Source organism: Dryobates pubescens, chromosome 26 (genome assembly GCF_014839835.1).
Source record: "Dryobates pubescens isolate bDryPub1 chromosome 26, bDryPub1.pri, whole genome shotgun sequence".
Lineage (NCBI taxonomy): Eukaryota > Metazoa > Chordata > Aves > Piciformes > Picidae > Dryobates > Dryobates pubescens.
Window position 1 is genome coordinate 10,158,652 of NC_071637.1, and position 72,089 is coordinate 10,230,740.

Sequence of the window (72,089 nt, forward strand, 5' to 3'; positions counted from 1 at the left end):
ATTTTATAAATAAGGTCCTTTAGTAGTAGTTAATTGGATACACATTTTGCTAGATTCATGGAACAGTAAAAACTATCATATCCAAATTGACTGACTGAGTTCATGTTACATCTCCAAATTACCAATGTCCATTTTGCATTGCAACATCAGGCCCTGGGTTCAGAAATCTAACTCCAGGCCCTTTTTTAAGTACATGGCACGCTGCTTTTTTTCTTTTTTTTCCCTAATAGAGATTGATTTAGTGTATGTTTAATGGCCCCATAAATCACTCAACATGCCCAACTCACATACAAATTCTGCCAAAAAAAAGTTTTCAAGGAAGCAGATGCCTTGTTCTTGGAACCAATTTGCATCGCGCTCTGCGTGTGTGTGAACCCACCGTTTCAAGATCCTCCCTATAAAAATGCTCTGCTCTCCCAGGTCTGAACATTGGTCATTTTCTCCGGGCCTGTTTTCTTACTACGCCAAGTTAAACTCGGGTGATTCCCCTGCTGTGCCCGTTCTCTTCTAGTGCCTTTTAGATCAGCAATAAATAAATTCATTGTGCATTTCAACAAGAAGAAAAAGAAAGAGCCAGAGCCGCATTGTGCTCGCTCTTGTGAAGATCTATTGTGTGCAAAGTAGTGTGCTATCAAATGGCGTAGGTCATTTTTCATTACCCCACTGAGGATGCAGCTCAAAGCAGAGGATTATTGAAACTCATTTCCTTTGGTTAAGGGGGAAAAAAAAAAAAAAAAGGGAAAAAAAAAAAAAGAAAGAGTTAACATTCAATAAACTCAAGGGCTATGACGCAATGTGGCCCTCAGAACCTTCCGAGTGGAGCTGTTAATAGCTTCCTTTCCCAGGACGCGGGTTTGCCCCGTTCACTTATCGACTTTGATGCATTAGTAAAAGAAAATATCAACCCCTCATAACTCTCAGAAATGATACAATACATCACTTGAAAGTAAGCTAGGATCAACACATTGTTAACTGTTTGATCTCTCGAGTCAAAATTAATGATAGGTGTTTTGCACACACAAAAAAAATGAATGTTAAAAGCCCATTTAAGCTAACTAAAGACATCCATACAACATCAGGGTTGAATTGGAGGTGATTTCCTGCAATGCAGCTGTTATAAGTTTATCAGTCTGCGGGTGGCAGTAACCAGTAATCATAACCAGATTGCAGAAGGGTGGGATGGAACTTATCTTTAAATAGAAGATCTAACTAACTAAGTAACTAAAGCAAGCTGGTTGAAAACTAAGTTCAAGGTATTTTTACTAGAACACCCAAGGGTCTGGGAGAAGCCAATCTTCTGTATATGTTAAAGAAATGAAATGATTCTGAAAGTTTAACTGCTAGGCAGGGAGAAACCAAGGTTAGCAATGATTAACAACAGACCTCCTGTGCTCTTGTACTCGCAACATTTACACAATAATGATAGCTAATAAGAAATGGCATTAAGAAATGACTTCAGCTTTCTCCGCTGAGATGTTGCCATCGGCTGCTGATGAACTTTTCGCTCGTTCTCTTGTGACACGGAAAGGAAAGATCTGAAATGCAGTGTATATTCAAGCAGAAGAACGATTGAAAGAATTCCAAGAAACCTCTCTGAAGAGCCAAAGAGAAGTGTTGCACTGCAAGACAATGCCTCTGGACAATTATAGCCTGTTAGTTTTAATGCATCTCGAATTGCTTCCGTCTGCAGCTAATCTGACCACTGGAAACAGTCACTTTTGCAATGCCCTTTAATTTTTCTGATTTGTGTGTGGGCGGTATCTGTTGGTATTAATATGGATGTTTTCCGGATTGAATTAGAGGAAACAGGGCAAGCTTTCAAAGTGGCATCAACTTGCTGTGAGAAACATGAACTCAGGAGCATGGAAGAGGCAGTGGCACACCATTAGGGTGATGTAGGTCTGTCCCACATTGTTGTCGTGCAAACATGAAAAGGAACTGCAGAGAAGTCCTGCTGCATCCTGAGATCTCCTCAGCACCACTCAAGGGTCTCTTTCACCCTCTTTGTTCTTAATTTTGCCCAATACTCAGCGTTTTCTGGTCGCTGCTTCAGGTGCTCTAGCTCCATCCATGAGAGCTGCCTCTGCAGCCAGCAGGGATACCCTCATTTCCTGACCCATGCAGACCCACTCTTTTCTATGAATGAATGAATCCCTTAAACAGTTAAGGAGTGAGGTCAGCCAAATGCAAGCTTCATTTTTAGACTGACCCAAGTCTGCAGTAGCTGCTGTGTCAGTCATCTCCATGTCAGATCCAGCTCCTGCCATCTCTTGGCACTCCCTCCTGCCATCACCTTGCCCTCAGCTTGGAGGAACTGTCTTATACTTGGCTTCCAAAAGCTGTAAGCCCAGAGAATTTCAAAGTTGCCCCTTTTTTTTAATGCAGAACAGACTGAAAAATGGCAAAAAACGGCAAATACATTTGAATGTAAAATAAACATTAAAAATGTAATGGCCTTTTTTTTCATGAAAAGGAGTCTATTTTTCCAAATCCTTCACACAGCTTTCCTTCAAAGTTTGATAAAAGTTCAAACCTAACATAATTCTCCCCTGTGTTTGACATCTGCACTTTATTTATATAACACTTTTTTTCATAGATTTTTTTTATTTCAGAGGTCTTTTTCAGTGAAGAAAAAGCAAATTATTGCTAAAACTGAAAAGCTGAAATGTATTGCAGTTAAGACACTCAGCCATTTCCAGTTTTTTTGTTTGCTGAATCTTACTGAACAAAACTTCCTCAGTATTTCTCCACAGCCATGGAATCAGCTCACTCTCCTCTTCTCCCTAAAAGGGCTGTAAAATCTTCAGCTGGCAGATCAGCCAGGCTGCAAGATGTGACACATCACAAATAGCTGGAGAGGGTAAATTTTCCATTCAGCAAAGCAGCAGAGAGAAAGCAATTTCTTTGCCTGTGTGAGGACAGGTGGTCAGCAGGCAAACACTTTCCCATTTTTGACTTGCTGTGTGTTTTTCCCCGTTCTTATTGCTTTGGGACGACCTGTCATGGACAGTCTGGTTACTGGTCTGGGACAACTGGACTGGGCATGACCTATGGCAAATCAGTGCCTGCCCTCATGCCTGTCTACTCACTGAGTGTGCTTACTCTTTGCCAGGCTCCTTGGCTTAAACCATGCCCTCCCGCATGCAGTGCCAGGGCGTCGCATGCTTCACAGCCTTACAGCCCATCTCACCTTAGCAGTTTCTTTCAAAATTCTACCACATCTGCAAAATTTAAATTTTACAGACAAGGAAACTAAGGCACAGACAGGTGATGTCCCCTGCCCAAAGATAGGCTGTGGATGATGCAAAAGAGAGATCAAGAATCCAGATCCAGCTGCTACCATATTATACTGAGTTGCATCTTGCTTAAAGTACAGAAGTGATGTAGCAATTATCAAAGCTCAGTACACAACATTTTCTTCAGCAGGTTCTGAAATACTTTCATTGTGTTAATCTGTTAAGATATGGCAAGGGCTGTGTTAAGACAATGTGTGGTTTAATGTAATCCTTAGATTCACAAACTCACTGTTAAAACACAGCCTTGTGAGTGTATGGGAAGCACTGCCTACCAGTTCCAACTGGAGAGGAAGTTCTGTGCAGAACAGGGGAGCTGGTAAACAACTGGTTAAGCAGTTCAGCCAGCTGCCACTCTAGCCTTGCTGCATCCACAGCGTTGAATTCCTAAATGTGGAACCCAGATGCAAAAATAACAGAGACCACATTAAAGTGCTGCTAATCAGACAAGCAATGGCTCTGGAGGAAGATGCGGAAGTGCTTGGGAGGCTGATACAGGACTGGGGGAAAGACAGCCAGCCTCGCACTGCTAGAGGAAAAGGTTTCTGTGCCTCCACCAAACCTCCTTGTGCGCAGTCTCAGGCACCTGAGACCGTGTGCATGCACCCACTTGCATGGGCAGGGCTCCCAACCCCTTTGCAAATGTGGAGCCCCCAACCTTCTTGACTGAAGATGATCATGGGAGAAATTCTGACTAAAAAACAGCCATGGGATGTGAAAAAAATAGGGTTTTTTTACACCAGGCTTTCCAGGAACCAGTGATGTAACTCCGAACATCCCAGCTGGCTATGGGAGAGCAGACCGAGGTCCTGCTTAGAACCATGTCTAGCCTCTCCTTGCTGCTGATAGGGCAGGCCTGGCTGTGACGGCCCCCAGGGAGAGGAAGGCAGGACAGAAGCAGGTTCCTCACAGTCTCCACAGTGGTGTGAGGCAGAAGGTCCTTCTGCAGTGGGGCCCCAGTGGAATCAGGCATGCAAGTGGCTTCTTGTAGCCATCAAAGGAGTCTGTGAAAGGTGAAGGTGAACACCTGCATGTACTTGAGAAATGGAAGATTGCTTCATTAGTGAGCACTTGGGGGTTGGAGCCTGTGAATATGGCAGGTGTCAGCTCCTCTGTACTCAAACTATGTCACCTGTAATCATTATTTAAGTGCTTGATTTGCTCTTGGCTTCACCCTCTTCTTGGCCATGGCCAGGACTGAGGTTGCTGATGTATAAAGGTGAGTTAGGACTCTTTGGTAGCAAAAGCTGTCTGCTGACTTCATGCTCTATGCTCTTTTCTGCTGCTACTGTCTCTGCTCTACTCAACACCAGGGCTGAGTACGACACAAAGTATGGAGAAGGTTCCTGCAAGCTCTTCCCTCCCTGCAGACAAAATAATTCTAAACTTTTAAAGTTTGTTGCTGTAGCATGCGGTTGTCCTCTTAAGGAAGAGTGGGTGTTGCTTTGTCCATGTAGGTGACCAAAAGCATTCCTTGGAACAGGGAGTGCAGAAATGAGTAGGAAGTGTAGTCAGAAGCCTTTTTGCAAGAGCTGATTTGCTCTTGTCCTTGGGACAGGAGAGTTCAATCTGCAGTTCTGGCTGGAGCAATACTGTTGATCTGTACCCCAGTCCTGGGAGGGATGTGGTGAGCTTTATCCCAGAGCAAGCTGATTCCAGCTCTCTGAGTAATGCAGGCTTATTGGAATAAGCTTTCCTTTGATCTTGTAGACAGAAGTCCACAACAGCTGCTCTGCAGTAGATAAGGACATCCACTCTGCAGGCTGATTGTATTTGGAGATTAGTCCTCAGGATGTTGCACAACGAAGGAGTGCAGCCCATAAAGGCAAAATGGTCCTGTTGGTGTGTACACCTGCAATTGGGACAGTGCCCTTGGGGAAGGACATTGCCTGCTTGTGTATCAGGGCTGTAGCACATTAGGTGTGATGTAAACTGCTGAACTTCTGCTTTGTCTCTCTGCTGTAAACCCGTAACTGTTTCATCTTATGGATGCTGGGGAGAAATACTATTCTTGTCTGTTAAAGCTGGGGCACATGCAATGAATCTGGAAGTCGCTACAAAGATGTTTGGGGTTTTTATCCCCCTCCTTTTAAATGGAAATTACTTGATTGTAACTCTTCTCTTAGAGTTCCTAAAATTTGTTATTTCAAACAGATTTGCTAAAACATCTCTTTCTACATTGCTTGACTTAAATGGTGCTTTGCTCCTGCAAGAGAGAATGAGAGCAATCATCTAAGATAGATGGCTTTGGCAGTGCTTATTTTGGACTTCCTGCAGGGATCACAATGTATATATTTTCAGTAGGAAAAATCACTGTACATCCCCCTCAAAGCTTTTGGAAGGGGATAATCTGTTGAGTGTGGATCTCCATGAGTCCCATCATTGGTTGTTACCAGGAAGCCATTGTATCTCTGGGCAAGGTATCCAGTAAAGTGAAGGGCTCCAATGTAGCCTGGAGCAGGGCTGATATGGCTTGTCTTGCCTGTTGTTCTCTGCATGTTGCACCTTTCTTGGCACTTGGGGATGTTGTGAGATGAGAATTCCCCTAACAGCAACACCATCTCTCCTTGTGTGGAGCAGGGCTTGGATCTGGAAGCTGCCAGAAGTGTGGGTGAGACTGTGGAAATAACCTTTGCCTGTAGTCAAAGGTAGTCAGGAGTGGTGGTGGACATGACTTCACTGTGCCCACTGCTTAGCATGAGTAACCAGTTCCACACATTTCCATGCCAACCATTAATTTCCAGATGCAATGACTGCACCGTATTTTCCATTTCCAGATCTTGTTTGTACTGGCATGATTTAAAATGCTTTGTAATTACTGTGGTTCCTATAGTCAAGCTGCTAGAGAGATGCATGATGCTTAGAAGTTTCTCCTTTAGCTAGCAATTTTGGTAATGACAGTAATTCAAGATAATCTAGCTTCATGGCCTTGTGGCTTTCAGAAGTATAGAGATCTCTCTTTTTTTTCTTTCTCAGAGATGTAGCCCTGTCTCTCTCTATATATAGCTCTGTGGATATCTGGTACTCTAGATGTGTTAAAGTCCACTGAGAAATTCCAGTCCCTTTGCCACAAGCTTTCTACTGTTGCTCTTCGAGTTAATGCAATCAGCTATTGGGGGGGGGGGGGGGGGGGGAATGGAGAACGTAGAGGAACAAGCTTGGCAGGCAGCTGTGTGCATCAGCTGGTAATATTGCCAGCAGCTGTGGGGGGTTGGATGTGCCACAGTAGCTTTTCCACCTTAAATTGTTGAGTGATTGTGAATGTGTTGGACTCTCCTCCTGAGCTAAGAGGTGAAAGAGGCCAGGGCACAATGAGAAACCCTGGGTGCTGGCACACAGCCCCTGGGTGTGTGGGATGGGCTATCCGCAGAAGGACATGTTGGTGATTCCTGTCCAGATTCTACATTGCTTGCATCTGCTCCTCACAAGCTAATAGTTGAAATGGGATGTGGCAGTTTCCTCTCAAAGATGAGGTGGCCTCAATGAGTACAACTTCAGGCAGCAGTTTAGCTTCATTTTGGCCAACAACTCGCAGCACAATAAACAATTTTGGCAGCCAGATGTGACAACATCCTATTGAACCAGGAAAGCCCTTCAGTTTTGAGAAGGTGGCTGAATCCCAAAGCTGCTCTCATTTGCTGGTTAAGTCTACCACCAACAGAGACACCCCTAAATTACTTCTGGGAGAAACTTGGTCAGACAGATCAGAGGCAGACATCTCCCTCAGTGTGCAATTATATGTGCTGCTTCCTTTGAGACAAAGCCAAAGCAAATGGGAAGCAGCAATTAAGGTCGGCACCAGCAATGAAGACTTAAAATACAGGGCACGATGTTCACCAATCCACAACATACAGAAAAGGCTTCTCCTTAGCTTGACCAAAGAGAGAAGAGCTGTAGCTCAGTATTTTTGTGTATTGATCAAGTAACTGCTTTTCCCCAGAAGATTCTCATATGTGGGAGGGGCAGATGTGAAGTGTTAAGAGTTTACTCTTCTGCAAATACGTGACACCTCTTGGCAAGTGGCTCATTCTTACTCTCCCTTTAGAGGTGGAAAGGTTTAGTATGCCTCTGTCCAATTGACTCATATTTTCAACTAGAGGCTGACAAATCTGGGGGATCCTAAGCCTTGAACTGTCTGTGATTTCCATCCCAGCGTTTGGAAAAACAGTTGCCTTCATAACAAAATGGGGGCCTCTCTGCCACCAGAGGAATGGTGCTATGCCCATGTTTTTGTCTAGTAAGTGCTCCTGTTGCAGGGACATTGGCACTCCTGATCTCTTCTTGAAAGCTTGCAGCTCACACAGTTTTTAGGTAGTTTGTACCAAAGGTTTTCAGTTTGTCTGAGTGTATCTAACAAAAGAGGGATATTGTATCTTGCTTGCAGGGTACTAAGGGGCTCTAGACTATCTGTGTCGTGCTCTTGCAAACTGTATATTGATGCTGTACTTGATCAGCCAGGACTGACCTAGAAAATGACAGTCCTTGTGATCTTCTCCACCTCTCCATTTGCTGAGCATCTTTCAAGAGGAGGTAGGTGAATCACAGTAGGCCTAATACTTCTCTGGTCTTCTAGCTTGTTTCATAAAGAGGAGGAAGATACATATAAGGAGACATCAGAGTATGTCTGACACATGGTCTGGAAATGAAGCATAAGGAAATCCAGCATCCTGCAGCGTTGGCAGACATGTTTTTCTTTTCATTTTCTAAGAGGTGCTGCAGCAGAAAACCAGATCTGCTTCCTCAAAGACTGTCACTCCCATCTGGAGAACATAATATTTGACCTGTGGGCTTAATTTGCTGTCAGTCTCCCCCATCTCCCAGGAAGGAGTCTCCATCTCTTTTAACTTGAGGCTGTTGCCACTTACCCAAACAACAGGTTTACCAAGGCTTGTTCTTGAGCCAGAAGAGAAACATGAAATAAATGAATGCAAAATGCAATCTTCCTCCTTTTTAACTAATACCAATGAAATCACTTTGAAGAGTAACTGCTTCGCAAGTGCTGGTTAATAGGACTGTCATTGCAACTTGATATGCTAGTGCAGAGGCATCAGGCTGCAGTGTGTCACTGAAAGGCACACATCTTTCTCTGGCTGTGTTATTTATTTTTTTTTTAATTGAGCATCTTGTTCTCAGCTGCTACTAAAAGCAGGAAATTTCTCCAAGCTGCAAAGAGCTGATACAGTTTGTGCCTTGGATTGATTATGCTTTTCCACCTACTCCTGTGAAGCTGCAGCTATTGCTTCTGAGAAGTCCCTCCATCAGTTCTTGAAGGGATCTAGCTGCCATTCCTGACTGAAATGGTTACAAGATCATGGCCAAGTAACTAAGATGGGGATACCTTAACCTAGACACTAGCCTGGAGAAGAGAAGGATCAGGGGTGACCTCATTGCCCTCTACAACTACCTGAAAGGTGGTTGTAGACAGGAAGGGGTTGGTCTCTTCTCCCAAGCAACCAGCACCAGAACAAGGGGACACAGTCTCAAGCTGTGCCAGGGGAGGTTTAGACTCGAAGTGAGGAAAAAGTTCTTCACTGAGCGAGTCGTTCGTCATTGGAATGTGCTGCCCAGGGAGGTGGTGGAGTCACTGTCCTGGAGGTGTTCAAGAAGAGATTGGATGTGGCACTTGGTGCCATGGTCTAGACGTGAGGTCTGTTGGGACAAGTTGGACTTGATGATCCTTGGGGTCTCTTCCAACCTTAGTTATACTGTGATGCTGTGATCATCCCCCTAGCCCACCAATCTCATGAAAGTCCTTTATTACCCTATCTCATTCTTTTCTGTGTACCACCGAAAGCAGTTGCTTTGGAACCCCATTGTACTCTTCAAGTGTAATTTAAGCACACCCTCACTAGTGTGCACTATGAAGAGCTTTGTTTTTTCCTGCAAACCAAATATGCCAACTTCAAAAAACAATCTGGAAATAAACAGTTACATGATCCACTGAAATTCGTAACAAAGGGCAAATTGAATCCTTCATGCTATGTAACAGCCATAAATAAAGGCTTTATGGCTGAGAAGTTGTAGGCAATGTTCCAGTGAAATCGGATTTATTCCCTCCCCGCTCTCTGCAATTTGAATCTCTGGAAATGGGGGTTCCGAGGTCTGTTCTCACACAACGTTAACTGCAGCTTCCTAAACCAGACTCCCTGCCAGTATTTATAGTTCACATTCTGTGCATGGTATGTGTGTATGTAACTACACCAGCTTTTACAGTTGGTTTCTCAGTAGTCATGTGAAACCAAAACAACCGATGAACTGAATTTGGAATCATTTGTGCATTTCTCTAATTTAAAAAAAAAAAGAATAAAAAAGGTCTGGCATGCTGTTAGGAAAAGGATCTCTTGATTAAAGTTGCTCCAAATTGATGGTGGCCCAACATCTGTGTCATGTTCCTTCTCCCTAAAACCACTGGCTGAGTTTCCTGAGGAACACTGCAAGATGGATTTCAACACCTGGTTATACAGTTGCAAAGTGAGTAGCTGAATGCTTTCTTTTCTGAAATGCCCAGCCCTACCTCTGCTTGCTGTGCACTCCAAAATTTAGCCTTGAGGTTTCATTAAATAAGTCCTTGGAGTAACTAACCAAGCCCTTAAACTGCAGTCCAGGCAGGTCATACCCTGTTAAGGTAAGACAACTCAATTCAGTGAATTTAAGAGCTAGATGCTAGCGTCAGGAGCCAAATGTAGATCACTGCAAGAAATTAATAAACAAATAAGAAGCAATACCATTCATCTGCCGGTTTTGGATTAGCTGAGCGTGTTGGTTTGTTCTCCTCTCTTGCATGTTTAGTACATAGTCAAAGACAGAATTTGCTCTCATTAAGCAGTTGCCCAAGTATCTTTTTCTGAGGAGGCTGATTGGTACTGCGGACCAAGGCAGATGGATGTAGAGCCATCGACCTCTCTGCTCTTGTCTACAGCTTGTTATAAATGCTGGACAAAATGGCTTAAATTGTTGGCACCTGAGAAATGATATCTTTGAGCTCTGACCCCTCATAACCAAATCCAGACGCTCAATGTCTCTGCTTCCACGTATTTTATATGAAGCATCTGACACGGCAGCAGCAAATAACACAGGAATAAATCCAGCAGCCTGAAATGGTTTGTTTTCATTAGCTGAGCCAAAGGTCACCTTGCTGGTGTCACCATTAGAGTCTGGCCACTACCAAGGACATTGCCTGCTCTAGACCTTAGCAGAGAAGATGCTGTGGAACGGAAGGTGGGGAGCTAGGTGGTTTTTTTGTACACCCACAACCACAGTGACCTCCCAAACATCGACATGCTGCTTTAGAGGTATGGCATAAACCTGAAGTTCAGGTCTTGAGCTACAGGTGCTGACACGTTAAAGAACAACAGATCTGCTGAGGTCCTCATGTCATGTCCCTCCCCGCCTTTTTCTTAAGAGCTGCTTAAAATAAGACCATTAGCCTAAAGTAATCGGCAGTGCAGGGCTGCTAATGCAGGAGTCACTTCAGCTTCCCATTCTGAAAGGGTGAATGCATGGTTCTAATTATGGGCAAGCCCCTGAATATTGCAGTGAATACAGCCACTCACCCTCTCCCAATTCCAGACTCAAATGCCCCATTCCCCAAATTACTGCTGACTGGCCTGGGATTGGATTTTACCGTGGACAAGCAAGCCAGTTCTTTGAGGGTGAGGTTAATTGCAGCGGTCCCACTTACAACTTATCATTCAAATGGTTAAATGCTTAACCATGCCTGCAAAAATCAGTCAAGGGCAAAGCTGCCTTTCTGAGGGTTTGTGGGAGAGGGGCTGTAGGCCTCTCTGCTCTCCCAATTTCCCCAGTACTTTTCTCTGATTAAAAAAAGAAAAAAAGAAAATTGAATGTGATGAACATGACTATGACTTGTCTTGTTCTCCTTTTAAGTATAAAGGCCAAATTCAAGCTGTCTAAAGCTTGTGTTGTCTTCATTTATGGGATTAATTCAAACATCAGGATTCTATTAACTGGAGAAAAGAGCAGATTTGTGGGCAAAATTCACAGTATCAAAATCTCTCTCAGAACATTAAAAAGTTTGCTTCTATGTCTGGTCAGCAAATAGCACGCAAACTGGTTTTCCTAGGGGCTAGGAAACAAATAGAGGCATTAAACCTGTGTTATTCCAAACTTCTGCTCTTTCTTAGCTTCTAGTTTAGGAATACAAATTCTACTGTAGGAATAGATATTTTTATTTGAAACAGAGCAACTCAAAGTGGCCATAATAACCCATTTGTGTTGCTTTTGTACTTGGTAATGAATGACTGTAGTATAAAGTGCTCCTAGTTTTTGCCTCAAGGTCTTGTCAATCATTACCTGATAAATAAAAAACTTCAAACGGGCTCCTTTTAGCTTAATTGGGCAGAATTTCGCTCCAAAGGAGCAGCTGAATATGGAGAATAATGTGTTAGCAATGAAAGTCAGCAAACAGGGTGTTTGGATGGAAACAGAGGATGCAAACACTGAACTCAAAAGATGAGCCTTTACCCAGGAAGTGTCTATTCCCATTGCAGGAAGAGCTGAAGGGACTGAAGAGAGCAGCAGAGGAAATCCTCTGGTTCTTGGCCATGCCACTGAGCTGTGCTTGTGCTCTCCCTTGCTGGGTTTAGGCTTTACAACTGACACTTCCATAAAGTCAGGACTCTTAACATTACACTAAGGCTTGCTTAAATCATTATCTTTTATTATGTGACCATTGGCAACAATGGAGGCAGTTTCTTGCATAGGGACAAAAGGATCCCACTGTCAGTACTGGAACAGATCTAAAAGAGCCCAGTTAAGCAAACATAATGTCCTCCAAGTTTGGCCTGGAAGGAAGTTAAAATAACTGATCTATAAATGTTTTAAATGTTCTTTAAAATGTCATTACTCAGATAAATCTAGCTGTTTTGAAGCTGGTTCTCTAGAGTTTTATGGCCCTGCCAGTTTATGGCAGCGTTTGTATTCACTTCAAGAATTCCTCTTCCAGAACAGTAGATGAGGAGACAAAGCCACAGTAGCGCTGCAAACTGAGGGGAGGCTGCAACCAGCTCGGGAGCAGAGTTTTGGCTCCCAGGCTGGGAAAACTGCTCCAAAACATATCCAGCTAGTTGTGTGTGTTTGTGGCAGAGCTGGAAACCAACCAGTATTTCATGATGTAAGGCTAGAGATGTTGGCATTATTGGTAAAGCTTCTGTTGGTGCAAGACTGGCACTGTAAAACAGGATGATTTTTCTTCTTCCTAAATGTTTCTACCAGTTGCTGAAACCACCTCTGACTTACGCTGTGGCTAAAAGCAAAGAATTGGGACCATAATGAGAAATAGCAGAGGATGATCCTTCTAGCTTCTAAAAGTAGGCATAGCAAAGCCAAGCAGGCATCAGTTTTGGTCAATAAGGGCCTTTCTGCTGATGCTTGGCTGGACTTCAGATTGCTGCATGAAGCAAATTCATTTTTGGGTATGTAATCACTTGAGAAAGATGGTAGATGGTAGTTCAACTCCACAACACTGATGATTTAAGCCTCTGGATCAACAAAGATATCTGCATAAACGGGCACAACTCTGCTTGCAGTTCAAAGTAAACAAGAACCCAAAAACTGCTGTTATGCCCTGAAGATATAATATTAGTTAATACAGGGGTTTAGACCATTATTTTTTTCAGCTGCCTCCATAGCAATGTGGTGTGGTATCCACAGTAGGAAACCTCATGCCAGCAGCATCTCTGAAATATGCTAAAACAATCTAAATTAGAAAATGTCAGCTTCTTGGCTGATGTTCCTTTGGAGTTCCTTTCTTCCTTTCTTGTGCCTCTATAATTTTATTGGGATGACTAAATCTCTGAACTATGTTAGCAGTAAACAGAACTAATTTACCCCCTGCTTCTTTGAAACAGCTGCTGACAGCTGCACTACAATTCAATCACAGATCTTTGCAGTGCAGACTGCAAGACATATTCATATTTTTTTGGTAGAATTCCCTCTCTGTCGTATTTGGGCTGAAGGAATCACACCCAAAAGCAACACGTGCAGGTCTTGCTCGTACATAAAGATTGATGTATGTGAAAACAGAGGCTCAGGATGAAATACGCCCAGCCAGAAAGGTTCTTTGAATATAGGGAGAATAACCACACAGATACACGCTGTTGTTGGGATATCTTTTGTAAAGTTGCAATGATTTATTTTACTAGTTTGTACAAAAGGCTTCTGACAACTGCTCTATGAAAAGAACCAGAAATGTGTATGCATTTTTGCCAACTGTTAATAAATATCTTTCTTAAATAAGGAAACAAATGTGTTTAGGAACCGAGAATCATTTTTCCTGGATGTGATTGAAAAGGAATTCAGAGATGGAAATAAATAATTCTTCTTCAGCTTGTGACAACTATTTACATAAAAATGTACAAACAGTGAAGCTGATGTTGAGCCTAGCAACAGAAATCCTGTTATTATGTTTAGGGGGGGAAAGAAAAAAAAGAACCAACAACAACAAACAAACCAAACAAAAAACCAAACCAGAAACAATCCCCACATCATATTTAATATAGGAACCCTATACAGCAAGATACTCTGGTCCAAGTTAAAAATGCAATACACCAATGCAGTGACCACACACTGAAACACCCGCAACAAAAACTAATCCTTGACTACTAAATAGTGGAAGTTTAGGCATCATTATCTTTTAACTTTCTAGGCAGTATCTTAACTTCCTTTAGGAGGTTTACAGAAGCACTGGTGTATATATGTATACAATGTCAAAAGATGCTTCCCATCTGTGTGATTGCTATACCTCTCTAAGTAAGAGATGCACTGAAGGCAGTTTTGGCTGTTTATTGTAGATGGTCTTGTCTGCAGGCTCCAGGGAGAGAGAGTCTTTTGGCTTCAGCTGTTGTCCTGCCATTTGTCTGGCTGTAACTATTTGGTTCAAGACTCACCTTGGGGCAGTTAGGAAGTTTGTTAGAGTTGTGCTTGAGGAGTATGCATGCTATGGCCAGGATGGTCCTGCAGATGTTTTGAGTCATCTGGGTTGGAATCTTGGGTACATCTGGTAATGTGGCAACTGCTCATCGAGGCCCCAGTCCAAAACCTACCCATGTTGTGGAGAGACTTCTACTTTCCCATAAGCCTGATCCTGCTACTGAGAAAACTGTTGGGAAAGCATCAATTGACTTAAATGAGATTAGAATTAGACCATTAGAAACAAGTTTCCAATTTATATAATAGACAACAATTTTTTTTCTTCCCTTGCTCATTCTTTTTAAAGTGAGGCATCTGGTCTGGATTTGATCTGCAACTTAAAGGAAGAAGAGCAGTGACTGTCTTCTAGAATAAGGCAGTTGTGTTCATCTATCTTCTTTCCCTAACTCTCCTCTAAGGCAAGATATGGAGCCAAGTTCCCACTGTGGCTGCATCACCCTGTCCACCCTGAGCAAAGAGAACCACCTCCAGGGATTTATTATGTTCTGGACCCAGCTGTTGGAGGTTGAGGTTTCGAAGTTGGGAAACTTAGAGCTGGGTGTGCTGAGGATCTGGTGTTTTATTGGATTGAATTTTCTTTTTTATCTCCTGGGTGACACATATGCCAATCCTACTTTTGTAATCACAACCTATGCCAAAGTGTTGAATTAGCTCATGATTGGATACTGCTACTTTGTATTCTTCACCACAACAACTTTAATTGAGTTTTAATTACGTAAGTGTGATGTTTGTGTAACCTGTGACTTTAAAAGAAGGAAAAAGAAAAGCCTTGAGGCTACATTTTCTTGCTCCTGATTCCACTTTTTTTGGCTGTGGCTCCTGAAAGGGTTTTTTAATTTTTAGGGTTTCGGTTTGTTTTGTTTTGTTTTTTAAGATGAAGCCAATAATGAAGCAGGGGGGGTTATCAAAACCACTGACCCTGGGAAGTAAGGTTTCCTAGCTTGTTTCTAGTCGAGTCTGTGTGGTGCTGGGTGTATGTCCCAGTTTACAGCACCTTCTGCACTTGAACCTCCCTGTTTTGAGAAAGTATTGGAACTTGTTGTGTCAGTGAAGTCAATGGACATTTTCCAAACAGGAGCGGGATCTTTAGCTGGCTTTCACAACTCCATAACTGCACAGGCTTAATCTCTGTTTCTTAACATTTTGCTGCTTTCCTGTTTCAAGTTCATAGCTATTCTAATTCTTTCTGGTTGCTAGAGGAAATTTCCTTCCCTGTTGATCAAAAAAGGTAGACTCAAAAAGTCTTGCTCTTTGGAGCTATTGTCTTCAGTTCTTTTGCCTGCCAGTTAGAAAATTCTTGGGGGGTTTATGTTGCTTTTTTACTTCCTTCCTTAAGACCAATCTTTTGAATTTGCATTAATCCAGGCATAGTTTTTGCTACTATAGTCTAAAACTGGAAGCTTCATGTAATTAGTCTTTCTTTTTGCTTATGAAATTGAAGGAAACAGAGGGATGGAAGTAATCATTCTCTAACAACCTGTTCACTCCAGGTATATTATGTTCATTTTATTGCAAACTGTGTTACAGGAACTATGCACGCTTATTAGTCACAGCACATTCTCACCTTTGATAGATTATCATTTTTTTAACTCACAACCAACTCTGGTGAGCTTGCAATCTTCAGAAAGACTTACTGGCAGAAGTATGTACTGCAGGAGCCGATTTTGTAGGCAGATTTGGTTTTAAATGGTTTCTCTGGCTTGTTTCAGTTTACAAGCTCATTGTCTGTAATAAACTAAAACAAAATGTGTTCAAAAGCCACTTAGATCCAGAAACTCTTCCATTGTCTGAACTTTCAGAAGCCCAGTCCTACAAAACTGTTTGGGGTTTTTTTTTTTAAGCTCATGGCTGGAGTGCTAACCTTTTCCCCTCCCCCACATAACCATACAAAACCACTCTTCACAAATAACATTTTTCTTTCCTACAAATCTAATGACAGCCACATGCTCGTACCACCATGTTCCTGTATTTTTTTAAGATAACATTGGAGCTGTCATCAAAATAGAGCACTGAGATGGCATTGAGTTGTGTAGGAGCACAGCAGGGTTTCGGCACAGTCTCTGGGTTTATAAAGTGAACCTAAGGAATGAAAATAGAGGCACGTTAAGATTTACTTTTCCTCCTCTCCTCCCCCGTAGTTTTCTTTCCCAAGCAACCTTCTGTCTGTCCCATGCACTCACTCAGACATGTTTTGAACACCTGGCTTTGTGTACAAATGTCTTGAGATGTCCCCTGCATGTACCGAGGCTGACACATGCAGCCAAGTCAGATCTAGCTGGAAATCTTTCAGTGAGGCATGATTGCATCAGGAAATTCCCATCTGTCAGATCAGTGTTCTGCAGAAGGGTACCAGTTACAATAACCTCCATGGGACATGCAGATGAGGTTTCAAAAGAAATCCCATCAGCCCTGGCCATGGGGCCCTGTCCCTGTGGCTGGCAGCACCAACACTCAGCTTGGGCCAAGGGCTCTAGGTCCTCTCTAATCTCTCCTGAGCGACCTCCAAGGAGAGGAGGCAAAAGCAAATAGAAAGCAATCTACCAGGAGAAAACCATCCAGATATTTGTTCCCTTGGTCTTACCTAATAGGTTTTTTTATGCTGTCCTTAGATATGCATAGGGCACGAGATGTAGATGGAAAGGTGGAGTGAGCCTCCTCATGCCCTCCAGATGTGTGCAGGGTGCCTAGGGCTGCTAAGCTGGATCTAGGCTGGGTAGGAGAGGGCAACCAGGGAGGTCAGCTGGGAATGCTGGACAGCCTGGGTACTCAGGACCAGCATGTCCCCTGTCCCATGCCAAAATCTGTAGTGCATTGGCTTTGGTGATACCCTGCTGGGGCTGGGTGGCCCCCAGCCAGTGTTGCCCCTGAGCACGAGCACTGTGTCATGAGGACATGCCAGCTCAGGGCTCCTATCTGGGCATCTTTGTACAGTATCATAAAAACAAATATGCCCACAGAGCAGCCAGGCTGTGTAATTTGAGGATTCACTGACTCCTTCCTCAGGCTGCCCCAAAATCTGCTTTTGGCAGCAGCCTGTAGTGGGTCTTTACAGAGTCCTTCCAAGAGATGATGACAGTGGCTCTCACATCCTGCTCTTTCCTCCCTATGCAGTGGGACTGTACCACCATTAAGATGTCAATCATAGGGCCCTTTTAAACTAGAGACAGCATGTCAACGCTTGCAGCAAAGGCAGGGTAATTCCTAGCCAACTGTTAATTCAGGCCACTTGGCTAGACATGTTGAGCCAGATGCTGCAGGCATCTTAATAAGCTAATGCAGACCTTCCTTCTCTTGTTAGCTTGGCAGATTTTTGTGTGTGTATAAGCTTACTTCTGAGTAGCACCTATCAGACATAACTACATGGTTGCACAGTGCACCTACCAGTGTCTGTACAATGGCATGATTGGTAGCATTCATGTATGAATTCAAGGGGAAAGCACATTCTCCTTCACAGTAATATGCAGCATAGCCCTCCGGAGCAATGATCCAGTCCTGGATTAAATTGAAGATGTTAGATTGCAAAGACAGACATCTTGTGCAGTGAAACAAAAAGCAAACCATCTTTCAATCTGTACATTCACACACAGTTTACAGTGCTCTGCAAACTAAGACTCTGGCACCCCGGCCTTTCTCATGCTATCTTATACACCTCTGAAGAGGCTGCTTTTTCTGGAGAGGCATATCCAACTTTGCAAATGTGCCCATGGAGTAGTTAACTTCAGGGCTTAATTGGTTATCTGTTCATCCAGCCCCACCAGAGGAAATTTTGGGCCACAGTTTGTCAAAAGGCCCTTATTGTGTTGAGTCCACCAGTCTCACACTAAATGTTTGTATACCCTAACTTTGCAGAAGCTTGCTAAAAGCAGTATGCAATTTCTCCCTCAGGACATAAAAATGACTGGCTTGATGTCACCATTGCAGCTCAGTATGTGATGTGCAAAGGCACTCCAGCTCACACATCTGGATCATGCACAGCCCTTACCTGCCACCCCAGGTCCCTGAAGCTGACGTAGAGCTCATGCTTCTTGCAGGCTTGTCGCTGATCACTGCTGCTGTTCTCTGCATGGGGAGAAAGAGTGGCCATAAGGCTGGGTGGCTCCGGTACCCAGAGCTCTCAGCAATGCCCCCAAAGGGAGCAAGGCATCGCTGCTCATCTGGGCCTTTGTGTTGCTGATTTTTAAAAAAAATACATTTTCAGTTGTGGTCATAAAATAATGGCTGGGGAAAGACCCAGGAACATCACTTTTCATGTTTTGGCTTTTTTCTGAGCTTCCTCTGACCTCATAGTAGCACTGATTAAATACAGGGAAGCTGCAACAACATTAACGGGACAGAGTTCTCCTCTAGCCTTGCAGGCAACCCCAAGCATCCCAAGGCAAAGGTTAGCTGCCTAAGATAATACTGTACCCTACACTGTCCTTGTCCTTCTGCTTCTTACAATCTCTCCCTCATTCATTGAAGTGCCTGGAATTTGTCACTACTCTCAGCAGAGCTAGCCCTGCACCGTGGTTCCTGCTGGGAAGGTCACCAAGGGCCTGTTATCCTGAGGTATCTCACAATTAAGACACGTTTCTATTTCAAATGCCTGAAGGAGTTTTCTTCCATATTAGGAAGCACAGCTCCCCCCAAAATAGCTGTGGTTATCCTGAGCAATGAATGGGCTTCCCTCTTCCGTGTGAAACTTTTGGGACTACTAAACCTTTGGGGAGCCTAAACTTCGTATCACAGAACCTGCAAGTCTACAGCATTTTAATTCAGATCCACTAAAATACATTATTGTTTTAATCACACATTGTTTCAAAGAAACATTATTTTTGTAATTTTTCTGAAATATTCACAGAATCAGAGAATGTTAGGGGTTGGAAGGGACCTGTAAAGATCTGATCCAACCCTCCCACCAGAGCAGGATCACCTAGAGTAGGGCACACAGGAATGCATCCAGGTGGGTTTTGAATGTCTCCAGAGAAGGAGACTCCACAACCCCTCTGGGCAGCTTCTTCCAGTGTTCTGCCATCCTCACAGTGAAAAAGGTTTTCCTTATGTTCATGTGGAACCTCCTCTGCTTCAGCTTATACCTGCTGCCAATTGTCCTATCATTGGACATCACTGAGAAGAGCCTGGCTCCATCCTCCTGACACTCACCCTTCACATATTTGTAAACATTAACGAGGTCACCTCTCAAGTCTCCTCTTCTCCAGGCTACAGAGACCCAGATATCTCAGCTTTTCCTCCTAAGTGAGATGTTCCACTCCCTTTGTGGCTCTGCACTGGACCCTTTCAAGCAGTTCCCTGTCCTTCTCAAACTAAGGGGCTCAGATCTGGGCAAGCAGTTTCAACCCAACACCTGGCAGACCAAAGAGACAACCAACTGCTGAATGTGGGAGAAACCTTTCCCATGTTACCCCCCAGCCAGCAACCCGTGCTGTACCTGCAACGTTGGACACCCGGAAAGCTTCCTGGTTCTTTGGCGTTTTCGATCGGTTCTGGCTCCTTTGCTTCCCTCCCGTGGAGCGAATACTGCGCAGATGGACCTCGGTGGCTTTGAAGAAGGCTACCGTGAAGGGCTGCTTGTTCTGTGGGCCGTGCCTTCCGATGAGACCGGCCAGTTTGGGATTGATGCTTTGCCCTTCGTAACAGAACAGACTTGATGAGAGGGCCTGCATTGACTTTTTGTGTTCAGCAGCCTTAGTGAGGCTAACAAGGGGGAGAGCTGCTGGCTACTGAGGGCGATCCCTAGGCATGTCTGTAGGAATCCATCCACCAAGGGCCTGGGCTTAATCTGACAAGAGCAGCTCAGCACAGCTAACTTCATTTTATATCTGCATGTAAAAGTTACATAAAATAGCCCTACCAATAATTATTTTACCTTAAATCCACTTAGCATTAACTTTTCCTGCATTCTTTAGAGGGGTTTCTTTAAGTTCACCAACCTATAATTTGAAGTGATCCTATAAAAGGAACCATAAAACTCAGCCCATAGGAACACTAAATTCCCACTGGAAGGTTATTAACTTAAAATAAAAATGCCTTGCATGAAATGTTGACAGAGTTCCAGATATACTGTAGCTGAGAGAAACAAATAGTTCAGATGTTTAGAGACATTTTGCTTATTGCTGTATTGTGGCACTACTGTACCTGACCACTGCTGCACAACTGTGATTACCATTCATGCTTCCTTCATCCTGGGCTTTTAAAAAATTCTGATTTTTGGTAAAAGATGATTAGATGCTTTCTCTGTAGAATTAAATCAATTGTTATTAAAAGAACCCCAAAATCTGCAAGCAGCAGGTAGCACTGGAGAATTGAGTATTTCTCCATGTTGCCTCCACAGGATGTCTGAGTGCTGTTGTGAAATGCGGGGGTGGTATCCAGAGTTTCACTGTTGCAAGCTATTGAGTCTTGCTGCTAGGTCAAAGTCATGTTAATGGCTTTTGTGATCCTTTTGCTGAGGACAGAGCTGGGCCACAATTTGTCAGCCACAAACTGAGTATGCCAAAGGACAGGTAGCGCTTGTCTAGGGAAGCCCTGAAAAGCAGCCTGGTCAGGAAGAGCAAGTGAGGGGTTCTACAGGCCACAGACTACCATGTATAAAGAAGCTGGTAACTGGAAGTATTCTAGGTGATGTTCTATAACTGCTGGCTTCAAAATGAATAGACTGCATATCAAAGATTATAAATCATTGTCTTTATGGAATTGTTTCCCCCTTTGCTCTTGCATGTGGCCAAAAAAATCAGTAAACATGACAGACAGATAAAGGGGGACTGTGGTCAAAGCCTGAGGCTAAGAAACTGACCAGCCTCAACCCGAGTGCATTTTCTATTTGCCTAGAAGTGTGCAGCCCTGTGAGCAAACCCCACGCTGCACTATATGGGATCTGTGGAGAGGACTGGCTCAGAAGGGGTTTTAATGGGAGCTCAGCAACAGAACTACTTCCCAGTGTAGCCAGACCTTGCCAACTAGATAAAGCAAAACTCATCTTGGGACCGGACACCAGGAAAGCTCAGGTGAAAATGGCAAATGCAAAAACTCATGTACTTAGATTTATGTGTGGACACACATCAACAACTTCTTCACCTTCTGCTTAAGCTCCTTTCTGGAAACTTGTCCAAACAGTTTTTATTTTAAACATTTGAGGCTGAGCCCACAAAGTACTTAAGGAAGCAGCTAATGCTAGATATCTAACTAGTTCCACTTGTGCTCAGGCTTTGCCAGATTGAAGCCCTATTTCCTGAAAAAAAACTCAGCTGCAGGAGTTGGAGCTCACTGAAGATCACTGCTACAGCTCTTCCTGCCTCTTCAAAGCAGCCTCCAAGCTTCCCAAAGCTCTCTAAACTAGTAAGTACATCTATGACTACGTTTTTTCCAGTGTAAATTATTTTACCTTTACCATGTCTCTAGAGAGTAGGTTAGCAGTGTGTGGTGAGGGGACTGAACCTTACAGTGATATGTCTAATGGAGTGGCATTTGTGCAGCAGTAATTAGCATCTAGCCAATGAATTCCTCATGTAACACCAGCATGAGTTCAAGAGCAGAATGGTGGCAGTGTTTCCTTAGCGGGGCGGGGAGGGAAAGGCATGGAATGCTCTCTATGTGGTGTAGAACATTTCTTTTTAATAAAGAGGGGGGAAATCCACTTCCTCACTTCCCTGTGCATCCAGAAGGCAAGGTTAAACACAAGGACGTGCGTAGTCACCGCTAGACAATGATAAACTTCTCCCAAAAGAACTAAAGCTGTGCTCTTGAACTGGAGGGCACTGCTTTATCTGCTTTTATAAAACTGCTTTTTAAATACCGTCAAAAATGGGATCTTAAGTAGCAAACTAAGCAAACCTAAGTGGGCAGCTGTGGTTCCCACATGCTGCTGCTGAGCAAGGCGTATCGGGTGCTGGGCTGAGAGCTTGCTGAAGGCTACTGAGTCACTCCAACATTTCTTTTACTTACTGCTTGAGCTGATCCCCATTTTCAAAGAGTAAACAAATGCCCTTTGATTCCACCCTAGTTATACATGTTGACAGACTTATTTGGCAAGATTATAAAGAAATACAAAGATCTGTTAAAATAATTAATTTCTTGTGTATAATTTCATCTGGACAGTGCTCATGACGTCAGACTTTATTTAATAGACTGTACTGGCTTCATGACTAGAGATCTCTGTAATGACAGATACAGAGAAAAGTCAAGGGTTTTTTTCTAATTCAGTTAAAGCTTTGGGGATTGCTCAAGCATATAGTGTTGCATCCAAATCCTGCTGTGTTTGTAGCATATGATTTTCATATGAAGTCCAGGTGTTAAAGCAGCTTTCTTGATAGCACACAAAGTTGGTCTAAATCCAAAATGAAACTTGGGGAGCAAGGAAGGACATGTCCTTGCCATTCAAAAGAGAAAGAAAAATTCAAGTGTATGGTGGAGAAATGTGAATGCAAAGCTGTGCTGCCAGGGGACTTGGTTACAGAAGACAAGCAGACAGCTGGGTCCTGTATCTCTGTATTTACTGCTCAAACACTGCAGGTGATTTTTCTAACTTGAATGACAAGCTGATTGAAGTAGTTTGTTAATCTGTTTTAGGAAAGGAGCAGGTCACTGAGCAATGGGTTGAAATCATATACAAACTCTGAGAGATTTCTCTGGAGTCCAAAAAAATAATAAATCAGATTCCTAATTTTAATTGAATCAAGTAACAGATGAGAATGCACTCATCACTGAACCAGGGAATTTCTGTCTTTGAAGGCTCACTGTGTGATAGATCTGGCCATATGCTTTTAAGGGTCTGTTTCTAGTTGCTCCAGCAGAGCAGACAGGGTTACTGTAAATGTGTGCAAAGTTGCAACATTTCCTTGGATGCAGGATCCCAAAGAAGTCTCCACTGAAATCTGTAACATGCTCATAAATCAGCTGCCATCCTCCTTAACGATGAGAAATGGGACTGACTTCTGCTGTTTTATCACTAGGTGAGAGTGGGGGAGGAAAGTGTGATAAGATGACTTTATCAGTAGAAGAGTGTGATACTGCAGTATCCATAGTGTTTAGAGGCCTTAAGTCTACTTCCAGCTATTGCTTTGCTGTGGATTCTGTGCAGGGTCTTGATGGTTTTCCTGTATGTGAACCACAACAGAACAAACGTGCCATAATCCTGGACACAACTCCTCTACTTCCAAGTATTTTATGTAGGAAGCAAACTGGAAACAAAACAAGAAGTGTTTGAAAACAGGTTAAGCTTGTCTGGGCTGTTGATTTGCCTTACTGCTTGAAGAGCTAAGATGAACTTCTAAATCAGGTTGAAATTGAATCTTTATACAAAGATGGCAAAAGGCATCTGTCTTTGGGGTGGGGACTAGTAATGTCGATCGTGAAGCTCCTGCTTTGTATCTGTGTTTGGTTTTCTGCATTGACTGATCACCCAGGGCAGGTTAAAACAAACTCTGTGCACCTCTGTGTGCAGGTCTCACAGGAGTAACATCACTCTCTCATGTATATCACTCTCCATATGTTGCCTGTTCCAAAACTGCTTTGTACAGTCTTTATGCAAAATGCTACTTACTGGAGATGTTCAGATTGTTGCATAAAAACCAACAGCAAGTGATACCATAAATGCCTATTTGGAGAATTAAAATGTGTCCTTACATAACTACATTCTGAGTATTTATAGTAAATTTGAGCTGGATTTTGCTTAGTCTCCTGTGGGGCATCCAGGAAATTCCAGATTGTTTTGGTCCCAAAAATGCCCCAGAAGATAGAATACTTTCATTTCCTTGCATGAGTTCCCAGGTGAGCATAGGACTCTTAACTTTAAGACAAAGCAGCATGACTTAGTTAATACCTGGCTAGGAAAATTCCCTGCTTGATTCTGAACACATCCTTTCTGGAGATATTTCAGAGCTGGGTCTTCTCACCCATTCCCAAACCTCACATGTTTGTACCTTAAGCATACTGCAGACCCTGGAGTCCAGACCAGACATGACTTTACTAGTAATTTCTGCTGCAAGAGAGGAAATTAAAAGGGTTGCTAGCTGTTTTCTGAATTTGAAAGGACTTTTGTGCTAATTAACACCAGCCTTTTACGTACAGCACTCAGCTGTGTCTTTCCATGTGTACCAACTTTCCTTCTCTCTCCACACCTGGACTGCACTACCAGCAAATTAGATAGCAGCATATATGTACCTTGAAAGAGGTGTATGTAGCTGAAAGTGAAATAACTGCAGACAGGTTACTAATCTGTTAAAGCATTTGAGGTCATCCTTAACCTGACACATCTACGGATTTTTTTATAATTACTGTTATTATTATTTCCCTCTTAGGCAAATTCAGGAAAACCATGCATAAGCAATCCTATTCAAAGTAAAGAGTGCTGAATGCTTAAGGCTTGCCCTGCCTTAGAGTTGTGTACCCGAAATTGAGAGTCACTGACTGATGAGGTTGTCTGACACTCACCATCAATGCCTTCCACAGATAGCTGCAGGCCAAGATTGTGTTGGGGATTCACCACCCAGTGATTACTGGTCGCAGTAATGTCAAACACCAGCCACCCTTCTTCTGCAGCCCAGATAGTTCGAGAGTCCAGCAGGAACAAATCTGAGTCCCTGAAATAAAAGAAGTGTAATTCCCAGTTAGGCTTTCCTCTGGAGCCTCTATAAGCATCCACACATACGCTCTAAGCACCACACTTAGCTGGCCTTTCCACCACAGACAGGCTTTGCTGGAGCTGGGCTGGAGTGCTTTCCCCTCTAATCACCTTCAGATGAAGCACTTTTCTTCCCTTCGAAAAAGGGAGGATGGGTTGAAGCAGAGTTGAGGTGGTTTTGGGTTACTTTGCTGCTACAGTTAACCTTAGAGCTGCTGATGCAACTTCAGGAAAAAAAATGCTTGCCAGGCACAGATTTGCAAAATTATTGTTTGCATATGCAAAGTTGGTAATTGGGCAGACAATGCTGCTCATTATCCTTTCCACACATAATTTCCTGACTTTTATGCATAATTGTAGTGTCAGTACAAGCCAGCTGGAACACTGGTGTGCATATATTACCATAGATAATGTTTTTTCACATTTGTTCATCTGAGGTTACAGATAACTGATTAAGGTAATAACCCTCTGCACAGTCACAGGTCTGCATTACACTGGGTGGCAACTTGCCTTCAATCCTAGCTTAATTTTTCTTTTTTAAAGGCCACTGCTGAGTTATTTTAGTTAAAGAATTAATACCAGAGAGTGTCAGTGACAGAGAGGATTTTGTGCACTTGAAAATGATGAAATCGTTCTGGATTTACAAAACATTTCCTGGCAAAGCTCTGTACAATAAAAATTTGAGAAAACACAGGTTCTGTAAAGGAAGGAATCTTCTCTTATCAGAAATTGAGAGAGATAAAACTTGGATGAAAATTTTGGATAGTGGTGAGGTTCCTTCATAAAAACAGCTTTACAAGAAGAACAAAGAAACATGGAAGTGTCCAGACAAGTCCTGTAAGAGCTGCTTTTGTAGTTACAGTGCACAAACATGATAACTTCTTTAAGTGTAATTATATCCTTTTGAATGAAGAAACATCCTTAGAAAACCCTTTAATCATGTTCTCAAAGCATAAAGAAGGCCTTCTTAATTTTGTCAGTATTGATTTGTCATGTATTTAACTTAGCTGACACGGTGCTGCTTGTTTGCACCAAATATCAAGTGATCAAATATGAATCTGAGAAGTAGAGTCAGCACAGAGGCTTTTGTCTTGCAGCTTTCAGTGCTTCTTTTCCCTGTGAGATACCAAGAAATCAGAGTCTTTTGTCCACCTGACTCAAAACAAAGATGCAGTTTTATAGAATTGTTTTTACTATCTGGCTTTCCTTTCAACCTTTGTGAGCCAGAGCACAGGAGATGATGGCTTTCCTCCGTGAGCTAACGGATGTTGCTGCCTCTGGCTCTGTATTGGCTTGCATGAAATGCAGCTTCTGAAAACAGCTCCTGCAGAGCACAGGAGCCTGTTGCCCAGTGTGTGTAAGAGGAGGATTCTGTTGTTTCCTCACCTTTGGATGCCCATGGCTGAATGTGTAGGTACAGCCAGAGCTGCTGAGGGTCGAGTTAGTGCTTGAATGGGGCAGCCCGGGGAAAGCAGTGGCTGGGTCAGCTCAGTTCAGAAATAGGAGGCAAACTCATATGCTTGCAAGAGATGTATTGCAGGTGAGGTATTGTAATGATTGTAATTCCTCTCCTCACCTAACATGTCCCTGCCACAGAGGAAGGCACTGGAGAGGAGCTTTGGTTTCTTTTAAGCAAAGTTTTGGTTTGTGGAAGAAGCCCTGCATCAGAATTGAACTTGCTGCAACAGTTTCATGCTAATATGCCAGGGATCTTATGGTGGAGAAGTATTTTGGTGGATGTTTGGGAAACCAAGGTGGGTGTCTCAGAAGTGTTTGTGGTGCAGTGCTGAAGAGGCTCAACCCAGGTGCTGGAGCTGCTCTCCAGAGCTCAGTTAGCTTTTCTGGGTGCACCTGGGACAGCTGAAAATAAACAGTATGGATAAGCCCCTTCCTCCACATCAGTTACAGGAATGTAAGATGCTTGAACCCAAACTGGGGGGACAAACTTCCTGGGGTTTCATCTCCACTCTGAATCAACAGCCCTGTTCCCACAGAGCATGACAGCCACATGAACACCTCCTGCCCTTCCCTGTTTACAACATGCTGAACAAAATGCACCCCAGAGGAGCCAGGGACGAGGGAGTAGTACGGATTGGCCCGTTCCAATGGCTGAGTCCAAGTTTCCAGAAGTAAAGGGTTTTTATATTCACATACTGCATCATTTAAGCATGGCCCATGACTGGAACTCATGATTCACACAAGGTTTAGTTAATAGAGACTTGGCTTGCTTGGCTTTTCTCCCTTGTAGTTTGTAGGTTGAAGATAATATTAACAATGATAACTTTTTTGTTTTTAGCTACTGCTCAATTGCAGTATTATTACTCAGAAAAACCAGCCTTTAAGCTTCCCATGCTGACATGATGCAATCAGGGTAACCAGACAACATGAGGCATCAAGTACCAGGGTGAGTCAGTCTGGGAAATTGTATAATGCATTTGTTTTCCTGTAGTTACAGCAATGTGCAAACAATAGGCCTGGAGGGGAAGCCTAAAGTGAGAGAGATCAAAGGGACCTACTGAAGGGAAATGTCCTTCCCACACACACTTGGAACATTTGGACCCCAAAAGGCCATGTGTCAGATACTCTCTGGAGAAGTTCAAGCACTCCTGGATTAGCACTTTTCACTCTGGTCCATCAGAAGCAGCCAGGGATAGGATGCAAAACCTGACTGGTGTAGCAAGCAGAGGCTCCTGAGACTGTCACCTGCTCTGATGAGAAGAAACCTCTTGTTCTTTTACAAAGACATGCCATACTTCCCAAAGACTTGTCATACTTCCCAAAGACTTGTGGCAAACAGCCTTCAGTCATTAGATAGCAGACAGCAAGGCCCTTAGACATCACTATTGGACAAGACCTGTCAAAGAATGTTACTCTGCCTACACTTAACAACATTTAATCTGAGGGTTCCAGCCTCTTGACTTGGGTTAGTTAAGTCTAATGCAGCTGGTTTGGCTTTGAGGTAAAGATCTAAGCACAAACAGAAAAGTTCTCTTGTGCACATCTGACTCTCTGCTATCTCACCTACCAACTCTATCTATATTTAGAGCATTCTTGGAATGATGTGAAGAATGGATTCACAACCAGGAGGCAGAAAAGCATTTTGGCTCTTTGGCCCTGCATTCAATCCCTTCATTTGAGAACTTCAGAGCAGTTGAGAAGCTAGAAGCTATACTGAACTTCTTACCAGGCCAAGAGATAGGAAAAGGCACGATTCTCATTTTACAGAAAATTAAGCTGGGACATGGAAATGTTCATGTCTAGATTAGAGTTACATAAATTATGAAGTCTGGATCCAGACCACAAGTATGTTTTGTTGAGACCACATCAAAATGGCTCAGCATTCAAAGTACTGACATCAGCAAGAGTGTCAAAGCTTTTAGCAATGATAAAACTCGGGGCTTTCAGCTCCGTTTTCTCAAGCATTGGGCTGTCAGTGGAGCCTAAGATGAGGACGTGAGGTTGGCACTCATTTACTGATTGCTTTGGTGGTGTCTGGCACTGGATGCCAGAAAGAAGAGTCACCTCCTGTTAGAAAGCACTCCAACAATTTGTCTACAGGTCATGTAACTGCTGTGTGGTCTATGAAATTTCCTCAGTGAACTTGTTTTCTGAACTCAAGGATGAATAACAAGCATTGCAAAGTGAGGGTGGCTGGGAAGGATGCATGTGAGATCGTGTCTGGAAAGCAGCTGGAGATAGAACAGCCAAAGGGCTGTTGAGGGCTGGTGGCACGAATACAGTGAAAAAAAGCAATCACTGGTGACTAGTGGAAGAGAACAGGACTAAGAAAGTCAGATTTGTGAGGGGTGAGTGGAGAAAAAAGGGGAGACAAAATACAGAAAAGGCAAGTAAGATTATCTTGTAAGGAAACAGTGAAGAAAAAAGTTGCCATGTTGAAATGTAGTAATTGTGAGGATGAACAACAATGAAGCTTCATGAAAATGGGCTAGTGAGAGAGAGCCAGTGAAAACATGAGTTGGCAGCTCTGCAACAGCAAGAAAGAACGGGAGATGAAATTCTGCATTTATAAATTGTAATACACAAGGTCTGCACTGCTCTAGGGCAGCCCTTTCACCAAACAGCCCCTGCTTTTGTGTCTGTTTTCTTCACTCACCCTCCCCATCCCCCTCATCAGCTCTGTTATTTCAAGCTGCTGGTTGACAAGTGGCAGTAAACACTAATGATCACTTCCAAGTGGGATAAAAATTAATAGGAAGAGGACAGGCAGCAGCAGTGAAGGTGACTCTTGGCAACTTTCATTACATTTCAAGACATGCTGATTTCTTGTGACCTGGGGGAGACCCAGAGCTCTGGTTCACCTGGCTGTGTCCTGGCAGCAGCAACTGCATGGCCACTGCCAGGAGGTCCTGCACTCTCCTGCCTGTGTCCAGGTAATCTGCCAGCCCAAAAGAGTATGTTGAGGCTGCCCAGCAGCTGCACTGCTCTAATCCCTGCCTGCTAGTTTGAGGAATTACAGATCTAACAGTGTTTTAAACAATGACCATACTGTGACTTGCAAGAGACTTCAAATGGCTTTACAAGTACAGGTCAACACTCTTGCTTCCGTTTTAAAGTGGCAAACACTTGAGGCACAGATATGTTAAATGTCTTATTGACTTGGTATGTAAACCACAGCTACTAAGCTAGGAACATAATTCTGTCCTCTTCACTGGTATTCTAACCCCAGAGGGCTGTTTGGGTCACAGGCATGATGCAAGACAGCACGTTTACTAGGAGGCAGCCCAAGGATGGAGCTGGCATGGTAGGCCAGGGGCAATTCATGTCCAGGTTTGAGCAGGTGGGGAGACGAGAAGGGAGAATGGACATCCTGGGAGGGTGAGATGAGATCTGGGCTTGGAAGACATCTGTTTGGATTAAAAACTGCAGTATCCAGATTCCAGTTTGCTTGGTGTCATTGCTTTAAGTCGGCTGCAGCTGTTCAAAGGCAAGCTTAGGAAAATATTTTTCAGACTTTCCTACTTTGAGCAGGCCCCAGGATCTCCCTGGGCCTCTCCCTGGCACGTTTGCAACACCCACTGTACACAGACCTGGTGCAGCCCTCCTCCCACACCTTCCCTTCCCCACACGCCTGGGATTCCCTCCTTGTCCTTCCCTCTCTCTCTCCCCCCTGATAAAAAAACCCTCCTCATGCCCCAGGGAGGAGCCATCAGCCTATACAGTCTGGGGTCTTCTCCAGGTGAAGGGATGGCCAGAGCAGGAATAACTTGCTGGAGGTGGTTTCCAAGGATTGGTCTGCAAACTGGCTGTATTGGTAGTGAAAGGAATCTGTATAAATTTTGTTGAATCATGGGAGAAACTAAATTCACTTTTAAACTGCAGCAGATCCTTAATTCTGTTTTGTATGTTTCTGGAAATAATGGTCCCTTTCCTATGTTTGAGAGTATTTGAAAGCTGGGTTTCAAAGACATTAAAAGTGGCAATGTGAGCTTGTTACAGAGCAATGCAGCATGTTTCCTACGAAGCCTCTTGTAAAAGCAGTGCTGAGAGAAATAAGGTTATATACATATCTCTGACACTTTATATACAGCTGTTTCTGTTCAGCATGGAATTGCTGTTCATTAGTGCATCACTTTGCTGAGCAAGAGCCCACTGGGGTATGCAGAATGCCTCCTGCAGCCACTCAAGTGCCTGTGAAGAGTTGTGCCTCACTACATGAGCTCAAGATCTGTCAGAGATTTTGCAGGCTGCAGTGGCTTTTAGGAATGGGCCAAAAGAGAGAACTAGATGTAGGTCTGCTTCTGCAGAGCTATGGGATTTCCATGCTAAAGTTCCTTTGCTACCTGCTAAGAGATGAGTACCACTGACTTGCAGATAAGTCACCAAAAAAATTCAAAACTGTTGTCAGTATCTTTCTAGATGCTGTTAGTATCTGCAGATACCATCATGGTACTGAGGCACCATGTTAAAACAAACTATAACTTTCTTTACTGCAACATCCCTAGAATGACCACACTGGTACTTCAAAAAGCTCCAAAAAGAAGGCACATCTGCTTCACAGGTTGGGTGGACCTCAACCTTGCTTAGTTACTAAGTTACACATAGGGGATTGAATAGGGGCTCAGGTTTGATCTGGGTGCAGAAGTGGTGTAGTTTGGAGTGCAAACTCAAGTGTTCCAGCTGCAAATCAAATCCAGGAATGCATCATGCAGGATCTTATTTTTCTGTAGGGCTGGTAACAGCAGCATTCAAATTGTTTGCTGCCTTTGAAGCCTGTGAAATCTGTAATGGCCACGAAGTCAACAGGTAGCAACTACATTTCAATTACCTGGCTTTATTCTCTCCAAGTAACAAAACTCCCATCAACTTCAAAGGGATTGGGATTTACTCCACAGTGCAAGTGCTGAGTCCAGTGAAATCAGAGAGGTAGATCTGGGATGAGGTATGTCTGAAGGTGCAGGCAGATGGGCAGGACCAAGCTCTGGTGTTGAGGAGAACTATACAATGTGCACTTGCTCTGCATTGTCAGGTTAACATATTGAGGATGATGGTCTGACAATCTGCCCCAGCACTGCATGGGGACATTAAAAAAAGAAACAACAAGAAAACACAAGTTCCTCTCAGTTGTGATAGGAGTTTGGTATCCAATCTGCTTAGTTGTGAGAAATCCCTCTGCACACCTCCATGTCTTTTCAGCACTGAAGTCCCTTTGAAATGCTTGCCTTGGCCGCTGCTTACAAAAACAGCAGAGAGTCTGAGGGCAACGGCAACTTTTAGTTCCCACTAGCAGGGATTGTGACCAAAACCAGGGCTTGATATCCTTCTGCTCAACACCTTTCTCAAGCCAGTTACTGTCCTTAAAAAACTCCCTCCCAGGCTTTCAGATGAATGAACCACGAAGACCAAACAAAAGTTGGACATGAGTCACCAGACTTTAAGTTATGCACATGAAAGCTTTGAGACATATTAGTCAAAATATCAACTGTTTTCACAGTGTTTATGATATTAGGAACATTTTTGCTCATGAATGTACTTGTTTGCATCAAGTGAATAACTGATGCTTTGTCCCTGAAGAATGCTGTACATGCTTTTTTATAAAGGAGATGTTGCCAGATTTGTCTTGCAATGAATTCACAGATTTGGAAGGGCCAGAAAGAATCTTTGATCATTTAGTCTGATTTCCTATAAACACCTGTAATAATATCTTCAGTCTGACAAGACATAATTTCTATTAGTCAAAGTCCAGAGTGGCATCCCATTGACTACTAAGGATGGAGCTGGGCTCTCATTTTTACTGCTAGGGTTGTCAGGTGCCTATATGAGCGGCAGATGGAGGAGAGCTTCCATCCCGTGTTCACATATGCATAGTACTGAGGGGCAGGATTTCAGAAGTAGCCTGCTGTGGGTGCAGCTGTTTGTCTGGAAAGACCTATGCCTCTATTTTTCACTGACAATAAATTGCAGATGAGAGATGTTACTGGTTAGATACCAGCCAACCTGCCTGAACTTGTAAAGCAAGTCAGTAATTGTTAAACTGCTCATACTCATGGTTTATTTGAACTGAGGGTACACCAGCACACTCTCCAAACTGGAGGCTCATCTGAGGTTTAACTGAAAATCCAGCTTTTAGTTTGATGGACTCTTCACCCTCAAAGGAAAAAATCTCCAGTTGGCCTCAGCTTGGGCTTTCCAGCTGCATGCTGTGCTGGTTTTGTGGCCCTGGACGCTGTCCTGATCTCTGCTGGGTGTTGCTGTGTTACAAAGGAGAGACGATGCAGCAGCTGCCTCTGGGGAGCCAAGCACTGAGCTGGCTGTGCCTTGGTGCACTTCAACAGGAGGTGCACTGGGCTAGAGAATACCTGGTGTTTCAGATCCCACAAGGCAATTCCATCAATCTCCTGGGAGATCCCACTGCTATTGTATCATCCTAAGAGCACAAGGAGAGGGAAAACCATTTGGGTTTTTGTTGGCCGTTTTACCTGCGATGCTCTCAGGAGAGGAATCTACAAAGCCAAATGAGTAAAGGTTTTCTTGCCTGCGTGGGGTGGAGGGTTTGGCTTTGTTTTGCTCTTGTTGCTAACAACGTCAGATGGGTCTGACTTTCCAGCCTGCTCAGGATGAGACAAACAGCCAAGGAAGCATCAAAGTGAATGGGTGTTTTTTGATCAACACTGGAGAGAGTTTGTTTTCTTTCTCCACTTGCCCAATGACACACTGACTTGGATGACTGGTCTGTGACAGAGCCGGTTGGAAAATGTCAGTGGAAAAATGCAGAAAAAGAACAAATATTTTTACAAATGTTAGTGACAGTATTTTTACCTTTGGTCAATCCAAACCAACAGGAACATTTTTTTCAGGACAAACTGTTCAAAAACTCGTTATTGCCTGTGCCAAAATGTATGCGAAGAGTGAATATGCATTGACACTCATTAAAAATAGTGTTCCTATGGTGAATATGATGCAGTAAAATGGCATCTAATCTTGTAACTGGAACATCCATATAACTAGCAAGATTCCTCCCCTCTTCCAGCCAGTGGTTCATGTATATGCCTGCTCTTTGCATACATTTTTTTTCCTTTAGAAACAAGCATTTATGAAGGACACAGTTTGCAGACACACTTGCTGGTCCACACAGAACTATGCCCAGGGGTTCCCTTGCAGGCCTCTCTAAACCTAATTTTCACAAACATGTGGATGTATCATCATAAAATTAAGGTAATAAATGTCATCCTAACTCTGTCAGTAAGATTCCTAGTGGGCACCTACCTCCCTCATCATGATCTGAAGGAAAACTTCCCTGGCGTCTGATGAGGAAAGACATTTACTCTAAGAACAGGTTTCTGGCAATTCTCTTATGCCCTGGCACACTGATTAGGGCCTCTTCATCTGCCAACACATCTCTTGTTTCTGCTTTTCTCAAGAGGGAAAAGTCATCCCTGCAGGCTTATACTCAAATAACCTACTCAAAAAGCACAGCAAAGGGAGGCTTCTATTGCTGGAAGGGCCTAAGATGGAATAAACTTCAATGCTTATGGTAAGCACATCTAACGGGTCCCATGCACATGTGTGGCATGTTGCCTTCTCTTTTAAGTAAGCCTGGTTAAAATGTGGAGCTTGATAAAAAGTAGATTAATATCAGTAAAGTCCCCCAACTCTGCAAACAACGGCATTATTAGAAATGTCAAGACAACCATGAGCTTTAAGCCACAAAATTAGAATTTCAGATGTGGAAGAAAACACACCAGTTGTTAAATAACCATACAGCCCAGCCAGTAGAAATTCTCACCATTTAAAAACGTTGATGAGGTTTCCTGTCGTGTTTCAATTTTTTCTGCATTTTTACTAGCTCTTATAAAAGTAAAAAGCCAGAGTCCTGATTATATATGTTTTGTGTTTGGTTGGTTGGGGTTTTTTTCTTACCCTTTTGGACTTTCTCCTTTTTAAATCCCTAGTGTTTCTCTCTTTTCATAAACTTAAATTAGGGCTTTAGTATTACTACCCCACATTTAGTAATCCTAAAGAATAACTTCTGACTAGCATGTGACTGTAAATACTTCTCATGTAAATAAATGCAGTCTCACTTTTGGTAGGGTTTGTATGTAACAGAATCATGTGCAAATGCAACTAAGTGCCTTTGATAAATGGTTTGGGATTGCTGATTAATTGGAACTAAAAACAGATGAGAAAATTGAACATATGTTCTTATTCAAGTTCCCTGGAGGATTTGTCAGGGATCTTGGCATATATTAATAATTGCTTGGAATGGATTTAATAGCTCATCTTGTAGTTTTGCACATGCAAAACAATCAGTCAGTATAAAAAGCATGGTGTCATCTGTCTTTGTTAATTAGGGACCTTGAATGCCTTCGGTAATTAAGCTACAATTAGAAAGGAAGCATTCGGATGTGGGTTTACCACCTCAGGATCCCTAAGTGGCAAGAGGAGGAGGGTAGGTCTTCCAGAAATCTTGAAATACCCTGAGTTTATGATCTTTTCCTGCACTAGCACATGGCCCAGGTCTGTTGGCTCCTCAGCTACTGAGTGCTCCCAGGGACAACAGCAGCAGCAGCACTGGGACTGCCTTTGGGGCACGTGGAGTCTCCTGGGGCACCTTCTCCCCATGCCCTCAGTGGCTGAACGCACATGGCAGCTATGTGCCTGCCGCATTGGCACTGACTGAGGTCACTGTACAATCCTGACGGCTAAACACAGCTCTTAAGACGCTTGTGCTGATGGCATCAGGATTTCTGAAATTTCTGGATGTAACTCAGAACAAACACACAGTGTTTGTGCTTCCATCAGGATTTCCCTGCAGGTCACTCACCTTCCTGGGTGCTCCTGGAGGACCTGGTAGACGCTAATCTGGAACGTTTCGTTATCGAAGCGTTCGCGGATATAATCCTTATATATCCTGAACTCTGCCGCCGTCACCGCTTCCCCCTCGGGGATTCTGGAGAGATCAAACCTGAACTCTCTGTAGTGGCAGCGCTGATGGTGAAACTCTCTGTCATGCTCCACTGAAACAGAAAAACAGCCCATTAGCCACCTGCTTTGTTCCCTTTCCCCTTGCCATCAAACAAGCTTGTGAGTTGCCACAACAGAAAAGGGCAAGAATATCTGATTGCAGCATCTCGGGCTGCTGTTCAGTTCATTAAAGCACGTAGGAAATACACGACTTTATCTGGGCTATTATAAGGATATATGTGTTTATCAGACTCTCTTTGAAACAGTTTTACAGCTGACTGGTACAGGGTGTGGGTGACCATTGTGTCTTAATGATTTTTGGCAGCTTCATGCTTGACAAGTGACTTTGGACATTTGCCACCGATAACGACCAAGCTGCTGTGGGAAGGAGCAGAAAGAAACAGATGGGGCTTTTCAGAAGCACTGGTTCTTGGCCTGACTCTCCTTCTGAAAATTGCACATGCATACCCACACACATATATACACAAATTCCAGTCCTTGAGGCTTTTCATGCTGGTGACCCATATTCAGTGCCAGCTGAATTCATCACAAGCTCACAGCCCTGGCTCCCCAAGGGTCAAAGTTTTCCTTTTAAAGCATCTTTAGCGATCAGGGCCGTGAAGCAAATGTTCAAAGTGAGGACTTCCTTTCTACTCTCAACCCTGACTGTTGAAGAGCAAGCAAGTGCCAGAGCCCTCCCAAGACAGTATTATTGTGGTGTGTTATCCCACTGAGCGATGGGTCTGCCTGTCTTCTGATGGACAGCTGATGGTCTCATGTAACACTGCTTGTGGACACTGAAGGGAAGGGTCAGTGTTGTGAGGAAACAAGGACTCTGAGTCTGTCCTGCATCAACAGGGAGGCAAGGTGTCAGTGCCCCATGCCAACATATGAAGTGAAGGACTCTTCTTGGAACAAATTCCAAATTAAGCAGACAAGTCACACAAAGGAAAATGGGTTAACAGAGTTGTAAGGGGATGAACTGACTCGCCAGAGGTCACACCACGTGACATTTTAAGAGCTGAAGTTTGAACCAGGGACTTCCCGTATGTCACGGTCCTGTTGTCTGTCCACTTGACCTCCCTGCAGCTCAACTGCACAATTCAAGTAGTTAGCTCTGAGACTTTCTTGGCAAAGAATGTGTGTCTTTCTACAGGCCTGATTCTCTTCTGGCAGCCATAAATCCATTGTGTAAATCCATTGACTTAAATGGAATTATTCCTGAAAAAGAGGAGCTTCAAGCACAGGTCTGGAAAGCGCTATTTAAATTTACAGCACCACACTGCACAAATGTCCATCGGCACTGGCGAGGGCCTCCCCTGTGGCAGGGACAGAGCGTGGGGAGCCTCTGGGAACCAGGCTGTGTCCAAGCACTTACACAGAGCAGGTTCAGTGCTGCTTTGTTGGCTGAGACTCAGCAGCTGGCCACGGGCTCTTCCTCCTCTCACACATTACTTCTGCGAGGAGTCCAGAGCTCGCAGTTTGCCACTGTGTGATTGCTCTTCAGGGAAATACTTCAGAGCTTTTACTAGTAGCTGGGATTCATTGTAGAAGAGGTTTTTAGGTATGAAATGCCTAAACTTTCCAAGACAAAGGTGATTTAGTTCAGCAAATGGTTTTATATGTTGAGGACTCAGTATGTGCTGAATGAATAAAGTTATTGTTGCCCTTCTAAAGTATAGCATCTCGTACATCCTCAGGAAGATCACTCAGTCTCTCTCATACCCACAAGAGGGGGAATACTGTTAACATTCACCAGTGTTTGTAAAACACTTGGCAGGCTAAAACCACCCTATAAGTGCTGCAACACTATTAAATATGCCTCATTTCACTTCCTCCAAAGCATTCTCAGCAGAACAAGATATAAAGAGCATGATTTCAGTCTCAAAGGAATTTGTCTGCAACTAAATTATAGAGGGGAGGGAAAAATATTTTAATATGCAATAGCTCCTTTAACCACAACTATAGAAGAATGAATATAATGCTGTGCGGTTTTAGTTAGATTATGGCTAATATCACCAGCAGGGTGTCTTACAGAGAGGTCTAGCAGTAGCATATCGATGTGTTTTGCTTCCAAAGGCTTGGGAAGGCTGCATTTTCAAAGGAAGGTGGGTGCACCTTTTCAGCATACATATGTGATGACAACTACATCGGCCAACACCAGGCTTTGGCTGCACTTCATACACAAAGTCTGACAACAAACACATGAGGATGGAACTTTTTCGGGTGCTGCTAGAGTTCACAGTGATTCCCACTGCAGAGCCCTAGAAAAAAAATCTGTCATATTAGTATGAAAAATTAACAGCTTGGGTCATAAAATAAAGAGCCCCAGAGTTTGAACTTTCCCATGCTTTGCAGATGTTTGGATATAGGGTTTTGGGCTGAGCCATCTTTAGTGTTAAAGCAAACATTCCTGTGGCTATAGTCATTAAGATCATGAAAATATGTGGATATGTAACTGAAGAAAGAATCCCAAGGAACCCTTCAACTCAGTGTTTATTGTTTTTCCCTTTTTTCTTTGCACTCTGGACCTATCTGCTGACCCAGAAGTAACAAATCCTTTCAGAACTAATTTATGAGAAACACTGACCCTGAATCAACATCTGTTAGATGACTGCAGTAAATCTTATTACATAATTAAACACCAAATCTACTTTAAAATAACGTTAAGGGTCTGACTTGAACTCATAAAAGCGAGACTCTTCATTATGAGGGCTGAAATCCTATCCTTAATTCATGCTGCTGTGCATTGGTATTTGTGAACATATGGTACAGTATAAATGATTGTGCACTTTTTGTAGACCCCGAGCACAACAGCACGAGGTGAGCAGGGGAGTGCTCAAGAAGCCCAAGTTTCCTGGGTTTGATGGGTGTTAGTCAGACCTTTGACAATACTGCAACTGGGTCATTTCCAATTAATTACCTGAGCAGTCTCAGCAGGGGAGGAGAGGGAGTTAACAAACAAAAGGGGAGGGGAGTGACATTTTAAGTGTTCACCAAAATAGTCAGGCAAATTGCTACAGCTCTTTGAATACAAACTGTGGTTTCTCCATTAGATCCATAAAATCTGTGATCCCTATTGATGCAACATGCCATAATGAGAACCTTTTGGTCATTCTTGAAGGACTTCATCTCAGCTGTTTGTCAGCCACTATGTGTTAAATGCTCCCTTAAAAGTCATCTAACAATATGAACATTTCTGGCTATATTTAATAGCCCTTCTGCCCAAAGAACTTGAACTCATGCTTGTCCCAGGTTCATAGTTCTTAAAAATCACTACTACCCAAAGGCTTTTGGTGAATACTTTTAGCCCAGTTCCTAATTTCAAACATTGGAAATTCCAGCTCAGAAACTGTCACAATTCAAATGGCTTGGCAAGGCAGCTGCTTGGAGAGGAAACCAAAGCTCTGGATGCGCAATCAAAGGTTGTAAAATATGAAAAGGAAGAACACCCTTGAAAAATAATTCTGCTGTGAAACAGACTGTGTGCTTCAGCTGTGGGAAAATAGTACATTTCCTCTCCTAGAGAAACAACCCAAAGTCACTCACAGGTGATACATGGGTAAATGCACCTTTCCTCACTTTTAGAAGTGGTCTCCCATTTGGAGGCACAACCACTACAGAGACCTAATTTAACACTTGGCTCAAAATCTACTGGTGCAAAACAACTTTTGGGCATGGAGAGTGCAGCAGTTAATCGTAGCTATGGTAGGTGGGGCTCACCAGACACTCCCTTTGGCATAGTCCTTTGGAAAAGGAAAGGTCAAGACAATGGGACTTGCGAGCTGTAGGATGGAGGCAGGCAAGAGATTCATGAGAAAACAAGCAAGACACCAAAAATTGTGCAGGACAATTAAGGTGATCAAAACAAGCACATATCTTAGGTTAGTGGTTATCAGTAAATTTGCCACACCTCTGTTACAAATATGCAAGTAAGCTCAGCATCTTTGAAAGCCCGGCCTTGACTATCTGTCTACAATCTGAATGCTGCACAGACTGCACTCTATCTGATGTAGATAAGGCTCTGATCTCTCTGAAGTCTTTTGTCTCTCCAAACCAACTCTGTTGTGGCATTGTGGTGATGCAAGAGGAGGCAGGATGGCATAGTTGTGCAACAACCAGGATGGTTAAAAGAAAACACAGATACATATGCTCAGGTGTGAAGTAGCCAAGTATCAGATCCAAAAATACGGAAAAGATGGAGATTAAACGTTAACAAATCCCTGGCACTTGTTTTGACGAGTCCTAAAGTGTACTCTTCTCAGACACATAACTTGCAAACATTAAAATGCAGAGGTGGAAAAGTGTAGGTACAGCCAGAACTCACAGCAATGAAGGTGAAACCAGTACGGAAAAAAGTCACCCTGGACAGAAAGTCTTGAGAGCCTGGTTTAACACCTCAGGGTACCCAAACTTCTAAAGCAAACAACACATCAGCATAAAGCTGGGAAACTTGAAATAATCCTACATTTGCTTGGGTTATTTTCACTACAAAATGCTGAGATTAGAATTAAGGGCCCCAACTATTTTCAGTTACTTTGCAAATCATGACCGGTAAGTGAAAGGCTAAACCGAGCCAACTTTGTAAATACTGGTTGCATGACTGGTTTTGTAACAGGGATTGGTGGTAGGCAAGGCATGACACATGACAACAAAAATTACATTGAGACATAGCTTGCAGAAGTTAAGATTTCTCTCCACACATACGAAAGGAATCACGGAGGTTTAGTCTTAGTACCAAGCACGGTAGCACAATGTCAATCACTAGCTCCATGTCAAGCAAAGAACCAGTGAATCACAGCATCAATTTTCCAAGAACGACTATGTTAAAAAGTAATTACTACAGAGGCATTAAAGAGCTGGTCCAAATCCCAGGGAAGGCAACAGAAATATATGCACTAATTTCAAGGGATTTCATGAGAGGCCTTTTGCCAATTTACCTAAGTGTTCTTATGCTCTTGTTTTATGAAGATGTAAAAACTCCCTTTTTCACAAGCAAAGTAAACACCAGATGAATAGATTCTGTGCTCAGGCTGCCAAACTGGGAAAGCTTCAGTAATTCCATGCCTCCTCTTCCCTGGCACACTTGGAATATTTAAACAAGGAAAAACTCAGATTTTTCCTGTTAATGCTTTCACCTGATAATATGCTAATTGTTTTTATAAGGCACTTTAAAAGTAGTTGTCTCATTTATTGCAGAGCTAACAACAATTAGAGTGCTACTTGTTTCTCATTTACAATGCAGGGGGAAAAAAAAAAGTACCAAATGGAATGTGCAGTAGGGTGTCTGTAACTTCTTTACTCCCAAAAAAAGGCCAGAAGGGATTTGTAAAGGACTTCAATCTCAAATAGATGAAAGGTCCTGAATTCCTGAAACTGAAAGATAAGTCAAAGGAAAATAGATTCCAAAAGACAACACCCCCTTGCCTCAGCCTCCCAGCCAGGCGGGAGACTCACTGCAGAGCCATCAGCAGATGCACTTAAGCAACTTTAAGGACAATCTTAACTCCTCAGAGATTTGGATGCCAAAAAAATCTGCCACACTCTGGCATCAAGGTCTAACAGGTTTTCAGAGACTACCTGTGGCTGCCTGTCCCAGGCACTGAAGAAGTCATGTAGGTGTGTTTAGTGGGTAAGAAAGTCTTTATCTGCTTTCCTCCTGACAGAAACAGAACTCCAGAAAATGAGCACTTCTTTTTCAGAGATGGCTGAGGGCTGCCTGATTTGTCCAGTGAGCCCTCCTAGGCAAACCCCCGAGAGGGCAAACTACACTTTGAATTACACCATTTTTCATCCAGCAGTTGAAAATCTCATCTTATTTTCCAAGAAAATTTACCTTTAATTCCCTCCATCACCACCCCTTGAGACTGAAGCCGAAACTTCAGAAAATCTCTTGCATTTCAGTGTAGAGCATGAGGTTCCTAGAAACCAGCTGCCCTGGGACCACCAGTGCTGCCGGGAGTCCATCTTCAGCAAGTGTATAAAGGGAAGGTCCCACTCCTACCTACTGCTTCACCCTGCTGCCTCTCTTAGGAAATGGATTCAACTGGAAAATTATTTTCCATTCCCCAGATGAGTTTTCAATAGATCCTGTCTTCACCCAGCCCACTGTGGTGCCTCAGGAGCAGTGGTGGCAGGAGGAGGAGTGAGGACCTCCCAGGACGGCAGGAGGGAGGGCAGGGCCACCCCTTGGACTCGGGGCTTGCGGCGGTTGTGAAACTGCACTGTAAATTTTCAGGATGCCAAATTTGAGACCTCTTGATGGGATTCTAATTAACAGGCATTAAATGTTCCCTCTATAAATTGCACTTCTTTGTCTCTAAATTGGTGGATAAAACCATGCCACTTATGAAATACAGGCCTTTTCTCAATATGTTAGTGAGGTTCAAGAAGGAGGAAACCAATTAGGGAAGGATCCAGTGGTCTCCACAGCTGAAAGAGCCTACCGGGCTCAGCAGAATTCCCAAGGAAGCAAGAAGTGCAAGGTCAGTCCCTATATTTTTCTGAGGAAAAGGGGGAGTATAATAAAGATTGCAATAATGTCATGCCAGGCCACGGTCTGCTAAAGCACACATTTCCCTCCTCATTGTGCTTGACAGCAAGAGTTACAGGGGCAGTGGCAGCAAATTTATAATGGCAAGAATTTGGGAATGAAAAGTTCTGTGATTGGTTTTCATTTGTTTCATCCTCTTGGCTACAAGATTTACATGCTGACATGAGGCAGTTAAAGCAGCAGTTAAAGAAATATTTGAAGAAATAGTTACAGGATATAAATTGGGAGTCCTATAAATGGAGCAGAGCAAACATTTTGGGTTGTGTGATGGGATTTTTTGGTTGGGTTTTTTTTTTAAAGAGTGATAAAAACAGTATTTAGAGGGTTTGGATAGCTGCAGCTCTCTAAAGTCATCTAAAAGCTACTGCAAGTTTTTTGAGAAACCTATGGAAAAACAAATGCATCCCTTCATTTTGGTCTGTGAGATAAGCTTACTAGAAAAATAGTCTGTGGTTTTACTGTAACTCATTAATGCATCCCACCACCTGGGACTGCTGCCATCATGCCACTTCTGAAAACACACCCTCTCCTTCAGGTCCAGGCTCAGGACTCCCAGGTATTTGGGGGGTCTGGACTCACCTGCCAAAGCCCTGTCCTGATGGTCTTGAGCCTGTCAGTCCTTTGCAGAAGAGGCTGCTCTCAGCCAAGGCAGCATGCAGCAGAAGAGAACCTGCACCCAGACACTCTGATGCTCATGTGCCCATTTTACAGCTAGGTAGAGAGAGGTGATAGTGATACGGTATCTCCTGCACAGTAAATTCAGCACGTGGCAGGGAGAAGTCCTGCCCCAGACATGGGTGGAAGCAGGACTAATGAATTAATTTCAAATGAGGTGAATACTAGACTCTGTAAATTCTGATCCCCAGCCCCAGAGGTTAGAAACATGAGGGTTCAAAATTCTTTAGTGCTCACTCTGCAGAGCAATATGGGGTAAGCATTTTCACTTTGAAAGGGAAAGAAAACCCTCTGGAGTTAATATTCTTCCCTTAGCCATCACTTCATTTTTTCAGCTTTCAGCATAAAGGTGGTGTTGCCAGCATGAAGGTGATGTTGCCAGCAAGACCACCTAGCCACAAACCCAGCAGGGAGCTTCCAAAATTCTTCTGAACACTGACTCCTTGTTATAAATTGCAAAGTGGTAATAGCAACAGTGCATATCACATCTGTGCCAGGCTTCAGGCCTGGGAAGGAGCATTCTCCTTAGTGCCGAGCACAACTTGGAAAGATCCTTTCAGTCCACACATGTATCAGCATTAGCTATTTCTTTGTCAACAAATCCCTTAATACGTACCCTTTCTATCATGTACAGATGTCCAAAATAATGGAATACTGTACTACAAGATTAAACACTTTAATGTCAGCATATGTGTTGCATGACTCTGAACAATGGTATCATTGTGCATGTACAAACAGCGGGCTGAGGGAAGATGGGTTTAATTATCTACGAAGCAGCAGCAAGTTCTTCCTGACCAAGTTAAACTTCAGCTAGCAAGGACTGCTCAGGACAGAAATTGGTATTTCTCTGACAAAATGCCAGCCTGGGTGCTAGATGATGTTCTTCCAGCATTTGGCTTAGTGCTGTACCTGCTTTGAGGCTTCAGGGAGTGATGTGGAGCCACCTGCTCCTCTGGGAGCTGTGCTGGCCAGGAACACAGCAGGGGATGAGAGGATGCTGCAAGCCACCACATCCTCTTGCCCCAAGTGTGACCCAGGAGACTTTTAAGTTACAATTCCTGGGATGGTAGATAGCAAAGGGCAAACATCATAATCAGGAGGGAAATGACAGAGAGAAGCATGCACAGTGCCTTCTGCATTTGAAGATATTCCTTTGCCAGATTTCTTTGTAGGCACTTTAAGGCAATGCCGGATGGTAAAACTATTTCTCCTTAAATAACATCCATGAACCATCTAGCAGGTTATGCACAGGTAATCCATTTTCTTCTCCAAGTGTGCCCTGATCAGTACCATTTACATTGTGGTTTCTCTGCTGAAATCAGAGCCAGGCTAGATGAAAGGTATTGTGAAAAATTTATATGTGGGACTGCTCTGTGAACACAGAACTCTCCTAATAGTAAACAGACAGATTGTGGTGTGAATCCTGATGCTGAGTTTGCAGTGTCTATATGTGTATCTGGGGAAAGCAAAGTTAAATAAGAAAGCAAGAGCTGCTTCTTCAGAATACCTTATTCACAGCCTTAGCATGTGAAACACAGCAACACATAGCTCTGCAATCCATCTGCAGCTGCTCTAACGCACTTAGGATTGCTGCAGGATTTGAGGTGTGTGGGGAAATGAGGGGTGACATAGTAAAGAAATAAATGGGAGTTCATTAAGTTGTTCTTTTAGACAGACTCATCTATTTCTACCTTCATCCTCCAGGAATCCAATATAAGGAAATCTCCTGCAGGGTCTCCCTCATCAGCCTCTCTTATTTCTCTCAGGACAGTGCTGACCTGGGGATTTACCCCCAGCAGTTCTCCCTTTACTAGCACTTTGGGGGTGGCATTTTGCCAGAGACACAGAGAGGCAAGTTGGGAAATGTGGTGACGCTGCAAGACATGGCCCCTCCTATGTCCTCCCAACTGCATAAAGTTGTGGCCATTACAAAATGTCTCAAGCTCTCATGCTGTCATTGAGAGCAGGGTTAACTTTGGCTGGTTTTGACCCCCAGCACACTGCACCACTGACAGACTGGGGCTGTTGCATCTCTCTGTGTATCTGAAAGACAGGGATGCACCTGGACAGCAGCTCCAAGAAGGGGCCTCCTGCAGCTCCCTGCTGGTACCATGTGCTGCATGGGACAGGCTAAGGCAGCTGCAAAGCTTCCTGATCATCAAAGGCAATCTTAGCTCTTCTTTTCATCCTCCTCTAGAAATGTCTCTGTGTTCAAATTGAGCAAAATGAAAGGCAGAAGCTCAGCATAATTCCTGTTTCCTTTTCTCTGTCTGCACTGTAATGCATAGCATGGAATAACATAGGCTAATAGCAGAGGTGTGCTGCTGTCTAAAACATCTCCTAAACCCTAAATCCTTTGGGTGCAGCTGTGGGAAGTATATGAAGGAATATATTTTTCTTTTCCCTCCTTGAGCAGAGATGACTGATACATTACCCTGCTCTCTTTTAGCAATTTGGAGGACAGTGGCTCCACTTTCCTGGTGCTGTGAAATCAGTGTGTTGTATCTGGTGAGGCCAGCTTCATGGGGAAGCTGTGCCAGCATTAGGTGTGAACTCCTAGTCACACATTTTGCCAGTGCATCCAAGGGTCAAGGAGATAGTGACAGCTCCCCGCTGCCAAGGGGAAGGAATCTCAGATGAGGGTCAGGATGAGGTGGCAGACAGCACAGAAAAGGGTAGTACACATTTGGAGAGAAAGCAGGGTGGTGGGTGTCTCGAGAGAAAGAAGAGGCTGCAGAGCACAAAGAGAGAGAAAAGTTAGTGACAATATGGTTCATTGAGAAAAATAATCCCCAAGTCCAACCAGCAGACAAATGGGGCCCAAGGTGCTTCCTGCAACGTGCTCTGAGGCTGGAGGCCTCTCAAAAAATTATTGATGCAAAAAACAGCTGTCTGCTTGTGCACACAGCACTGAGCAAACAGAAACACATCCCCAGGGCCAAAGAAGGAGAGACAAGTGGCTGACCAGATCTGGTGAGAAGTAACGTATATTCATCCAGGGAAGATAAGAGGCAGTGTGAGAGACTACAATAGGGAAACCTAAAATGGGCTATTGGGGGACAAAATACAGATCTTGGAAAAAATGTTCCAGGTCATTCTTGAAAACTTCCAAGTGTGAAATGGTTCTTCTTGAGCTTGGACCAAATTTCAGATCAGGGGAAGGCATGAAATGCTTCCCTGAAGCATTTTTAGCCCACTCTAACCTAACCTCAAGAAGACAGCCCACTAGTGATGGACAAAGTGGAAGGGTGCTCATCCTCAGAGAGTGAGGACAGCAGCACTGCAAACCTCTCTGCTCATCATACCCCAACATCTGTACAAGGGGCAGACTAAGCATCTTTACAGGAAGCTGGGAACCTGTGGCACAGGCACCTTGATCTGCAGGAAGGCATGTGCAGAGGGCATGCAAAGAGAGAGCAAATTGTGACATAGTAACTCTTTGATGCAATGATTTGATCATGTAGAGATGTGGCAATATCAAATTGTGCTCTTACGCTCCAGTAACTACACTGGGGCAAACTTAGAAGGCTTCAGACACTGTTCATAATAAACAGCCTGAGTGAGTAATCTTGGGAAGGTCACTGCCCAAGCGTCTCTGATATGTTTATATAAAACAGACAGCAATGGCTACATGCACCACCAACGCCCTGGAGAGCTCATTCATCCACATTTGCAAGGCCAGACTCCTCTCTTTACGCTGGGCCAGCGAGAGAGGATATTGCCCACCAACTTAGTTCCAGTAATTTCCAAATCATGCTTCCAGAGCCTGAAGAACTTTATGAAAGTTGTGTTCCTAAACTGATGCAGCTTATCTGCTGCTAATTATCTCCCACTACACGATTTTTTCTAAGTTGCCTCCTGTTCCTCATTACTATTGGTGTATTATTATATAGCATAAAGTTACTTAATACAGCAAAAAATTCAACAACATTTGCAAAATTGATATAGAAATGAGGACTGGATTCTGGACTGGTACAGCTGGTTTAAAGTATTTTAGAAGTAAATGAAATCAAATGAGAATTTATAATCCTTCCTGAGGTCTGGATTCCATCAGACTAAACTCATTAGGCATTAAGGTGCAGGTGCAGCTAAATAAAGGATTGTACTGCTTTCCTTAATACCACAGATTCACATCTTGAGTTCAAAATAAAAGTCTTTTAAAAGCACATGTATATATTGTGCATCTACTGGCAACACTTGAAAGAGAAAATTCAGCTGATGGAATCTTCAAATGCCTCATTTCTGTCAAAGGAATGTGCCCGTTTCTGCACTGGCCGTGCTAAGGGACACGAGTGGAGCACTGACTGAACACTGGCCTCTTAAAGCTTTTTCAATTCATTTGCATTAGACTGCCTTTCATCTACTGAACAGCTGCCCAAATAAATAACATAAATCTAATTAATCCTCCTTTAATATTGTATTGCCACAACAATAGCAGCATCCCCCCCAAATATTCCAGAGTGTGAGTCTACACCTGCACAGGCTCTCTGGGAGGGACACAGCAGGAGTCGCAGGCATGGGGAACTGAGCCTTTTTTGTGGTTCACTGTGATAAAAGGAAACTAATTCAAGAACCAGTTCTCCAGGTTTGAAACCGTATGACTTGCTAGATTTCTCAGCTGAAATCCCAGATTCTGGTTTTGTTGAGAAAGTAGTTTGTGGGATATTACAAAATGACCAGCTGATATCAGACAGGTGGCCATCAGATAAGAATCTCAGCCTTTGATTGTGATCAGCAAAATTTCAACCTGGAATGTATACACTCTGAGCTGTGCCATACGACTGCATTTGGCTGGGTCTTCTGAGCTTGACTGTGCAATAACAAACATCTGTGCCTTCTTCCATCAGGCAAGTGCTGGGAGATGAGCAGGCAACAAGCTATTCAGGGAAAAGGTCCATCTGTGAGAGCAGAGCTCATCTTGTGTCTATAGTGTTATGTCCACTGCATATTTTTCAGGTGTTCTATATGTGGGAGGTCCAGTGATACTAACATAGTTTAGCAGCCAGAATTACTAGATAAACAGAAATAGAGTGTTTGGAGGGATGGAAGGAAACATTTTGGAGAACACTAATTAGAGACTTCAAGTACTGCTTAAAAAGATAGTCCAGAGTGCTCTTCCTCATGGAAGTGGGAAAATGTGACCTATTTCACATGTTCCTTTGAGATCATTGTGTTTCATCTGTGCTGCCAAGACAGCTGAGCTCAGGTGGGGCACTGAGCACAGCCTCCTCAATTTGAGACACAGGGACTAGAGAGTACATCACTTCCCAGCAATCATCCTCGCTGCCCAGAGCCACACATCCACTTGCTGGCCTTTTGCCTGCAATGGGACTCATGGCTTACATGTGCAATCTTTTCTGCTTTCTAGGAATGCTTGCTGTGCAATACATTCACTGAGAAACAGGCAGGGGACTGTTTGTTCTTTTAATAACTTGGTATATGGGCCTGAGAGCTATGAATATTAAAGATCTGTAAGTTGATGGCGTTCACATATACCGCTCTTAGCAGATGTAAAATGATCATGTCTTAGAGTGATGGAAAGTGAGAACTAGTATTTCAGAAATGTCTTCCTCAGGAAGAGATACAGATACAGATGTATGTATAGAGTGTGTGCATGTGTGTGTCCACTTTACACTTTAAATGTTGGTGGCCAACGCCCCAGGCATAACATCTGAAGGTTAGGAGAAGATTTATTTTCAATTTAATTCCCACCCACGATCTCTATTATACAAGAGGAATTTTCTTTGGTGCAAGATAAGCCCATCAGTGACATCAGCAGCACCTAGCCCTGCATACCACACTGTGGATCGCAGGGCTGGATTCCTCACACTGAGCCTCTCACTAGGGTTGGGCCAGTCAGGCCTCCTGAGTCAGCCCCTAACAACAGCATTTTCTGTTTTGTTTTGGGTTTTGTGTGTCTTCAAACATAATTTTGCAACTGCAGCTCTGGGGTAAAAGATCAGCTGTTGTAATACACCCTCGTGTCCTTGCATCAGTTTGGTATGAATGAAGGGAACACAGTTCACGTCCTGTTGCATGCAACTGTTAAAAATAACACAGAAATGAGAGTATGGCCTTTAGGAAAGTGTCTCTCAGGGAGCAAGAACACAGATCATTCTTCTCCATCTCGGTCTCCTGACTATCAGCCACTGTTCTCTTGTTGCACCACAACTGTCAATACAGGGAGGAAAGACTTGTAGTGTCAGACACACAGACCCAGATAGTCTTCCCACACACGCACACCCCTTTTCTGCAATATTTTCAGTGAAACAGCTCTCATCTCACAGTTGTGGATTAATGAGCCAAATAGCAGTTGACTATTTTCTAAAATAATATTTGGGGTTTGCTTGAATGTGTTTCTGCATCATTCTGTATTCTTTCATGTATTTCTCTATTCCCTATGTCAGGTTTTAATGTAGCGTAACGGTCAGAGATTTCTGTGGATATGGAGTCTGATAATCTTGTAATTCAATTATAATGCATGCCACTGAGTTGCAGGAACTATTGCATTCAGAGGTCAAAGTTGTGTTCACACCAATGAGGGAAGTTTTACACCACATGTCTGATTTGTTTCTCCTTTTCACCTGTCTCAGGAGACAAATGATTCATCACAGTGCTGAAATATCTTCACCTTCTCATTCAGGCCAACATTTAAAAGAGCTTCTTTTTGAGCTGAAGGTTGGTGCAGAATGACTCTTTTTCAGCTCTTCTCTTCTGCAGTTTATTACAAGTATATTTATGTAATTAGGGGCCCCAGTAGTAATGTTGTTAAAATACAAGTAGGCACATTTATTGTTTCCTCCAAAAGGAAACAACCAATCTCCAGCAGTTCTGGTTTTTCCCTGTCTCAACTGAACATTTACTGCTTTATTTAGTGAGCAGATTGTGAGGGTAAAGTTCCTTCTTTATTTTTCTCCCCCCTCCCCCATTTCTATTTTGTTCAAAAAGAAAAAAAAACAACTATGTCCCCTCCTTTCTCTTAACAAATGCTGGATTTTTTAAGGATATGGTCAGAAAGGGGAACTTAAACTCAGCATGATGTTTATGGTGCCACACAAACTCCAGGAAGAGAGTGATGTGCAGTTCTCTTTATTAACATCCAAAAAGTCCCTGTGGGATTATAATTACTGCACAGTAATAAACAAATAAAAGTAGCTAGATTAAAATGTTCAGAATACTTTTAGTGATAGAAGCAATTAAGTTTTAAACTTTAAAACCAGGGGAGGAGCAGCTTGCTAGCATCGAGTGTGTGGGTGGAACAGATACAGCTAGGAATTTATCCCTGTCAGTGGCAAATGAATGTTGCTTGTGGCATTATAGAGAGTTGGCTGATGTGAATTGTTAAAATATTGATACAAAATTATGTGAACACTACTTAATTGTAATCACCAGACTTCAGAGTTCCCAAATTACACTAACTTTTAATCTTCCATTTAAATGCTCATCCTGAACTTGCTTTCCCTCGCGGTGCCAAAGGACTCATTAAAGTCACTGGGTGTTTCAGGGACACCAGCAGTGAAATACAACCAGCCCTGTTCCTAATCCTGGCTCAGTAAGAAACCTGTCTTTCCATCAGAATTATAACTCCCAACTACTGATGCTGTATTATTTTATGAGCATTTTTTAGTGCTTCTCCCAGGGTTCTTCTGGTCTCTTTTAAAAGGTTTTACTGCCGCTGTGCTGTTGGAAGAACAATTGGTAAAATCAGAAGACCAAGGCAGCCCCACCAGTGCCAACGCAACAAGGTGGTTGAAGGCAGGATTTGCCCTAGTGACTCTAGTAACAGAGTCAAAGCTCAACCTGATTTACAGCCCAGCCCCTCAGACATGGTGCAGACACTGTGCCAGTTTCTCAGATGGCGTCAACTGTGGTGACTTCACTGCTGGGGTGGCCTTGTGCCAGCTGAGGATATTGCCTGGTGACATCAGTGGCTTTGCATGGAGGTGTAATTTAGCTCAGCATCAGACATTGGGAGGTTGCAGCTTAACAAGAGGAAACTTTTTGCTCGTTCGAGCTCAGTCGTGCACAATAGGCAAACCTTTACAAAATGACACACCACCAGATTATCAGCAACAGTGTTCCCTAGTCACAGAGAGCCTAAGTAGACACTTGCTCATTTTAGTTACTATTTAGAGGGAAGTGGAGGCTTCCCTCTCCCCCTCCCTTTGTTTTTTTTTAAAGGAAGGTAGCTTCTAACTGCTTGCCATGAAGATCTAAGTTAAAGGATTTTCTCTAGTACAAAGCCTGCATAGTTTCCCAGGCCAGGTGGACCCAATAGCACTGACTGCATGCTGAAAAATCTCATCCCCACCCTTCAGGCACTTTAATTGTAAGCCTTTCCAGATACACTGGATAAACACTGTCAAAATGAACCTGAAAGGGTTGTTGTTGTTGGTTTAGCCCTTAAATAATTATGAGTTTGTCTGTCTAATTACAACATAATCTTGTTTAAAGCTGGATGGCTATTTGCAGTATCTTTTAAATTAAGTGGAATCAGACACAGTGAAAAGCTGAAATTTACAATTCTTCTACTTTTGAGGCATGGAAAAAAGAATTTTTCCTCCTGTAAAATTTAATTCAACCTGACAACAAAAGAGTCTCACTTGGAAGCTACTGTGGTAGGATAAAGATGATAAAGAATAGCATGGGACCGCTGAGATGTAACAGAAACTTAATACTCTGTGGATAAAATTTTTCAAACAGTTTAGACATAGTTTAAGGTAATTTACGGGAAGACTTGAGTGACAAAGCACATTACTTGAAGTGCCTTTCCTTCACTAGGCACTTTCTAAATTCTTTCTCTTTCATTTCTCTACTCTCAGGAGACTTTTAAATCCAGTGAACCAAAACAACACTTTGTTTGTTGGTATAGTGCAGGGCTGGCACAGATGGCAGACACTGCACCTGTTCCAATAAAATGGGAAAATTGAGAGATAAACCATGGCACTCATTAAGAGGAATCTACTGAAACATGAACAATTTGTATTTTGAATATCCTCCAGGAGTAAAAGGAAAAACACATAAACAGTCCTTGTTTTCACCCTCAGCAGTTTAAAATGCATTTGTTTAAACGGAACTTCACATTTGTTTCATGAACAAAGACAGTACTTACCACTGAAGAAACTATGATCATGCTTGAATTTCTTTAAGAAACCAAACCATTTTATCTAGCTACTCCTTTTAAAGACAAAAATTATCTGCTGGCAGTTTTACTTGAAATCAGTTCATTCCCTCATTCCTTAGTTGTGGCAGCTTTTTCTACTTTTACATTTTCTCATGCTGAGTAATATCACATTCTTACAGTCTAGTTCATAATAATGATCCAAACAGCAACATAAACAAAAGTGCTGCTCATCTATTAATGAATAACTAAAACTGTGGGAGGTGGGGGGGAACCACAGAGCTATTTGGATAGTCAGCAAAGAAACTGACTGCAGGGTTTTTTTTTCCTAAGCAGAAGGAACATGCTATGTAATATCTGATAAATTATTTTAAAATCATATATGAGAAGAAACATGAAGTAACAGCTACTCAAAGGATTAACTTTTCCCAACATCTGCCTTGATCATCAGTGGCTGTGCTGTTCAACATCCTATATATCTCTCTATTTCTCTCACACATACACACACAAGAAGTAAATACATAATGTCATGAAAATTCCAAAGTATCATTTAGTGTTGGCAACCCCGCACTGCAAAGCCATTTATATAAAACTGTGGTTGGCAGCTCTCACTCTTCCATGGGAACAAATTAACATTGGCATTCCAAACACAGGAAAGTAAGGAAATTAGAAACACAGTTTATATTTGGCCAGTGCTTTGAAATACTGTACCATGCTACTGATGTCAATTAATGAAAAGCAGAATTTTGCAGAGAGGGTCTGGTTTTGAAACACATTAACACACGTTAAACATGTTTGCACAGGAACTGGATTGTAAGCATCTTGGTTCCAAAACAATAAAGCAATTACACTAAAACTTGTAGTCTCAAAGTTGCCATTAATTCAATCTGGATCACTAAAGGATTTGCAGTTGACTTCAAGATGTAGCAGGCACAAATGTTTAAAAAGAAGATGCAAGGCACAAGATTGTGAGGCTTGCACACAGGAGCTCACACTCCAGATCCTCGCATGTTACCTGCTGCAAATCAGGTACATTTCTGTATGAATAATGGAATTACACAATGTATACCCAAATAAAGGGTATTTCTCATCAACAAAATAAGCACTTGCAAAAGAAATAGTTTGAACTAGAACCACTTCAAACTTCACTACCTGCAACTTTTTCTTTTTTTTTTAAACTAAGCTGTTTACTGAAAAAAACTGAAAACTCTTCTGGGTTTTTTTTCATGTGTACACCAAAAAAAATCTTGATGGCAGTTTATCTCCTGGCACAACTCCACAGACTTCAGTGGAATTACTCCAGCACGGAATTTGGCCCCGTAGCCTTTACAACACACTGTTTATTTGTACTGTGATTCAGATATTTTGATACCAGGAATCTTTCATCGCTGAAGTTTCTCCATATGAAATATGTCTTGTATTAAGAAATATCAGTTTCACATTTTTGTCAAACACTATTTGTTAAATTTTGTTTGTTGCAAAGATGGGAATTCAGCTGTAGTTCAACAACATGGACTGGGCTAATAATGATAAGCAGCAACTAATAGGAGCGAGTTCATGTTTTGATTATTTGCAGTAAAGGAAACCTCTCTCAAAAACAATTTCAAGATGAAGAGAGAAAACTGTTTGAAGCTCTAGCAGAAACTACTGCATGCTCATTATTTCAACACAGGGGCATTTCTTTGGCCCAGTTGTGTTCTCAACTGCGCTAGTGTAAATCAAGAGGGAGTTTATGGGAATTACTTTGGACGTACAGTTGTATAATGAGACCATAGGGCGAGCTTCAGTAGAAATTTGACAATTTGCACCAATGAAGACCTAGCCAAGAATTTTCTCTTGGGCTTCCACTTTCCAAATATATGCATGTGCAGAACTTTATCTATGTGATTAGTCCCATTTACTTCAAACACTTCTAGAACGAAAATCTTCATGCTGAAACTAATTTAAACAGCTCACTCATTTCTGTAGCAGTTCCTTCCCTTTACAGAAGTATACACATGTAATACATTTAATTTTTATAGATATTTTATATATATATGTATGTATATGTATAGTTAATTCACCTGAGTATTTTGATGCATGCCCCAGAGAGGACTGTACCATTGGAAAGGGCTTTCAATATTGTGGTCTCTTAATGCTGTGTATCAACAGGTAGTCTCTTTATCTGGCGTGCTATCAAAATGTGCTTACTTGTATTCTTGCTCAAATGTCTCCAACAATCATGGCAACTTTTCAGTGGTATTCATCCAGTTAGAACAATTTAGATGCACACAACTAAATGCGTTATCATTTTAACCAGAAATTAACAGGTTCCATATAAATATTAGTATTTCCTCACTTGGTCCTAGGATAGAAGCCATAATGGCACTAACTGTATATTTGATTTAAACTAATTAAAAACAGAGGCTCTTGCAATTTAATATATTGATTTTACCAGTGGGACTTAAATCTTTTACAATAAGTGTACACAGCTGCACCACTCACCCACCACCACTTCTAAACCTAATCCCTGCATTCCTCCTGACAATAACATGACAGGATCCACACATCCCAGTATTAGCCTTAACCCCAGTGACACTGCCAGAATGTATTAAACTAAAACATTGCAGTGTCCTATTTAAAAGGAGCCTGTCAACAGCCCTGACTAGGCTTTAATAGTTACAATCTTTTTTTTTAATTAATGTTTCCAACTACTTGTGTAGCCTTCTCTCACGCTTCTCTGCCCCCTACCCAAAAATGTGTTTCAAGCTTATTTACAGACGAAAACATAACGCTTGATTTCATGCTGCCTGCTGCTCTAAGGCCATTAAACCTCCTTTGCAAAAGGAGCAGAGGGGGGATGCACGCACACACAGAGAGACACACAGACACACAAGGAAATCCAAGGGCGAGCAGAGCACGGGTGGGAACGGGTCCTGTACGCTTCACTTGTGCCTAACTCCTGTTACAAGCATCACAAGATCTGGCCATCAAGGCTTGTCTCCTTCAAAGCGCTTTACAAGCCGTTGTGTTTTGGCTTTTAAACTACAGTTCCTGGAGGGGGCTTCACCTCCCCAGGACAGCCTGTGTGGGAACAGAGGAGAGACCCTACTGCTGGGATAAACCGGCCACAGAAGTGTGTGAGCAGATGGGGACAATTGCCATGCGCTTTTTCTTTGCATGAGGACATCTCTCCTCAGCTGCTCCATTCTCCACTACCACTACACCCCTATGGCAGAGGTAAATATTTCCTGTTCTGTTCTAGCGTTTTGCACCTGAAAATTAGGTATTTCATTAATCTCTAGAAAAGGTCTGCACATTCAAAGAATACCTTATTATAGCATCAATGTACTTCATACCTTTACTTTGCTGCAAGCTTTCTACTTCAGCTAATATTATACCACCAAGTGTTGCATACATCCATACTGTCCAAAACAACTACAGGATGTACCTGTCCAGGCTTGAGAGTCTGTAACAGCACTAGGTGGAGGAGTGAAAAAAAGAAGCTGAGGGCTTGGCCTAATGTATGGACAAACCATGTGATCATGACCAGGCATCCAGGGCTAACATTTAATCTGCTTTGTTTCAAGTGGGAAATATGCGAAGATCAAATAAGTTCAAATCCAGGTCAAATATCCTTGAAAATCTTTGATTTATATAAGCAGGAAAATGAGGTTTAAAAGAAGTGATTATGAAAGGGTTACTAAAAACACAGCTGTACGCACACTCTTATATCTGAGGCTCTCCAAAGAAAAACTGTGTGACATCTATATTAACCTTTGGCTGTACACCAATGAAGGCCTGTAGTGAGCTGGAATGCAAGGCAGCCCCTTCCAAATTTTAACACAAGCCAGGTTACAGCTGCAAATGCCTGCAGCCCGTGCTCACTTTATAAAGTATTCCCTGAAGGAAATTTTTTAACTGTTATAGAATCTTTTTCTAATACCCTACAGTGTTAAAGCCTGTTATTAAAGGGCAAAGAGATGGTTCTGTATGCCAAACACTTGTCAACAAAAAGGACAGCCAGATGGTATGAAATAAAAGGAAACTTTGGGGCTCTTCAGCTTCTTGATTTACATTAACAAAAGCCACTTTCATGTGCTCCTTCCAAGAATGACTAATTTCCACACCCCCCCCTTCTTTATTTTTTGCCAGGATTAAACAATGTTGTTCATTTTATAATCAGCCACAAGACAAATTAACAAATTGCATATCACTTGTGCTGACTCTCTTAAAAAATATTCTAAGCAAGTCTGTTTACCAAGGCATGATTACCCACATCGGAACAACTCAATTATTTTTAGAAGTCGAGGGTCTAAGTAATCCAGAGGATGTTTACTCCTTAGCTGCTGTTTATAAACTTGAAATTAAACTTGTGCAAAAAAATGCCTTGCGTTTTTTTCAGCTCCCAAAATGGATCACTCTGTAAACTAACCTGGACAGGACCTGAAACAAAACTCCAAACACTGAAATTACAGCAATAAATTTTACAAAATTAGCCAGTAATTAAGTAACTTAGTCAGACCACTGCGGCTAAATTCTCTTTTAATTTAAATGTAACTTCGTTCCTGACATAAATCCATTCCTCATCCATCCTAGCACAGGTGTAGGCTAAGACAAAATGTAGCCTGTGAATTAACTGATTCGAAATCTAATTATTTGCCAAGAGTTTACAGTAACATTACATGCTTAGTACAAAGCTCCCTGCAACATAACCCTGAAATGGAGCACCTGTATTCTGGTTCCTCCCTACCCAGTATAAATTCTCTGGAATAAACACACCCAATATACACAGTATCTCCATAGAAATCAGTGTGTGGAGGGGTGGTTGTTCCTTTTTAAACGATGTATCCCAATAAATTTTGTAAAGAAAACCCTTTTTTTCCTTTTCCTTTCTTTTTTTTTTTTTTCCTTCCCTCTAAAGCTGTACAACTGGATAGATGAAGAATATGAATAAAGCAAAAATGTGGGTTTGTAGGTTAGCATTGGGAAGCCTAGAACAACATGTTTTATTTATTAAAACTTAAAAGTACCATTTCTTTAATCACTTTTACTTCCTCCATTCTCAGATGAAACTGTATTATGCTGTGACACTTCCTCATTGTGATGGGCTTTGGTATAGAAATAAAAGTCTACCTGTGAAATGCAATGCTCTCAGAGTATCTCTTACAAAACTAGGACACAGTTTACTACAGTCTGCATTTAGCAATTCAGCTCTGCTTTAAAAGGGATCATTGTAGAAAGTCTCCAAAAAAATATCAGTTCTACAATAGATCTTCTAATTTTCCCTGAATGTCACAGAAAACTGTACATATCAAAGCAGGTGTTGTATTTGACTATATACAGGAGTGAGTGGCTGGTCTAATTCATTAAAACATCCATAAACAAGCCTGTCTTTGTCCTATAAAGATGAAAGACCGATGACTATAATGGGATGAAAGGTGTACACAGGGATGAAGAAAGCTGTTACAGATCTATGTCCTTTTTAAACTCGTCCTGGCATGCACAGTTGACAAGGGAACAAAACAGTACAGCTAAACCTCCAAAATGTGCCTTGATGGTAATAATTCCACCTATCCTTAAAAACCTATTGGATTTTGCCTGCACTCTTCCTGCTCAATGACCATGTTGACAGCAATTACATAAAATGACAATTAAGTAATTTGAATAAAGAACACTTTGTGGATTTCGAAGCCAGCTATAAAACCCAGCAGGTCATGATGAATGAATACATCCACTGTGGTCATCACATCGCATCGGGGTGTCGACTATTGATTATGTACACTTTACACAGGTAAAACCTGCTCTGTAAGAAGTTCCCAGATAGAAACAGGCATATCCAAAGTTGCAATTTTTATTTCAGGGTTTATGGATTGATTCCACTCCTTTGTATTCAGAATACGTGGGGACCTGAACATTAATTCCTTCCATGTAAAACTTCCCTGGGCTGCAAAGGTGACATTTCCTTACACAGGAAGCACAGGACGGGAGCGCTGCAGTTCCACTGATGGAAATTATGCAGTAAATAACTACAGCCGAAGAGCAAAGCAGCTTCCCCAGAGCTGAAATCCCTTCTATAGGTACTTACACATTTCAGAAAGGTTCTCTCCCAAAACGGAAACAGAAGTGTGAATTTTGCTATCACTGTTTCAACTTCCTTTGTCTTCTGTTTGGGACTTTCCCTGCATGCTCATTGTACATTGTGTAGGACCCAAGAAGCACAGAGAACAATGTTAGCAAGATCACTCCTATCTCTGAAGTCAAATATTTGACTTTGCTGGTACTTCTAGCTGCTCAAATATTTGATTTTTAAATGTATCACTGCTGATCACCTTAAGTATCTAACAGCAATTAGACAAACACTGTAATTCCGAATGGAAAGCACCCGCGCTCTCAAAGAGTGCAGCCCCCAGGCCAGATGTAATTCCGAGCTTCCCTCTGTGACGCTTATGGCAGTTAATAAGGAGGTGCAGCTCATGCAAACTAGAGATCTCCCACAGCGTCCTGTGTCTCCCTATCACACAGGAATTGTGTCGGGACGGCTACCGTGTCTAACAATTATTAACGCATGTCACCAAGCCTTTACAGGTACTGATCTTTTTCAGTTAGTTAAAGCGCTGGGATTAGAGAGCTGGTGATTTAGGTGGTGATTTAATCTTTGCTGCCTCTGAAGTTCCAGACAGTGGAAGTGTCCAGAACAGTGACATCCATAAAGGTGTTAATGGATTTATTGGCAACGGGGGTGTCTGCAATCCCTAGTGGGTTACATGCCAGAGCTGGGCTGCTATTGCTCTTTACCTGTCCCTTTGTTTGGGACAAAGTTTGAGTTGAACTTGTTTTGGAACTAGTATTCGGATTCTGTCTTGAACTTGCAGACACCAAATCTGTATATGTGGTGGTTTCAGAGCTGCACATGACGAGGTCTAAAAATGGATAGAGTGAACCAGGTCTGTAATTACATATTTAAAATAGAATGCTCATCCTGACAGTGTTTTACTCAAATCCAGCCAAGTCAGTCCACATGGGTGTGCAATCTACAGCAAGCAAATAGAAATCAGATTGGACCGTGGCATCCAATTAGCGAGGCCTAGCGAGCCACATACAAAGCGTGCCAACTTTGGTATCATTTGCATAAACCCATCCACATGTGCTTGTGAAAAGAGGCAAGTGAGCTGCACAAACTGGGGTCAACAGAAAAAGCTGCAGGAGTAAATAAGGATTTACTGTGGAATCCCTCCCAAGCCATTAGGAAAACATGTGTGAGTGGCTCGGCCCCTTCGGCCAAGAGTGCACGGTGCCGGGATGCTGCTGGGATGTTGCCAGAACTACTCATCTGGGAAGCCCCAGTGGCTCTGCATCACACACAAGCACCAGCCCAGCACTGGAGCTGTGCTGGAACCAGTGGTCCTGCCTGGGTTTCGTGTCTTCCTTGGCAGTGCAGGGTGCAGAACAGACCTGATAATCGTCTTGCGCAACTCCTACCTGCAAATCCAATTTCTGAGATGCAGCAAGTAACTATCATGGGAAGAAGACGACAAAGAACTTCTTGTGTCGGCGTGTGAGATGAACTGTGGCCAGAGTTTGTGGCTGTCCAAATGCTGTGACGGAAAGTCAGAGTCCTCTCCACGCTGGTGCCATTTAACTACCACCTCACAAAGCGGTCGCCTCTCCAAGGGCCGCTACCTGCCCTCCTAGCCCAAGTGCACTGCCACCCATTTGACCCTCTGTGGAAACATCTCCTCATTGAGGCCACCTGTGCGACCAACCCCAGTCCTCCCGCCGGTGGCCATGGCCCTGCTCCAGCCTCCCCTTGTATGGTTCCCCTGCCCAGCCGCCCCGGATCCAGCCCCCAGGCCTCACCGAGGGCAGGCACTCACCCAAGTTGACGAAGCTCATGACCATGTCAGCCTCGGTGAGGAAGTTGCTGTCCTGCAGGCTGGCCAGGGGCGGCCCCTGGGTGCTGAAGATGGGCTTGTAGGGGTAGGAGAAGCCCTCGCCCTCCTCAGCTGCGGCCCCCGCCGCCCCCTCCTCCACGGACATGGCATTGTAGAGGTCCAGCATGAACATGGGGGCCGAGTTGTGCTTGCCGTGGAGGTGGGGCCGCGGTCGGTGCGGCAGGCCGAGGATGGAGAGGATCTCCCGCTGCATCTCGCGGCGCTCTGGGCCGCGCAGCCGCCGGTGGATGAAGCTGGAGTGCACCTCGTTGTCCACCGTGAAGTCGGCCAGGACACAGCGCAACCAGAGGGCGGGGGCGGCGGCGCCCAGCACCAGGAGCCAGGAGGCGGGCTGCCCGCGCCCCGCCGCCGGCATCGCGGCGCGGCTGCGGCGGCGGCGGCTGCGGAGGGGCGGCGCGGGGGGCGCGGGGCTGCCCCGCCGCGGGACGCGCCCCACCGGCATGCGCGGCGCGGAGCGGAGCGGCGGGACGGCGCGGCCCCGCGCTCACTGCGGCGGCCGGCAGCCCCCGCGGAGGCGCCGCAGCCCGCTCATGGCCCGCCGGCGCGGAGCGGCGGGGGCTACCCTCAGCGGCCCCGGCCCATGGACGGAGCGGCGGCGGCGGCCCGAAGTGCTTCTCCCGGTGGCGGCAGCGGTGGTGGGAGCGGGAGCGGGACTAGTGCGCTGTGCCCGTGTCCCGCACGCCGCGGCGGAGCTGTGTGTGCAGTGCTGCGCGGCGGGGAGGCAGCGGGAGGTTGTCTCTGGTGGGAGGAGCAGGCTGGAAAACCCGAGCGCTCTCGCTCGCCCGCTCCAAACCGCTTGGGAGAGAAAATCCCTGTAACTGCCTAGAGGAGGAACATCTGATCAGGTTGCTTTGCAGGATGTTTGGGGAGGCTGCTGGCGTGGGGGAGAGGGTGAGCCGGTCCCGAATACTTCAATTAACGTGAATGTAATTAAGAAGACGACACCCCAGGAGGGAGGGTGGTTTATGCATAAGGAAGGGGCCCAAACTCCCACAGAGTTCAGAGATGCAAGTGTCTCGTCTGTCTGCACAAACATGCATACTCGGCAGTGAGTTTTTTTCTTCTCTTCCACCCTGTTTTGCTTTGTTTTTTCGAAGCAGTACGGAGGGGGAGAAGCTGTCCAGGACACAACCAACGGCGCTCAATTATTTAAAATGTGAGGATTACATACTCATGCACGTAGGCACGTATGCCTGTGTGCAGAGAGCCCCGGGTCACCTTTTCCAGCTGGCAATGGGGGGTGTTACTGGAGGAGACTCAGAAATCCGAGGGGCAAGTTATCATAGAGGAGTCATAAAACTTGGATTGGACCCATCAACCTGTGCACACCACGCGTGATTTATACCATTACATTATTCACCTCTTCTCACTGGTCACACACCTTTGTAGAACCCTGGCTCGAGCTTTTTAAAGCAGTGACAATTTTTTTTACCTCACTGGACGTATCATCTGCAGTGAGTGAGCCCCAGACCTGATGAATCCAGATAGATGTCTACTGCAACAGTAAATAATCTCAGGTAACAAACTTAGGCTACTGCTTCCCAAATCTTACTTGGAATGCAAGGGAAGACAGGATGGAAGGGTTTATCTGTGTTACTGCACCCAGTGCTCAAAAACATACACATGTACATGCTAAATTTATGCTGACATTAAGATTCACTCCTTAAGCAAATGAGGAAGAAGAAGGGCAGGGTATAAAGGAGGACAAGGTTTTTTGGTTTGTGGGGGGGTTTTGATACGTTGTTCATCTGATGTTTTCAGGCAAGAAATACCCAGTAGTATCCAGCACCAGATCCTCCATATGTTGTGGAAATTAGTATCGATTACTTCTTTTAGCGCTTTATGTTCAAAAGCCCTGTGTGAACAGCAGGTAAAAAGCCACATGGGAAGCACATTGAGTGATTTAGTGTGTTTGTGTGAATGTATATACACCTCTTAATAACAGGGAAACTGAGGCATGACATCAAAATGACTCACAGAGTTATTGAAATAGTGGTGGAACCAGCAATAAACTCCCGGCTCAGTTCTAACACATATTTAGCAATGGCTCAAGCTCTGGGACCATGGCGGAGGAGAGTTTGTGAATCTACATTCACCTTAAGTAACATGAGAGCACTTGCACTTGAAAAACTCACTGGTGCTAATGGGAGTGCTCAAAAGCCACTCTGTAGTGGCCCTCCTATTGCTTCCCGCTAACGAAAACACGAATAGCTAAGCAGTTGCATTTTGGAACCCCAGTTAAGATCAAACTCCCTAGCATCTTTTGTACCTCCTGAGGAGCAGCACTAACCTGCTTTTAAGCAGGCCAGGTATTTGCCTAAATTTCTCTCTTGCCGAGGGTGTGGTTTCTAGATCAATTTAAGCTGATCTAAAGCCAGGCTCCTCCTGAGAAAGATGTGTTTTTTTTTCTCATCCCACCCCAGTCTGGACCTTCAGCTGTGAAACCCCACCCTTCTCCAGTGCTAGCGCATCCATACACAGGTCAGGAAGCTGGTTCTATTTTTTTAACCATTTATGTATTAGGTTTTGCTGAATTAATTTTCTGCTGGATCAGCTGTAGTCAGTTTTGACTGATTACATATTGTGCCGGAGCTAGGGAGGCCACAGGAATGCACAGCTGGGGGCAAGGATAGGGTGTCTGGGCTGGGTTGCCTTAGGTTGGCTGAAACTGGTGGTGGTGGTGTAAGGGCAGACAGATGATTCAGTATCCCTCTGCTCTCCCTTTCAGCTGCAGATAACTTGATTTCACTTTCTGTTTTGTTCCTCGTAGGAAGTTTGGTTTTTCTTAGTTTTGTGTGTTGGCCTTTGATGGAGCAGCAGCAGGGCAAGGAAACACGGACAGTGAGATCAAAAATCTGTGATAGAACAGTGAGCTGGGGAGCAGGTGTCTCTGCAGACTGAACTACTTACACCTGAACTGCTTGTAGCTCACATTTTAAAACATGTCAGTGTCATCCTTTGGAATTACATCGCTCTTGGAGAGAAAGAAAAGAAACTGTTTGGAAGGTTGGGATCATGGCTACAGCTTGGGTAACTACTGTTGAAGCTGTATATGTATGTATTAAGAAATAGCAGAGAGGGGGAAAAAAGTAAACCTGGAAACCTTGATTTCTAGATTTCTTGGGAAAGTGGTGTTTGAATCTAATTCCTTCTTTTTTTGGTGATGTGGTTTGGTTAACCAAGTTTAGATACATTAATGCAAGTTATGTTCTTTAAAGAGAAGGCAATGCTGCAAGTGTATCCCATGCCTTCACAGGAATATTTGCAAGAGTTTAACTTTACATAGCAGCATTTGCTATGATCCTATTGAATCAGTGACAGCATTAAGTAAGTGTGTGATAGTTTGTGGTGAGGGTACTGCTTGCATGTGTTCTTAAAAGGTGTAACACTGTAGGACTAGTGTGCAATGAGAAAGTGAATCTCTTAAAGAGTCATTTTTTTGAATGTGAGGTCTTCAGCTCTTGACTTCAGATTGCTTTGGGGCACAACAAAGAGCAGCATTTATTCTGCTGCATACAATAAAAGATGATGCAGCTCATACCACAGTGGTTTGGTCCTCAGATCTGAGCTTGAATTTCAAATACCTTTCAAACAGAAAAGGTACAAACTGGATTGCCTTTCTCATGGACAAGGTCTTTCCACCCCTTTCTTGCCTGCTGCATAAATCCCATCCTGTTTCCTGTAGGATCAGTTCCACACAGGCTGCTGAAATATTGACACCCTCATGTCATTGTCTTTTTCCTCCTCCTTCCTGGATCAATTAAGAAACCAGTTTTTCCTCTTACTCTTACTCTGCTCTCATCTGGCCTCTTCTTGAAAAGGAGAACTAAATGCCTATGATGAAGTAATCCTGTTTGTTTGGTACTTGCTGCTTCAGATAATTTCTATAAAAACAAACTCTCAAAGTTTCTGAGGGTCTGCACAAGCCACATTACCAACTGAGTAACTTTTTGATCTCTTTGAGCATCGTGATTTTTATCTGATTTTTGTACCAACTACTGCCATTGCTTTTTTGTGGGGAAGTCAGTACAGCTAGAAGCTTGTGTATAGGAGATAAAGGGTCTGATTTTAAAATACAAAATGGCCAAAAATATGCAGGTTTGTGCTTCGTGAATTTGTATGTGCTGCTGTCATCATCATATACCCATTTTAGGAATATGCCAGTGGCAGAATTCGGCCATTTGCATTAAGTTTTACCAACTGGGCAGTAAAAATTCTGCTTTCTGCTCCCAAACTCCTTTCATGATTTTTAAAAAGTCAGACACAAAGCATTTTTTCCTCTTTTCTGCTGAATCAATTTCAAGCTTCTTGCCTTCCTACTTTGATGTCCTCTTTTTAACTTTAACCATGTTTCTTTTCCATTCTGTTTTGCATCTTCTCTCATTTGTCTTGAACAAAGTGAAAGTCCTAAATTATAGCAAACTTTTTTCTTCTTCCAGATATTCCCACTAAAGTAGCATGTGTTTGGGGAATTTTGAACTGGTCTGGGCCCTGTGTATGCAAAACGCTCTTAGAAGAAAAATAATAGTAGTATTATTTGCATAAGAATGCATAATTACTGTGCATATTTCATGACGCTGTATTGGCTCATTCTTAGGAAGTTTCTATTCATCTCTTCAGCCTTATTACTGAGAACATATTGACCAATATGAAAATAATCGCATTATGAGTAAGCCATTACATTAGCTCTAATCCAGGAATTTGAACAGCTCTGGGTTGAACTGTGCTGGGATGGACAATACTGATTGTGTTATAAAAATTAAATATTGATTCTCAGTGCTGCCAGTGAAAGGAGAGTCACTCATTACGTCTTTGTCTTGGGGTATGAAAGGGAATTATTACATCTGGGGATGCTAGTGGTAACTAAAGTAGAAAATGATCTTTGGATTTACGAAATGGGACTATAGTGCTAAATCTAAAGTTCGTCAGCTGAGTAAGGCAGGCAAAGTTCAGTCCTTCACAGCTCAGCACTTCAAAGGACTTCACTTGATGAAACTGTGTGGCTTCTTTTATTCTTATTTACTCCAGAGAATATTAGAAATCTGTTTGTACCATTAAAATATTTGTAGTATTCTATTCATCATACATTTCCATACAGCTTAAATAGAGGCCAACGTTCTATTTTATATCTATGTTTGTATGTAGCCGTATATCACTATGAGCATGTGTATGTGTGCATACACTAGTGTACTTCCATAATGTCTGTAATCTTTATGTAAGTAATATATTTTTGTGGCACAGATACATACATATGAGTATTGTTTAATGGAAGACCACTCTGGGGTCTGTATATTGCCAAAGCAGCCCAAACAAAACCAAATTTAATTTTGTACTATTAAATTATTCCATACACTTTTGATTTGATTGAAGCTTTTGGCATAAACCCAGGCATTTCCTTTGCTGCTAATGCTGTAATTTGAACATCTGAAATCTTAGTCTTACCATTTTCTGTGAAAAATTACTCTGAGAACACATTTAGGTGTCACTGTGAGGAGCAGATGTCAGCCATGCTGCAGCACCTTGAAAACGTGCCACGGAAAGTCTGCTTAGTTGTAAAATTTTCTTACAATAAATGGTGGTTGTCCATCATCAGACATGCAGAATTCTTTTTATTCACATATGTTTATGTCTTCCAGAGTATTCTTTACTTTTCTGCTGTTTCTAATCTCTAAAGGTAGAGCTGTTTGGTATTTTTACACTCTGCTATGTAGATATAAAATCTATTCATTGTTTGCAAAGGGAACAATAACTGATTCTGACCTGTAAAATACAGTGAGATAAATTTGGATGGTTTTACTGTTTCTCTCCAGGCAGGTGCAGAGTAATAACTCAAAAGAACCATTATTTTGTGCCTTTATTCCAATGTGTACATAAATGCTTGCATAACCCTTGCACAGCTGCTGTACAAACTACTCATGCCACAAGTATTAGTAATCCTAACAGGGGAGGTTGCATGGAAAATTGGGGTGTGTGTGCTAAACCATATGTACCATGCCCCTGAATCATAAAACTTGTGTTGCTGGAACAGGGAGATCTTTGGAGACTATGGGTTTTACAGGTCTGTAGGAAGCAGGATTATATACAACAGCTGCACCCCACAGTTTCTCTCCTGTTGAGGCTTATCTTCTGTGTTTAAATAACCAGGAAACAGAATTCTGTCCAACATTATCTTAATACAGTCTCAGCTTCTACTTTTATTTATATTTCATTTCCATAGGAACAATTATTTTACCAGTCTATTTTGAATGCATGTTAGAACCACTCCAATTGGAAGTTCTGAGCTGCCACTTTAGAGCTGCATGGGGCTGCAGAGATACAATGTGCATTTTTTGTTTCTGGTTCTGCCTCTAACACAACTTTCATTATATCTGCGATGATTTATAGCAGTGTTTCTGGACTGGTCTGAAACAAGATGGAAGCTGAAGATTCATTTGATTCTCTAAAGCCCCGGCCACAAATATCCCTTCCCAAGTTGCACAGAGTAGCACTGTTTGGCCCCAATTCTCCATGGTTTGAGGAACGTTCCAGCTCCCGGTCTGACCGAGGGAGGAGGTTTGCCACATTACAAGTGGTTGTGTGAAGCAATCTCCCAGAGCTTTAGCAGCAGAAAATCATTAATCAGAAGTTTATGGTGGAGGATTTTAAAACAATGCGAGTGGGCTGTTTCCTCTGCTGGTGTAGCACGACATAGCACCGTGTGAGCAGATGGAGGTATGCGGAGTTACACCAGCCGAGGAACTCACCTGGGGCTTTCCTGGGGCTATGTATGGAAGGGTTGGTATCGCTGCTGTTCTGATTGTCAGGGATACTTTCGTTGTAAGGGCAACGCTGTAAGGGTTTTATCTCTCTGAGACTGGGACTTCTAAGTTTTCAGTCGGAAAATTTTTGCTCCCTAAATAGTGCTTAGCGTGCACTGAGTTTGCTTTGTAAAGATCATCTTTTCAGCATTCATCGAAAGCCTTTTCTGCAGTTGTCTGAACCCCATAGGCAAATATATACTGTTAGACTATTAAGATAAATTTTCAGTTAAGACATCGTCAAACTGCAAGCAGGACAATAGAAACAAACCCCCTTTTGTTCTGACTAAACTGTTCCTAATGACCCCCTCTATAAACAGTGGCACCAGCGGAGGTCTCAACAAGGCTCTTCATTGAGACCCCTTTCAAAAGGACAAGCAGAGCAGAACATAGGGCAGAAACTCTCAGAGTTACTGCACTTTACTCCGCTCTGGTGGTCTGACCACAAGAGAGAATCTGTTGTTTTTGTTGTTCAAGGCACCCAAAAAGAATAATTTAAAAGCATGAATTTCCACAATTAGCATCTTATAAAGAGTTCTAAATATTTGGATTGTCGGGAAAAGAGCAGAAGGAAGCAGTTTGCCTGTTTGTTTGTTTACTTAAATCAAGGGGCTATAAAATAAACTCTTATGAGTTCCATATAAAAGCTTGTGCTTTTTTTCCTTTCTTTTATTAGTTGCTATCTGTTAAGCTCATATGAAAATAAAAATGTAAAGTCCAAAGAAGTTAAGATTTTTGCATCCCAGTAGAATCCTCACATTTTTGGGGGCATGAATTTATCTTTGTGTCTAACATATGTTCTATCATGAACAAGGAAAAGCTCTGAGGAGGGGAAAGGTTTCAGTTGTTTAGTTTCTAGAGACATTTCAGATATGGTGACAAACTGAAACCACTAAGGACCAAATTCTTGTTCTTCCAGATGAGTAACTGTAGGACGCTCTGTACAGATCCATGTAGCATAGACAGTGTGTCTTCACGCAGTTGAGGGCTATGGAGATTATGAATCACTTCCTGGTTATTTCTGTCCCTATTTCTGTGTCCTGGATACATCAAAAAAGTAGCACAGACCTTCCACTTAAAAAAGCTATTTACAAAGCATCTTCACTGAGTGTAGCTGGGAAGCAACAATAGCTCAATCAGCAGAAGTCCATAATTTGGATGATTTGAGAATTACACTGACTACATTTGCAAATAAAGAGTGTCAGTTTCTTCTGAAAGAAGCTGCTGTTTGTGTTCTAGTATCTGATTTACAAAGGGTATTTCTAAGTTAAAGCATGGACTACTGCTTCATTTGGAAACAGGAAGAGATTGTGGAAGAGGGAGCATGCATTATAACAGGAACCACATACTCTAAGCAGAGAATAAATGCTGGAGAAAAGTGACCCCTACAAGACACAGAACACACTCAAGTCTCTGCGATGTGATGGGGGTCTGAGAGCACTCTGCTATTTGTGGTAAGTGCTCAGCAGTTTGCGGCTCTGAGCGTTAGTTTTGGTTTTGTTTGGGTTTTGGATTTGGTTTCTTGTGTGTGCGTGTTTTTTATTTTACTTTAATTTGGGGGGTGGAGGGGTGGTGTTTCTCTGGGTTTGTTTGGTTTTGTTTTGTTTATGGATAGTGCCCACACTTTTCCTTCTTAGAAGAATGGGATGGAAGGTTTCAGTGTCTCTTGGAGAAAGGAAGGATTTGGGTACGTGCAGAATGAAGGTCTAGTGCCCTGTGACAGGATACTGAGAGAAAGAGAAATGTCAAAGAAATCTTTAGGAGATTTCCAGTAGAAACAAAAGAATCTTTGTGAAAGATACTGTTAGCAAGTCTAATAGAAGGAATGGAGATGTGAAATGAATTGAGAGGATTTGCAAGTTGTTTCTAAGCCTCGAGGCAAGAAGAAAAAGTTGAGCATTTACTGTTTACTATATTTGGTATGTATGGAAGAGCAGTTTGGACATCAGGGGAGCTAATAAAGTGCAGAGCCTAATTTGTCTCTACTGCAAGCTGTATTGTTGCACTAGGGATAGAGAAAATGCTTCTGGTGAAGCACAGTGCTGAGGAAGAGCAGCTGAGGCTTGACCTGGCCTTTTGTAAAAACAAATGTCCATGAGTGTAGGGCAATGTTTGCCATGAATGAAATCTGTTATTCTTATTTGTATGCATGTAAACATGACACAGGGTATTGTGCATCATCCAGTTTTCAGGTTTTGAAATGTGTGTGGTTTGTACACATGGTATACTAGGTACAGAATGTACACTGTTAGTTTTCTCACATCTTTCCTCAAAAATGCACATTTAAGGAAAATTGTATCTAATTGTGTTTGACTAAAGTTTGCTGCCTCAAAGATTTCCTGGTTGAGAAGTGCAGGTGCATGCACTGAAAAAAAAAAGCACCTTGATTTCTGAATCTGTCTAACAGATGTTAATGGGAATTACTTTGTCAGAATAAATGAACAAATGGATTTCTAACTGTGTTTAATACCATGTAAACCAGATTTTATTTAATGTTTTGACTAGAAATGCATGTTTAAGGGTCATATTAGAGATGTGATAGTTGTTCATCATGAAGGACAGCAGTGTCGAAGCAAAGAGGACCATTTTTTCCCACCTGGTTATCATATGATTCTGTTAGGATATAGGTAAGGAAAAAGTAGGAACATGAACTTTGTGTTAACTTTGACTGATGTAAAATTGCTGTCTCTTGAAAGTAATGAATCCAGTTAACCATGAACATCCTGAGCCAAAGTATTCTTACTGTCTTTCAAACAATCGTGTGATTCTCCCAGTCTTTATTAATGTTAGCTGTTATTTATCCAAGTGCAAATAAAAGCTCGTTGCAAGCTCTCAACCCGTACTAACAACAGTAGGATATATGTATGTTGGCATACTGATTTGCAGGCTTTGGCAGCAGCCAATTCTCTGTGTTATATCAAAGCAATCTGTCTTCTTTACCCTTCAGGATCCCTGGGGTCAAGGGCCCCAAACTCTTGTGAAGCTCACTTTAAAAAAACCAGTGATATAGGACAACGCAGAACGCACAAATCAAATTAATTTTCCCTATGCAAGAGCTAAATGTCACTCTTCTAAAGGCCAGCAATTTGGATCAAGTTAGAAGAGGGAAAAAAAAAAAAAAAGAATTGAAGAGTTAAGGGTGGTGCACTGAGAATTACAGCTGTCCAGAAAGAAAAAAAAAAAAAAAAAAAAAAACAAGAAAAAAATCTAGTACATAAAAAAATTAACGGTTTTGACATTTGTTTTAGATTTGTCACAAAATGATTTAAAAAACAAAACATGAATAGAAAGAATGAGACATCCCAGAATAGCCAACATCCAGTGGCTAGGGTATTTACTTGGGTCATATCCAAGGAGTGCTTTATGGGGTTTGGAGCAGACATTTGACATAATGTTTTCAACATTATTTTTTGTCAGACTCCAATTTGAGCTCTGAAGTGGATTGAAAAAGAGCTTGCTTGGAGTGCTGTGCTTCATAGGTGAGACTTAGTCACCAGGCTGTTTCATCACTCTGCATTTGGTAGGGAGTTATCAGATGTTTGGGTATTTTTCTGACTTTAGTAATGAATGCATTAACATCCACATTTCTATTTCATTCTATTCTATTCTCAATCAGAAAGGATTTTTCTTGTGGAAATATCCAAACCTGCCTAACTATATTTCCATGGAAATCAGTATATTACTTTTTTATTATTATTATTTATTTTTGGCAAGTTGGCATTTTCTAATGGCAAAAAGCACTTTGTTCAGAAATTCCCAACTAACTCTGCTCCTTTGCTTTGCAAACGTGGCTCTTTCAATCCAATCCTTTCATCCTTGTTTCCAGTCCCACTCTGAATCTCATCAAGCCCTACTGGACACACATGTTCAGCTTCTCTTTCTGGTTTAGCCTGTGCTTCTGCCAGCCTCCCACTGTTTTGTATTCCTTCCTCCCTCCTTACACCCTGTCTGCCTTACACCCAGGCCTCATCCCACAAAATACAAATACACTTCCCTTGCGCTGTTCACCCTTGGGCATTATTGACTAAGATCTGAGACTTGCAAGTGTCCCAGGGGAATCTAAAGCATGTAGAGGTGGAGAGCATGTGTTTCAACAGCACACTATCTCCAAGCCTCAGTACTGTTTCATTAATCAGCATAGTTAATTTTAAAGATGTTTGTCATTTCTGCAACTGGTTATTGGAAAGCTGATTACTGGGTTAATGGCCCTACTTGAAAACAGTTATCCTATTATTGTAGATGAAGCCAATCCAGTTCATCATGCCTTGTAATAAACCATTGTTCTACATTATGTATGCAGTCAAAGCCTAGTTTTCCTGTAAGAATGAAATGGAGTTATATTTTCCATCAGACACTAAATATGGCATGCTCAATTCCCCAAGCAGTTAAATGATACTGAACAGTATTGAGGGTAGCTGTGTTTGATGTCATAGGTGTCTGTCAGCTCCATTCCCTTGAACAGATTCAGCATCTCCAGTGTTTCACTTTTACATTAATTTCTGAACAATTGAAAGGTCTACAAGTCTAAATAAACACCATACAGGGGCAGCAAAGCTACCTAAGGTATTACCAGCCCAGGATTTGGTGTAGCTGTGCTCATGCGTTTACTGAGAAATAAAATAGGCTAATTGCCTACTAAGAAGCAAAATTTATGAGCACTGGTGCAAGTTCCTTCTTCTCCTCCTAGAATCTGGTCTGGCTTGTTTAGAGTTAAAGCAGGTAGTCTGGGCAGGTGCTGTACACACTTCCTGTAATTTAGGAAGTGCTGCATGATGCTCTACTTTAGATGAAATATATAAACAAGATCCTACTGACTTCTGGTCAGTAGAGATCCTATCACGCCTCTTAGTCTGGTTCCCTAGGGAAACTACTTACACAATCTTATTATTTGTCTGACCCAGTTTTTAATATGCTGACACACTTGTCACAGGCTACATAGATGTTTCAGAGATACTATGTCTTTTTCCAGTTTTGCAAGAATTAGCACCTAAGTAGAGGAAGGAATCCTTATTAAAGCTCCCATTGAGGAAGAAGGGAGAACGTAGCAATTATTCATTGTGTTTGACAACAGCAAGCCATTCGACTGATTTGCACATTGCTCAGACATTCCTCAGCCAAAGCATTGCTTTATTCAGCTGCCTAATCGAAAAAGTCAGGGGATGGCTAGGGGAGAGATGCCAGGGCACACTAAGGTACTATTAAGGGAAGAAGAGATACCGAATGTTCTTGGAGGAGGTGAGAGCCTGGAAGGCTGAAGGGGGCTGGGCGGCATTGCAGTGTGACATAGCAGAGGACGGGAGGAAGGACTGCTGGGGTTATTCCAACAGGGAGATGTAAGAGCTGTAACATAAATCCATAAAGAATCAAGCTTCATTAGTTCCACTTTTCAGGGAATAATTTGTTAGGAAAATATTGAGCTCTTAATTTTGGTATTTTGGATACATTTACACGATGATTTAACCCTTCTACAATTCCCTGCATCAGTTGTAGCTGGTACACTGCCTTGCTGTTACACAGCAGGAACCTGCTGTTATTTGACCTGAAAAGATCATTACACGAGCTTTATTTGGTGTGCATTTAATAAAGTTGTAGCTGTTGTGACTATAACTCATGACTCCCATGTCATTCTGCAGTGGTGTAACCAGCGATTCAGCATTCCAGTGACATCAGTTCAAAGGGAAGTATGAGGGACTCAAATGTATGCCAGAGCATTGTGACTTTTATTA

The 72,089-nt window shown here is 42.8% G+C and overlaps 1 protein-coding gene across 1 annotated transcript; it reads right to left on the minus strand.

Moving 5' to 3' along the window:
- Window positions 1-16,076: 16,076 nt before the first annotated feature.
- On the minus strand, window positions 16,077-60,280 carry BMP7 (bone morphogenetic protein 7). Its single transcript, XM_009903217.2, has 7 exons — window positions 59,489-60,280; window positions 35,144-35,336; window positions 24,672-24,820; window positions 19,672-19,869; window positions 18,226-18,302; window positions 17,625-17,735; window positions 16,077-16,322 (listed from the first exon to the last, which is right to left on the minus strand). Exons 1-7 carry the CDS (start codon window positions 60,006-60,008, stop codon window positions 16,173-16,175), a joined length of 1,398 nt encoding a protein of 465 aa, XP_009901519.2. The 5' UTR covers window positions 60,009-60,280; the 3' UTR covers window positions 16,077-16,172.
- Window positions 60,281-72,089: the final 11,809 nt, after the last annotated feature.

Coding starts and splice junctions, on each gene's coding strand:
- BMP7 (XM_009903217.2), bottom strand. CDS start 60,008: ATGCCGGTGGGGCGCGTCCCGCGGCGGGGCAGCCCCGCGCCCCCCGCG. Junction 17,736..18,225: donor TCAGGGACCTGGGGTGGCAG/GTAAGGGCTGTG, acceptor AATTTAATCCAG/GACTGGATCATTGCTCCGGA. Junction 16,323..17,624: donor ATGCCATTGTACAGACACTG/GTAGGTGCACTG, acceptor TTCATTCCTTAG/GTTCACTTTATAAACCCAGA.